At 40.4% G+C, this 72,089-nt stretch overlaps 3 protein-coding genes across 3 annotated transcripts; 1 reads left to right on the forward strand and 2 right to left on the reverse strand.

The window, feature by feature from the left end:
* Nucleotides 1–4,374: 4,374 nt before the first annotated feature.
* On the reverse strand, nucleotides 4,375–8,650 carry LOC147639142 (GRAS family protein RAM1-like). The gene is made up of 2 exons (XM_086782859.1): nucleotides 7,111–8,650; nucleotides 4,375–5,681 (listed from the first exon to the last, which is right to left on the reverse strand). The coding sequence occupies exons 1-2, from the start codon at nucleotides 8,269–8,271 to the stop codon at nucleotides 4,560–4,562; spliced, it is 2,283 nt and encodes a 760-aa protein (XP_086638985.1). The 5' UTR covers nucleotides 8,272–8,650; the 3' UTR covers nucleotides 4,375–4,559.
* A 25,251-nt stretch (nucleotides 8,651–33,901) lies between these two features.
* LOC147639143 (SEC1 family transport protein SLY1-like) lies at nucleotides 33,902–49,904 on the reverse strand. Its single transcript, XM_086787701.1, has 2 exons — nucleotides 49,636–49,904; nucleotides 33,902–35,959 (listed from the first exon to the last, which is right to left on the reverse strand). Exons 1-2 carry the CDS (start codon nucleotides 49,664–49,666, stop codon nucleotides 34,152–34,154), a joined length of 1,839 nt encoding a protein of 612 aa, XP_086643827.1. The 5' UTR covers nucleotides 49,667–49,904; the 3' UTR covers nucleotides 33,902–34,151.
* A 3,247-nt stretch (nucleotides 49,905–53,151) lies between these two features.
* Nucleotides 53,152–53,863, forward strand: LOC147639144 (uncharacterized). The gene is made up of 2 exons (XM_086793586.1): nucleotides 53,152–53,424; nucleotides 53,522–53,863. The coding sequence occupies exons 1-2, from the start codon at nucleotides 53,152–53,154 to the stop codon at nucleotides 53,861–53,863; spliced, it is 615 nt and encodes a 204-aa protein (XP_086649712.1).
* The last annotated feature ends 18,226 nt before the right edge of the window (nucleotides 53,864–72,089 follow it).

Consider the following 72,089-nt stretch of genomic DNA (forward strand, 5'->3'; position numbering starts at 1 on the left):
ATGGAGTAAGAGACATGGATTAAGAACAAGATAAAGACACAAGCAAAATATCGTAGTGTATTACCCCTTTTGGGATAGGCGGTGTTAGCGCATAGGCTTGCTAACATGGTGGAAAACACATGCTTCGAAAAATATAGCCATGGAGTGCACATGTACACATGAGCATAGAGTAAGAGACATGGATCAAGAACAAGAGAAAGACACAAGCAAAACATTATAGTGTATTCCCCCTTTTGGGATAGGTGATGTTAGCGCATAGGTTGCTAACATGGTGGAAAACACATGCTTCTACAAACATAGCCATGGAGTGCACATGTACACTATGAGTAAGAGACATGGATTAAGAACAAGATAAAGACACAAGAAAAACATCATAGTGTATTCCCCCTTTCCATTTGCATATAAGAGGGGCTTTATATAGCAATCCAACCATGTGACCCTTGGAATATCCATGTGTGACTATTGGGCTCCCATAACCTCCACAACATTCTAACTCCCCACTAGCCCTTTTGTAACCACTTCTTGTTGATATGACATCTTTTAATGACCAACTCATTAACCTAAGCTAGTACTAGTAATGCTAGGGGATCTTCAAACCCAAGCTAATGCCAAAATGCTAGGGGCTGTTCATACGTGTCAACACCTCTCTTCCCCTTTGTTTAATTTGGGATATACTATCTCCTATCAATGCCAAGCACATCATGAAAATGTGTGAATGTGGCTACTAGAAGGTATAATGCAAGCCATCTCAAGTCATACAATATAATCATGTAGAACCACATAAAACTAATGGTAGACCAAGGAGGTGGTGGAAAGATGATTTCCACCAATCTGATGAAGAATCCACAAGCATATGCCAATGAAGAATCTCATCCATGGGCACTCAAGTGTGCTAGCATCTATGTCGATAAAGCTTGCCAGCCTAGGCCACCAACTTCGGCCTCCTCTTCCTCTTTGTGGATGTGGATGTAGTCATCCACATCAACCAACTTCGTAGGTGATTCGATGTAGCCACCTGCTTCTACTCCATGTGTCCAGGAAGTTAGCTTCATCTTTGGAAGTCCGAGACGTTTTCTTCCGCTCCGGGTGTCCACAAAGTGAGTCCTCCCTTGGGTCCTGAAATTACAACACCCAATAAGTAATTGCGTTCTAGAAATCATTACATCATTTTTTTCTATAATTTTCTTATGACTTTAACATTTCATTTTGGTTTTCTTTTTGTTTTTCCTGGACATATAGTAGGAAACTTGGGACCTCTTGGGTCTCTCCTCCGGCCCTCATGCCATCCTGGACTTACACACACGACTCGGTAGGGATCTAATTGGGCCTTTCCTCTAGCCCTCATGCCTTATTCTTGGACTTACAGGTGACTCGATAGGGACCTCTCTGGGCCTCTCCTTCAGCCATCATGCCATATTCTGACGACTCAGGTAGAGACCTCTTTGGTCCTCTCCTCTGCCCTCATACCGCATTCTTGTTAACGCTTTAATTAATACAATTTTTGCTTTGTAAAAACAATCTTTCAAGGCAACATACAACAAATGATGTATTTGGAATTACCCGATTACTCACCGTCTATGTCCATTAGGTCATCCACCCTGAGTTTCCCACAAAGGTGAAGGATGCGTTCCATGTACTCCATGCAATAGGTATAGATGAGTTGGATCATCAAAGCCAACATCTCAAAGAAGATCCCTATCCACAGCATGTGGAACATGTACATGAAGAAGTGACCTCTCAAGAGAGAAGTCAGAGCCCAAAAGTCAAACTGGGGGGTGTCATCATGGAAAGACTATCTGCTTGTGGCATGACTTCAAACAAAGCATCATTATGAGCAACATCATTTAAGATATCATAACCTCATGGATATCATCATTACACGACCCATGGTCCTTATGATGAATCCTGGTATCATGAGTATTATCAACAAATCATATTACCATATATAATAACATAATCACAAATCATCTTTGGACCCATGTCAATGGGTCCTTAACTTTTTTAACACTTATCATGTGAGTCAACACCTCTTTGGGTTTTTATATTTTACCAGCAGGTAACTACTAGTAGCTCCATACCTTCTTGGATTTACAGGCAACTACTACTAGCTCCATACCTTCTTGGATTTACAGGTAGCTTAGCTCCAAACCTCACTTGATTTATAGGCAGCTCGGTAGGGACCTCTTTGGGCCTCTCCTTCGGCTCCAAACCTTACTAGATTTATAGGCACCTAGCTCCACACCTTCTTGGATTTACAGGCAACTTAGCTCCAAACCTCACTTTAACATTTAACTTTCATTTTAATGTTGTGAGCAAAGCAAAGCATGTGAACAACTTCGGAGCTTTTAGAAAGCACTATTTATATGTAATAAAGTTTGCGTTAGCCACATCATCTCTTTGTGGCATGACCTCAAGAAAACATGTGCATCAATGTCATTAAAGCATCATCATGTGCATTAACATGTGCATCATAAATCAACCATAAGAATATATCCTACATGATAGACTTTCTTGACATGCATCAGCCCTAATAAAAAACATGACATCACATACAAATCCATCACATGTAATCACTGTTAGACCCTTATCATTAGGATCCTTAACCTAGATGTAAGCAACCTCATCGTCCTCATCACATTGAGGAATGTCCTGCATAAGGTTAGATGCATCCAAGGATTGTCCTTGGTTTTCTTAGCCAAATTTGGTCCCTCTTCCTCTTTGTGGATGTGGATATAGTCATCCACATCAACCAACTCTGCATGGTCAATATTAGAATCAAACAAAACATACTTTTTCTCTAAAGTTCTAATAGTTTCTCCACAAAAATTACACGTCTTTCTCCTTTTTCCCATTTTGATTGGTGGTAATCCGAGTTGGATGTGTGTATGACTTCTTAATATGAAGAAATTAAAGAGAATGAATGAAAATATATCATACTTGAATCATCTTGACAGGTCAAGTGGAAGGGAAGCAAGTGCCCATCAAAAAGCATTAGAAAAATCCATAAATAAAAACATAATTGCATTGTATAATGACCTCTATTTCTTTACAGAGACCATAGCACACAAAATATGTAGAATTTGAACCTAATTTCTGAAAAGAAGTTGTAGATTAGGTTGAGAGCTATAACTTTGCTTTTTATAGCATAGCAATCCGATGTTTCTATGAAGAATTATAGTTATGACCTTGGGAGAATTGTACGCCTTTGACTGTACCTGCTTGCAGTAAACATAGCAAGAAATGGAGGCATAGTTTTCACCTAACATATGACCTTTGCAGAACTGTACGCCTTTGACTGTACCTGCTTGCAGTAAACATAGCAAGAAATGGAGGCATAGTTTTCACCTAACATATTAGGTTGAGATCTACAACTTTGCTTTTACAACATAGCAGTCCGATGCTTCTATGAAGAGTTATGTCTCTTGCAAGATTCAACAATTTTTTAAGGAATGGGTTTGGACTGCATCTTCTCTACTTCTTCTTTCTACATCTTCCTCCTTAGAATGAGAAGTTAGGGGAGTTAAATGGGAAAGCTCTACAAGCAAGATCAAGGTGTAGGCAAGAGAGCTCCGGGCATGCCAAAGTGTTAGCATAGGCTTGCTGACATGGTGGAAAACACATGCTTCTACACACATAGCCATGGAGTACACATGTACACATGAGCATGGAGTAAGAGAGAGTTAGAATTAATTTGTAAATTTAGAGTTGTTACCATGCCTAGAGAGAGCAAGTAGGACTAGGGTGTAGAGATAAAAATAGTCCTAAAAATGAGGAAAATATCCTACTTTAAAAACAGAAAATGAGGGTTTGTTAGGATTTATATGCATCTTTGTCCACACGAGTAATGCACAAGAATGTAGGTTTTAGTTCAAACTACCTACTTAATGGATTCAAGTTTAGAAGTAAGTTATGGATTAGAGGTTATGACCGAGAGGGGATGATCCGGCTTTGTCCTTTTGAAGGAAATCTCTAAAATTAGTAGGGTCCCTCAGCACGAGAGCTTCATGTGAAACAAGTGAAGGTAAGGTCTCTACTTTTTTTAGAAAGGTATAAAGTACTAAGCTTTGAACATGTGGGCAAACTAAAAGGTAGTTAGTCGAAGGAACAAATTGTGAAGACCTTGAGCATAGATTGCTCGAGCGCCCAAAAATTTGTTCATACGCTATCAATCCATGATTGTGGCAATGCATGTGAAACCCGGGTTTATAAGAATGGTTTGATATATAATAAATCTACCATTACGCATGGCCATATTTCATACGTGACCACTGACACTATGGTGTTGATATATAATAAATCTACCATTATGCATGGCCATAATTTATACGTGACCACTGACGCTATTGTTTTGAAAAGCATTAGGTCAAGCTGGTTTGCTAAATAAAAAATTTGGATTATGTATAAACCTTTGCAGAGATAATTTTGGTGCTTCGTTGTCTCTCGCAAGCCAGTATAATATCTGGTGATTTAGCTGCTGTAACCACACGATTAGCCTCCCAAGTGCATGTAGATCCAGTCCTTTGATGGAAGATTAAGTACTTTAATGAAGGTTAAGTGTTCTAACAACGCCATGCAGAGGCACCAATGATGGGTCTGTCTTGCCAACCCAGTAGCAAGCTTCCTCTATCTTCTACTAGGGTGTATCCATCACAGGGGTAAAGACCCAAAAGCAGTTTAGATTGGTTTACTGCATTTGCACTCAATGGAACATTCTGGAAACCAATGCCTTCCATCATCTTTCTCCACTTCTCAAGCTTCTCATGCCTCTCAACTCTTTCAGCCCCCTCACATGCCACAATGTTTGTTATCTCATCAGAGAAAACTAGCTGCTCCACCTTCGTCCTCTCCGGGCTCGTCTGCGGCAGTGTGGCATCCAATGAATCAAAGATTGCAGAGTAATAATGCAATGCCTCCAAGAACCTTCCAAGGAAAAATGGCCCATTATGGCTTGCCTCTTGCTCCACAAGAGTAAATATGTTTGGAGCTTGCTCCCTTATCATGTTTAGCACTCCAAACAGTGGGCTCATTGGCTCTGATAGCAGCCTATGTAGCCTGTTTACTGAATTAACTGCCAATGCTTCCCCTATTCTTCTTTTTAACATATATGCTTTCAGGTTTTCTAGCCTCTGCCCCACTGCATGGAACTCAAAGGGCACATGCAAAGACTCTGCCAGCTCTGCCAACCTCTTCCCTGTCTCCTGCACAGCCTCCAATGGCATCCCCACCCCAGTAATCCGAAGGTACGGTGCACCTCCTGGCCGCGCCGCCAATGCTTGTATAAATGCCGGCCACTGATACCCTTGTACGATATCCAAATCCACTATATGCACCCTATCCTCCCCTTCAAAGGCCTCAAAGATGGCTTGATTTGAAGTGAAATGGGCAAATTTCACATATGGGCATGCTTGATATAGGATTTGATATGCAGCTAGAACTTCATCAGCTGCTGCTGGGTCAAAAGATCTCAATGCCATGTATGAGCTGCTGCCTGTTCCTGTTAGTCTCGAGTGAAGAGCATTTGTGAAGTAGGCTGCCACCCTTTGCATTGAATCACCACTTGTGGAAACAATCTGCTGCAGCTGGAATAAGGTCTCCTTTGCACCAAAGTAGTTTTCTTTGGCTACTGCCTCAGCACAAGCTAAGAGAAGGTGAACCAGACGCAATCCGCTGTCTTGATGCTCCTGCACATCATGCAAGTTTATCTTCAATCTTGATGCCATTGCGAAACATTTTCTATTCAAATGAATGTATATGCTAACGTGTAGCTGACCATAAAATGAAGAGATTTTGGTTTAACATCCATAGCCAAATGTTGTGGAATTAACCCATTAAGGTGGCTTACAGTTAACCCATAGAATGAGGAGATTTTGGTTTAATTAATATCGATCGCCAATTTTTCGATTTGTTGTAGAATTAACCCAATAAGAAGGTGGCTGAGAAGCTACATCATCACTTCATGGAAAGATTGAATCTTGTGGTTTCGCCTCTTCTCACAGAACGTCCATAGCACATGAAAGAGTTGACTCCATTAAAATGACCCCTCTTCTCCATACCAACTTAAATTATATGGATCTCTCTCGTTTACACATTCCAATTCTGGTCCAATAAAAGTACCCTTCTTTCTTCCTCATACCATCATGGTCGGGGGTCGTGAGAGGAGAGACCTGAGCCGTCCATTCCGCAAGCATTTATTTTCAGAATCAACAAGATGCTGCCACGTCAACATCTAGAATAATCAATGCATTTAGATGCTGGAATGCAAGCAGATGCTTACAACTCAGCGGCTGGAATGCAAGTAGATGCTGACAACTCAGCGACTGGAATGCAAGCACTGTCATCAGCACTCCAAAGCACTGTTGGGGAGATACATTTTATTGAGCCGGATTGAAAACCTTCTTATTGGAATTTGAAGAGCAAATTGACCATTTTGAAAAGGCATTTCTCTATAAATTTTGTAAAATATAACTAAAACTTGAAAATTTCGAAGAAGATTTTTTTCCTTCTCCCACAAATTTGAGCAAGCTCTGCACAAATTTGAACGAGTACTAGGCTAAGTCGACGAACTTATCTTTTCCCGAACCCTGCTCCAAAGACCTCCCACTCCCCCTTGCCCATGATGGCCAGGAATGGCCATGGGTCGGCCATTCCCAAGCTAAAATGGGTTCCCAATTGGTGCTGGCTCCCTATTTTTCTCCTGGGAATGGCCTCCCCTACACCAACTTAGTACAATATTTCAGTTTCTGTGATTTTTTTAAAAACTTTAAAGATCCCTCTTTTTGAATGCAGTTGCATCCTTAGGTGCCTAAGCCGGCCAAACCAGCAACTACCTTGTCAAGGTAAATACTAACTGTAAATTATAAATATTTAATTACAATGAGCTTGATCATTCATTTATGCAATTTTTTCAAGTAAATTAGCGTGTTGATCTTAGTTGGGATTACTTGTTCAAAGGTGAACACCCCCAAAACAACCAACAAAAACACACCCCCCCTCCCCCCCGCCCACCGTGAAAGAAAAAAAAACCCACCACCACCACGCACAATTTGTGTGTGTTGTGTGTGTGTGTTAGACCAGAAACATTTTTTTGATGATGTGAACAAAGACCAATACCGTTTCAAGTAAGTGCACCATGGGCAGGTTGGGTGTTTGCTGCAGAGGGGCCATTGTTTCACGCGGACAATTGGCTTGGACAGCGGCAGCTGCTGCAGATGGCATTGAGATGTTTCTTTGCAAAGAGGGTCCAGCTTGCTGTTGCACTGGCTGCATGGGCATGACAGAGCTCCTGATCTGTTGATTCATTCTTTGGGACAAGTACCCCATGGAAGGCAGAGAACTGGGTAAACTAGGGGGAGAATTAGCATAGGAGTGAGGTGAACTGTTTCCAGAAACATCCATAGAGTTTCTTCTAGAGAACCTACCCAACTCTGATTGATTCATTGAAGGGTTGCTCCTATTATGAAGTATAGATTGTGGGCTACTGTATGAACTATTGATGATTGGTGGTAGAGAGAGTGGAGCAAGAGAGTTTCTTCTAGGAGACCTTGCAGGCTCTAGCCTGCTCAGCTGAGGTGCACTTAGCACTTTATGAAGGGCACTTGGAGGTTGAATGAAAGGTGATTTTGGGCTTGATGGGGCTCTCATATTTGTGCTCTGCTGCAATTGATGTGCTTGCTCTGAGAAGAATTGAGAGAATTGAGACCTTGTTTGTTGTTGCTGATGATGATAATGATGTTGATGGGGTGGGAGCCTGTAGTTTGAGTCTCTCTGAGAAAACAGGTGAGAAGAAGGATGATCTTTTTTTATGTGATGCTGATGATGATGATGATCGTCTGCCAATTCCGCGCTGTCATCAAAGGGATGCGATGTAGAAGGAAGATCTGATGTCATTTTCTGCCTTTCAGTAAAATTATCACTAAATGATGAGTAGGAAGGGGTTAAACTATGTGAAGTGGAGTCATCGGAGGGTGAGAAGAGCATGGGTGTGTCATTAAGGGTTGGTTCTATGAGCTCATCTATCATGTCAACCCAACAGGAGAGGTTCGAGCTTTCTGGAGACACTGCTACCATGGCATTTTTAGAGCTAGATGATGAGTAGTTTGTGAGATCAGCGTGATAATGGCCATGGTCACCTGTTATAGAAGAAGTTGCAGAAGATTGGTGCATGGGAGACCCTGGCTGGTTTGACATCATGTAATCTTTAGAACAAGAACTGTGGAAAGGCCTTGGTGCTTCTGGGATAGGGCCCATGCTCCCACACAGCGAGTCTTGCATCTTGAAGTTGAGATTACGGGTTTAGCAGCTGCTTCTCTGGAGGTGCCTGTCCAAATCTGAGATTTAAGAGCTGATTTATGCTAGAGTAGCATGGAAATCTCAGGTACAAAGACACATTATTAGAACATGATAGAGATTAGTATGCTAGCATGGAGCTTCACTGGCACGGCAACTGTAATTGCAACAGAGAACCAGAGAGAGCTGAATTCTATCCAGTTTTTAAAGTTAGGCAATTGATAATCATCACAGAGACTAACTATGCTGTAAGCATCTAATGGGAAATCGTTAACTTGCTAAAGAGCTTCTGGTTTGATACCAAATGATCAGAGGACTATGTTGATGAATGGGCGCTGCATGGTTTGGCAGTCATAGCTCACTACTCTCCATGATGGTAAGAAGAAAGCAGATGATAGGTGGTGGCTGGGTCGCAACAGACAGGTGTCTATTCAACAGTAGATCAGTTTTCTCATCTTGCAGTCTTTGCCAAAACAATACAGTATGGCCAACCTCCCGGGTGTCATTCACAAGGTGCAGCTCTTCACCGGAGTATATTGGGGCTGCATTTCAATTGTGGCGCTGGCTGTCTAGCTTTGTTGATGACGGGATTTTTAAAGCTCTTTGTGTGTTTGGTGGGGTGGGGTGGGGGGGTCTACTCTATCCATGGCTGTATTCGCTTTGTCCTCTTTGATCCTGCAACTCCAGCCCTACTTCCAATACGTGTTTACATACATACACCCTAATTCACAAAATACATGCATACCATATTAGAAGTCTACTACTTTTTTTTACTGTACCACCTTAAAGTTTTTGGTCCAAATTTGGGGGTCTTTTCTTCCTACCATCTCACCTCCAACATACAAATCCAACATACAAATCAGTATTAGGAATTAATTCTTGTATGTTTGAAGCTCACCAAACTCTGGCCAGGATTCAGATGATATTCCTTTGCAAATCTAGCTTAGTGCATTTTATCTTGTTCACATTGCACATAGAACAGCACATATACACGCACTTATGCATCAAGTCCGATTCTTGCAAGCCAGTACATACAGCCTTCATAAACAAATTGCAAGCTCTGATGATATTAAAAACCCTGTGGAAACTAGACCCCCTGTTAAGATTTGGTCTAAGAAAGGGGGAATGTGGGAAAAACAATCCCCTCGCGGATGCACGAAAAACAATCCCCTCGTGGATGCACTACAGAAGCTATGATGGAGGCTAGGATACTAGATATCTTGGGAGCAGTCCTGCTTTTTGATTGAGGAAGAGAGATGGGAATTTCTGTGTAAATTCTAAATGAAGTTAAGAAGGATCCGTAAATATGTAGTTCTGAATAGTTTCTCACTTAATATATATAATTATTATTGATCCCCCCCCCAAAAAAAGAAGTCTACTACTTTTCATCACCTACAAGGAGTACTCTCTTATGGTCTGCACATGAGACCTTTAAACGTCCGACCGGCCATGTTAAAAATAATAAAAATAGGTTCTTTATCATATTTTAATACTTGGACACTTGGCTGCCTACCTGATTCGCTTGGCCTATATATGTTGAGGCCAACGCTAAACGGACTCCAGCAGCCAATCATCGCACGAGAATTGCAGGCTGCATTTTTTCTCTTCCGGTGCTTCTTCGTTTGGGCTTCTGATGAAGGGTCGCGTTTTATGTTGTGTTTCCGAGCTCTCTATACGTTTCTTCATTTCCCAGCTGCGTGTCGAGGTTGCGTTTCAAGGCTATGGTTATTCTCCGTTTTAAAAGTACTTGTGGTATTTGTTTCCATTCCTTAGTTTGCATAGGTGAAAGATGGGGAAGCAATTAGATGGTCGGTTGGTGACATGTGTGAGATACTTCGAATGGCGCGATCTGATCGTGCCCTTTTTGGTTGGACAGAGGTCACCGATCGAAGACATGTGCGAGATACCTGTCCGTCTGGCTAATTACTTTTTGGCTGGACAGAGGCCACCGACCGTGACATGTGTGTATGCTATATTTGAGAGTTAGAAAACAAAATGAGTGCATGAGTTTTATAACAACCATGAGAGGACATATAGGAAATTAGCAATTTATTAGAGCGGCTACAAAAAGAAGATAAAGGAAGGCTACTTAGGTTGGACTATACTTTTGTTGGAATTGTGTGTAGTGCTCTCGCAAAAGAAAGGCGAAGGGTTTGACATTAAACCCCACATTGTGATATTGAGGGTAAAATATAGCCGTATAAAGACGGTCCTCTCATAATAATATCTTGAGGAGCTCTTTTGGGGCCTCTAGGCGGCTGTTTCTGTGATGGAAACCTATGCGGCCCTATATATGTGTGCCATGTGCTATGTTTTTGCATGGTATCAGAGCTCGGCACTCTTGTCTCAATCTTCTAAAGAAGGGGGAGTGTTAGAATTGCATGTAGTTCTCTCACAAAGAAAGACGAGGGTGTTGACATTAAATCACACATTGTGATATTGAGGGTAAAATATAGCCGTATAAATATTGAGGGTAAAATATAGCCGTATAAATGAAAGACGGTTTCCCCCATAATAATATCCCGAGGAGTTCTTTGGGGCGGCTACGCAGATGTTTCTGTGATGGAAACCTATGGGGCATTGTATATGTGCGTGATGTGCTATGTTTTCGCATGGTATTAGAGCTGGTCACTCCCGTCTCAACCTTGTAAAGAAGGCTTCTAAAGAAGGGGGAGTGTTAGAATTGCGTGTAGTGCACTCACAAGAAAGGCGGGGATCTTAACATTAAATCCCACATTACGGTATTGAGGGTAAAATATAGCCGTATAAATGAAAGGCGTTCCCCTCATAATAATATCTAGAGGAGCTCTTTAGGGCGGGAAGCGGGTGTTTATGTTACGGAAACCTACAGGGTACTGTGTATCTGCATGATGTGCTATGTTTTCACATGGTATCAGAGCTGGGCACTCTCGTCCCAATCTTCTAAAGAAGGGGGGGGTGTGGGAATCATGTGTAGTGCTCTCGCAAGAAAGGCTAGGGTCTTGACATTAAATCTCAGAGCTGGGCACTCCCATCCCAATATTCTAAAGAGGGGGGGGGGGTGTGGGAATTATGTGTAGTGCTTTCGCAAGAAAGGCTAGGGTCTTGACATTAAATCCCACATTGGAATATTGAGGGTAAAATATAGACGTATAAATGAAAGACAGTTCCTGGGCGGACACGCAGATGTTTCTGTGATAGAAACCTACGAGTACGCGGTGTGCTATTTTATCACAACTTTAACTAAGAAGGGTTGGAATGTAATGAGAAAACTATGCGTGAGGAGTGCTAGCCTAGACAGTTGAGCATAAATATGGCGTGCGGATCACTACTTCGATGACAAAGTAAATATATCATTATCAAAACGGTTGGGAGATATAAGATAATGAATAATATGTTAACCCATTATGTAATTTTATTTTTATTTATTTTTTCAATATCGAGTCAAGGAGAATGGTATATGCCAATATAAGATAACGGAATGATTAAAGTGCAAGGATGAAGGGGGAGATCAACAGATACTTCTAAAATGTGGAATATTTAGGAAGACTACAAGAATGTTGAGGGTATACATCCTGCAGCCTGCTTGATGACAGCAACTTCGATTCTTGTAAAATTGAAGCTTATATCAAATCCAGAACAAATTATGCGGGCTGTCAAGAGTAATTAAATTAAATAAGGCAAAACAAATTAGAAGATTAATGACCAAGAAATTATTAATCTTTCGAGTCAAGAGCACCAGGGGCACAAGGGCAACCAACCAAATTTTGAGGTTTAAAGAGTTTTAGAAGAGACAAAGGTCTTGACGGCTGGGTTAAGGCCGGCTGGCCCAAAAAAGAAAAGAAAAACGAGCCTGCAAGGGAAAATGGAGAGTAAAGATAATATTTTAAAATCTATCCCGAAAATTGGCTCCTTGGAGAGACCGTCTCCCGGGCGGCCAGAAGAGCCCAGAATCCAGCAAATCATTAGAGCCGCCGCCCGCGCGCGCTACAGTATAGACTGGTCACGGGCTTTACCGCGTTTTGCCGTGTCAACTGAGTATGCGCCAGATCTACGTCCACGTGTACGCTCTCCGTTAGCTCCACGTGGCTGCATGCATTCGATAGCAATAACTTCTAGCGGCTCATGCGCATGGCCGAGTTGCCGCCGTCACCTTTTTGAAATCTCCTAGACAGCCTCAAAATGTGAACAATCTCTCTCCTCTCAAAATCAAAGGAGTCATAACTCTATATGTCACTACACACACATAGTAATTAATTAATCACTACATTAGCTAAAGGCTAACCTTAACGTTCTCGCATTCTCGTCTCTGCTCACAATGTTTGTGAATTGTTTCTCTCCACTAGTGAGGCAAAAAGCCTCATCAAATTGAATGACATTATCCTTTTTATAGACCTCTGAGGCGACCAGATTGAGGCAGTGAGAACAATCTAGAACCCTCACCCTAAGGTTTGAAACCCTCACGTTAATGAACCTAAGCCTAATGTCCCTTTTACCTCAACTAAAATTAATTAATGTGATTTAAAATTTGGGACCCATATTTACTGAATTCTATTTTGCTCACAATGGGGGCCTTACAAAACCACCATTCCACTATATGGAAAGGGAATGCCTTTTAGGCTTCTAGTTTCTCTTATGGACACAAGAGTCAAAGACATGCAGAAGTCTATAATTGCTAATTGGGACACTCCCCTCTCTGAAGGACCCTCATTCTCTACAGTCTGTCCAGACTATTTTCTATCCCTCATAGATACCTACTATCTTAAAGCCCTTGCAACCATGGTGACCCTTGACACAGAAGACTTCATGAATTTCATAGAAATTGTGTCTGTGTAGTGGAGAATGTGTAACAGATATGTAAATACTGGAATGCCTCTGTTAAAGCATATAGCAGAGAAGGAGAAAAAGAAGATTGGATACATGAACACCCGTCAAGATGCAGATCAAAGCATGACAGTGTTCATGAAGCTAGACGAAAGATCTAGGAGTATTATGCCCGTGGTCACAAGGTGGTAAGATCTGAAGATTCCAAAGAAATGGACCTTCGACATAGAGCAGCTACCCAAAGAACTCCCTTATCCAATGAGGTTGCAGATCAGAGAAGAAGCCCCTGAAGCTTCAACTAGCAAGTTTCTTTGTGTATCTACAAATGTTAGACCAAGGTCAAAAGAAGAAAAGCTGAGGCAGCTTGAACATTTGTCCCAAAAACTAGGGACAATGAGGCTTGATCTTTGTGATCACTCCCAAACCATCACCAATAGAGATACAGAGCTTTGCAAATCTTGTGGATGCATCGTGGTTAGAGCAAAAGGCAGAGTATCTATGATGAGCACGCCTGCTCTGGTGGTCGACAACAAGGTGACACCGAAAATCTATTTCCCAGCCCAGATGTCACCATTATATGCACCATATGGAGACCAACTAGCTAATCAAGCAGTAAACACTGGTCTCTCTATTTTTGAAACTGGCACTCCAAGGCTCTTTCTGCAATAAATGAAAGGGCAATACATAACAGGTACGCTATCATGCAAGGAAATGAAAGACTCAGCCAAATCGATTCAAGGATTCTTTTCAACCACATCGAACTGAAGAATTCACTTGCAGAAAACTTGCCAATGTTAAACAGGATCCTTAAAGAAAATATCCTTAGCAAACATAGGAGCCATCTTCACAAACCCACAAATCTTCGCTCACTATAGAAATGGTGGCGTCAATACAGTCTTACAAGGAAGATGACATTCGACAACAAAAGGCCAGCATCAAAGCTGCAGAAGAAAAATGGGAGAATGTTATGGATATGTTCCAAAAGATGAAGCTTACCAGGAGGAGCAACGAATCCCAAAAGACCGATGAGGCCATAATATCAGGTTTGAATCCAAATCTTGACTTTGAAATAGTTGAAGAATTGTCTGCAGATTCGGATGATGAAGAAGCCCCAGAATGTGTGGAAGTAGGCACAAAACCCGCAACATTCATGTTGCAAGAAGCTCCTTCTACCATCAATTTCTTAGAAGCTGATATTGGATGGAGAGAATGCATCTCTCATGAAGGCACAAATGGTAGAAAGATCCCTGAAGAAGAAGACATAAATAATATCACAAGAAGATCTCCCTACGTCTGGAATGACCAACCTATTTTCCTAGTTGCATGGGTAATAGATGATGAAGACATGGGAGAAGGAAAATCCTTCACATTTAGTTGGGAAGAGAAAGTTGATGACTCTAAAAGAGTCTTTGACTACAACAAACGGCTTGCAAAACCCGAACTCATCAGAAGCAACAATGGAAAGGTCAATATGGAAGTACTCCCCTTTGAGAAAGGAGAGCCATCAACATCAAAGCCACTAAACCAAGGAGAACTGCAATCAATCAACCTAGATGGCCTTACAAAGCAACAAGCCAGAGCGATCCTTGATAGAATGACTACATACTTCTTCAGAAAAACCTCCATCAATAAAAAAGATCCAAATTAGGTGATGCTCACCCTACTTACCTTCTTTGAAGGAAATTTGAGAACATGGTGGTACACGCTTCCTATATAAACACAAACCATAGAGATGGGCAAAGGGACAGCCTCCCTTGAGAAGCTTCTACTCAGGTATTTTTTGGAGAAGCAGTTGATGAGAAGGAACATTATAAAAGACAGTTATGGAGAATAAATTGCTATGATCTAAGAAGAATCAACGAATATTGGGATAATATTCAACACTTTCAAGATCTACCAAGGGTAGCAATGGAATGATCCCTCGGCCAAACACTTTTACATAAACTCTTATCCAAAGGAGTTATTAGAAAATGCTATTAAAGATCTTCGAACCACAGAAGATGAAGCAGGTAACAGAGGTTTTGAGCAGCTTCAGAACATTACATTTAGAGAAGTGCATAGGCACATCCTTCTCTCACTCTCCAACAAATGTGTAGAGATAAAAGGGCATAAAAAATGATGAAGAGTTATAATGAAAGAGCAAACCTTCCAGTTAAGCTTTGTGATACCTGGAATAAATCTAGAAACTATGGATGCAAGTTTGGAATGGAAAGTTGCTCTTGTAAGAAGTCAGATAAGGCAAAACACAAAGCCTCCAAAGGACACAAAAGGTTTTTCAAAAGAAAACCATTCAGAGGAGCCTTCAGAAAGAAAGCAAAAAATATAGGGGATGCATGCTTTCTCTGTGGCAAGAAAGGCCACTATGCCAAAGATTACCCCAAGGCAAGTAAAAGGAAAGTAAAGGTTCAGCTCGCAGAAAATGCAAAGTATGAATTGATTCAAACAGATTCAGAACTTGCTGGAGATATCTCTGTGGACGTTCTCATGGATTTCTCAGGAAGAATCCTCCTCCCACTTCGGAGAAGAACTAGTGAAAACTGTCAAAATCAATGCTTTCAAAACTAAACCTCAGTTTCTTGGTTCTGAAAAGAAGAAATGGAAGCAAATCGAGCATCAATAGGGGACATTGGAACTACCACTGGGAACACCCAACTACAATGAAGAAGAAGAATTCCTCCACAACAACCGATCTTCAAAACAGCAGTACAAACAGCTTAAAGAACTATTGCGACAATCAGAGGACTCAAAGGAAGAGGAACATTCTAAAAAGAAGAAGAATCATCTCACCCTACAGTAGGTAGCATAAATAACAAAGGGATTTTCTTGGAGCAGAGATGAATCTCCACCCAAACTACTAGTCAAGGTGAAAGGAAAATTCCAAAGCAACACGGAAGAAGTGACAAAGCTTAAAGCAGAATTGGCTAAACAATCATAAAACTGAGACAGGTGAGCTACTACTACAACCAGGCCATAATGGATAATCAATCATCTGCCAAGGATAATATGTAGCTGAGGGAAGAACCTGAAAAGTACAAAAAGGCACTTGCTAGACAACAGGAAGATCTCGACTGTCTACTAGAAAAGAATGGTGAGCTCCTGGCCAAAATGGAGTTACTACAAATACAATGCATAGAAGCACTGGCCAATTCCTTGGAAACCAGTATCAAGATGGTCAGTAGCTCTCTCGATCAGATAATTCTAGGAACAAGGATCAGAATAGAGATTGCCAACAATCAATCTGCTTTCATCTCCCTCAACATGTTCATCGACACTGGTGCCACAATAAGCCTAATCAAGCCAGGGTTCATTCAACCCAAAAGGATGAACAAATGCAGAATAGATGTCACTGATGCAAATGGAACTTAAGGGCTAATCACAGAGACATTTGTCACGAATATCCTGATCAACAATCTAGTAGTTCTCCCATCAGATTGTATGTCCATGAGAAACATGACTGCGATATCCTAATCGGCACCAACTTTCTGCACACTTTTGAAATGTATGTAGTGTATCCCGAAAGGAACATCTTCAGAATCAAGATTAAAAAGTGACATTATGAAGATCTGAAGATAAAAGGAGCAGTCACCCTTACAAGCAGCCCTATAAAGAAGGTAGTCGAGCTACCGAACAAAGAGGATTCTATAGAGGCGTTCTTCAACACTGGAAAGGCAAAGGTATGCTGCAGAAATCGATGCTATGCATAAAAAGTATCTAACCCTTTGCTCCAAGGAGTCCCTTGCCAGATGGGAAAGATCAAAATTTGAAGTCGAGCTACCACTTAAAAGGAGCCACTTCAACTAAAGCGTCTCACCCCCTGGAATGAATCCTGATGATCTTGAGGAATGCAAGAGCCTTATCCAAAAAATGCTAGCCAAAGGATTGATCGAAGAAGTAGATTCATACTGGTCCTCTTCTGCTTTCTTCGTCAACAATCATAATGAAATCAAAAGAGGGAAAACGAGAATGGTGATAGACTACAGGAAGCTGAACCAGCATCTAACAGATAAAAGGTATCCTATCCCTAAAAAGGACGATTTGATTAGGTCAATCTCTGCTCCTAAATGGTTCTCTCAACTAGACATGAAGTCCGGTTTTCATCAAATCACGATTGTCAAGAAAGACAAACATAAAACGGCCTTTGTAGTCCCACATGGACAATTTCATGGAAAGTGATGCCGTTCGGATTAAAGAATGCACCATCGGAATTCCAAAGATGCATTGACTCGATCTTCAGGCAATTCAGGAAATTTGCAGCTCCTTACATTGACCAGATTTTAATTTTCTCAAAATGTCTCAAAGAGCACCTCGAGCACCTAGAACAAGTCTTCAATGAACTTCAAAAATATAGATTTGTGATTTCTGAAACAAAGCTTCATATGTTCCTTCAGAAGATAAAATTTTTAGGAGTAAAAATCTATTTGGGACAGATAATGCTCCAGGAAGATGTTATATAGAAGATTTGTAGTTTTCCCAAAAAGTTTTTGGATGTTAAGGTTGCACAAAGGTTCCTTGGATGTCTCAACTATATCTCTTGGATCTACCCTCTCAACCTTCAAGGAAAAATACCTCTCTCTTCCAAAGATGCGTCTCCCCCTAGATGGACATCTTACAATCTATTTAGATGCCTCTGACAAATATTGGGGTGGCATTCTCATGGAATCAAAGGATGGGAAGGAAGAAATTTGCAAATATGCTCGGGAAGATTTCATGACACAGAACTAAATTACCCTTCCATCCACAAGGAAATTCTATCCGCCAAAAATTGTTTTGAGAATTTTTGGCTATTTGTTCTTCCCATGGAGTTCACCCTAAAGAAATATCTCAATAATTTCATGCGCTTTCTCTCTTCAGAAAATGTGCGAAAAATCGACAACAGTCGACTTCTCCAGTGGGGGCGGGATGGTTTGCCTGCTGCTGCTGGAAGTTCAAATGTGAACACGTCAAGGGCACAAATAATTGTGTTATTGACATGCTAGCTCACGAAGGGTTAGTAGAATTATTATACGCGCATTGCACCAAAATTGATATAATGTAGCCCACGTGGCTTGGGTGAGTGGTTGCACCTTTTTGTCGACCACAAAATATAAAAATGCTATCTATTGGGCATGTTGGTAGCGTACACCTCACTCTGAAAGGTACACTTTTCAGACTACACCCATGTGCACATGAAGGTAGTGCACTTGTAAAGTTTATCTTTACAAGTAGTACCCGGCTTGACCCATAAGGCATCTGGCTTGGGCCTCAAGGCATCTAGCTTGAATGACAAGACATTCAGCTTGGGCTTTAAGGCATCAAGGCATGCTTGGGTTTAAATAAGCACCCTCACAAAGAGAGAGACATGCCTTAGTGTATGTATTCTCTAGTTTGTGAGCCTTCCTTAGCCATCATCTCCCTTCACTCTCTTGTACATTGAGTCACAGGTTTTTTCACTCTCAGTCCAGAGTTTTTCCTGCAATCATAATATATGATTATTAATATCATTGTGTTCATTTCTCTTGCTACTCTTGACAAATTTTTCTTTTATGGCCTGTGTTAATACAACTGTTAAGATTACCGCTTCATATAAGCCCAAGTTAACCTCTCTTATCCGCAAATAGCTATTACAAAATAGAGTAACGGTGCCCTCCCTCAACAAACATATAGAAGTACAAGGCTCAATGCTGAGCCATTATCAATGTTGCTCTAGCAGCTCCCTGCCACCCAAGAGCGTTGATGAACACCATATCAACACAATTGGGCAGTAGGCTATGTGCACCTACTCATACATGATGAGCTCACACACAAGGTGATACTAAATCTCAATGTGCTTGGTTCTAGCATGGAAAGCTCATTTTGTTGCAATGGCCATGCAACAATGCGAAACCATTGGTTGCTTTACTGCCACATCCTCTAAGATCCACCTGAACCACTACAATGACTCATAAGAAGCTACAAAGAGAAGGCAACATTAGCCTTGTCACACAGTAGGCTCGCTTCTTGATAATCCATGAAATACATCCTAAATGAAGCATGAAGCAATAACTTTTCACTAAGCATCTAGTGTCCAAATATCACCGGCCCAATCTAAGTCACAAATAAACAAAGAAATATTCCTATAGTATAGGTGATGCCATAAGCTAGTGTTCCATGGACATAGTACAACTGTCCTCATGCCTACTCATCCCTGCTATTTCCAATGGTTCCCTTTTGGTTAGATAAAGATCTTGCCTTTGATAGTGATAGCAAAGCTGATGTGTAACCTAGTATTACACAAGAAAATTTGCATAAGTCTCCTACACAAGGTCGCATCTACCCATGGTGAAGCATATAGAAATCTTTGAACCAACCTCCATAGGTGTCCCAAATATTTCGTTTGGAGTAGTGGTGAAGCATTCTCCATGGAAAGCTTTGAGCCAGCTTCCATAGGTGTCACAACTACTTGTACTCAGGGCCATGCTAAATGCCTTTAGTATCCCCTTTTAGCGAAAGATAAAGATCTTTCTCAATCCTTCCAAATTTCAATGCTTAAGAAATAATGCATGAGAGGTGTCATCTCAAACTGTCTATTAATTAGTGTGATTCCTTAGTGTGATTAACATTTTCCTCATTACTCCACATAGAAGACACAATGACCATGCAAAGAAAAACTTACAAGTTTGCATTTAAAAGACTTTAAATGAGACTTGAAAAAAGGAATCAATTCATTCATACCAAGCTTGGAGAGCCTTTTTTAGGCCATCCAAAGTCTTGTATAACATGCACTCATCCTTGGAGATGCTCTACATAGTCCTACTTCTTGAGGTCTCCATTGAGGAAGGGTAAGTTCACATCCATCAAGTTCTAGGAGTCCACCACCATAGGATAAAGTTTCACTTTATATGGATCCATATGGATGATATCTTTTGATCTTACACAAACTAAATAAAACATTTTATCTTTATTAAAGAGACACATACTCATTTTTGCATTCAAATTGTTGTCTCTAAGCTTCTCTAAAGCCATCCTAAGATGCATCTCATGATCTTGCTCATCTTTTGAGTAGACAAAGAAGGCATATAGAAAGACAAGAATGAAATTGTTAAGATATTCCTAATAAATGTTATTCATGAGACAAGAATTAAATTGTCAAGATATTCATAATAAATGTTATTTATGAGACATTTGGACATCACAGGAGCAAGCATTAAACCCAAAGATAAGATGGTAAACTTGTGGTGACTAAAAGTAGTCTTGAAGTATGAGATTCCTACTCCTCCATCTATGGTAGGGGAATTACAATAAGGGTAGAGTGACTCACTTCGGGTGACTAAAAGTAGTCTTGAAGTATGAGACTCCTACCCCTCCATCTATGGTAGGGGAATTACAATAAGGGCCTCATATCGTAATGTCCTAATGCTTGGCTATTCCATTAGCTTGTCTTAGTCTGCTGACTAGAAAAATGTAGGAAAGGTGAATGATTCATCTAGTTTTTTTCCCTTCATAATTTTCACAATTAGTTCACATCAAGCGTCTCCCCAAGGCTCAAAAAGATGTCCCGACTCCCGTAATTCTTTTATCCCTATTTAAGAGTACTAGACTAATTTAGTGTCCCAAATTTGTTTTTTTTGGGAAAGTACCTGTAACTTGGGTTTTCCTAATTTGCCCACTTTATAGTGTTTAAATCATCTAATCCCACAGGTTTAGCTTTCCTCCCACCATTGGACCTAAAGATGTCCTGACTCCCGTAATTCTTTTATCCCTATTTAAGAGTACTAGACTAATTTAGTCGTCCCAAATTTGTTTTTTTTGGGAAAGTACCTGTAACTTGGGTTTTCCTAATTTGCCCACTTTCTAGTGTTTAAATCATCTAATCCCACGGGTATAGCTTTCCTCCCACCATTGGACCTATAGATCCAATGTGAGATCATGCACCTATAGTTAAAATTTTCACCTTACTCACACATACCACTCAGGATAAGTTCACACACACACACACATACTAGCATGCATACTTATTAGCCACTAGGCACTACCCAGCCCATTTTACTCTGGAGCTGCTTCCAGTCCATCACACCAATCGTACCAAGAGTACAAACATATCCCTAGAAGGGTTAAGGTCTCGGATTTACTGCCTTAGTGTGATGCACCCCATGGACACCCACAAAGAAATCCATAAACTTGTGCAGTAGCTTCATAGGCTTCCATAATATATGTCACTATATTCACATTCAAAGTAGTTAGGCTTATTTAGGTTCTATTTGGTCATTCTTAAGGACTTTCCCTTCCATGAAAGTTCCTTAATATATCCCAACCTTGATTTCTTGAATTCATTTTCCTTGATCTCACTGGGATGTCAAATCCTTCATAACTTAAGAACTTGTTCTCTTAAGTGCACCTCAAAAATTTCCTTCTAAGAAGATATAACTTTAGACTAAGTTGATTAAAGTACACAATTTTCCTTATTTAAGGATTTTGTCTCTAACATATGTTTCTGGGGAGATATTGATCTAATTTATCCACATTTAATATAATTTTATTTTCTAAAGTCAATTCTAGGGTTTTGTTCTATTCTTGACCTAATAACCTTACCCATGCATATTGGTTAACTTCTCTCTCTCTCTCTCTCTCTCTCTCTCTCTCTCTCTCTCTCTCTCTCTCTCTCTCTCTCTCTCTCTCTCTCATTCTCTTTCTAGAAGTTCTCTCTCTAAAATCTTGGTTGTTCTTGCATCAAAACTAAAAAAGAATTCTAAATATGGATCCTAACAAAGCCTAGTTTCATGTTTTTAAACTAGGATATTTTCCTCATTTTTGTGCTATTTTTCTCTCTCTACACCCTTATCTTGCTTGCTCTCTCTAGGCATAAGAACAAATCTCAAATTATAAACTAATTATAACTCTCTTAATTAAATCCCATCATTCAATAATTTAACTTAAAGGCTATCTAGACTTAGGTTAACCCACAATTTCAAGCATCTAGACAAATCTTCTCTCTCTAAAATTTTGCTTTGTCCTAAGGCTTCTCCCATAATATAGTTACATGGTAAATTCTTCTAGGGTTAGAAACAAGTTTTCTAAACTTCTTAAGGTTCAAGGCAACAAAAGGTTCCTCAATTTACTAAGGTTCTACTAAGGTTTAGGCAAAGTAAGAGGATAGAGACTAGACCATACACGTCTTTGGTCTTGAAAAATGTGCAGAAATTAATAAATTACTTTCCTAATTTAATTTATATAAAAATGTCAATTTCATATGATAAGAATTCAATTTATGAGTAATAGATAGTTGTACTTGTAAAATAGGTTTGTAGGTGACCTGCTATATTCAGTGTGGATAAAGAATTGGACTTCGTTCTCCTTCTAAACTCCACAAAATTTTTGATAGATTGCTAGGCTTGTGTAGTCTCCAATAAATCACACTTATTATACCTCAAATGATTGGTTCGAACCTTGGTAAGCTATCCTAGTAGGATCAATTTAATCATGTCCTACTCTGAATCTAAGATTCCTCCCTCCGGCTTTTGAGGTGCAGGTGTAAGAACCTTCCCTTTTGATCTTATAATTATTTCCCTCTTTGAAATAAAAGAAAGATCCTATTTTACCCTGTTTTGGTCTAGAGAGAGAAAATATCTAGAGAGAGGTAATTCAAAATTAAGATATTTTTGGATATAAAAATCCTCCTAGTGTCTAAAATGGTTTTCCCTGAAGAAATAGAAATTCAAAAAGAACTTTCCGATGTGCAATTGGAATTAATGAAAAATAGGTATAAAGGACCTTAGCCTAAGGGTCCAGATTTTTAGAAATTTTTGAATTATGCTCCAATTAAGGGTCCTATGGACAAATAAGATTAATCCAAATGTAGGGAGGAGATAAATTGAAGAATAAAAGAAAATCTCCCAAAAATGAGTAAATGGTCACATAAGATGAAGAGTTAACTAAGGACAAGGTTTATTAGCTAAAAAAGAAGAGATATTTAGAGAAAATGATACATTTTTGACACCTCAGTGTGGGGATCTCCCCTCATGAAGGAGGTGCCTATTTCACATGTGTGGAGGAGTTTTAAACTCATAAATAATGAGATATTTTCATCTCTCCTCTCTCCCGTTTCAACTAGATCCAAAAAGTAAGCTAAACTGACCAAAAAATGGTCAAAAATTGACCAAACTGATCTCGAAAATTCTAGTATCAGTTTGCTTGGTTAGAGGCTCATTTTTTTCTATAAATAGAAGCCTCTCCAAATTGAGTAGATTAGAGTACTTTACTTCAAATTGGAGTTAATTTTAAATTGAAAATAGAATGTTAAAAATTGAGAAATGGTCAGCCATACAAAGGAGGTTATGGCAAAATTTTCTTAAATTTTGTGGAAAACAAGGTCTATTTTTATGTTATTATAAAAGAGTAATTCCCACCGTTTGTGCATTCTAAAAGAAATATTTTTATTTACTCCATATACATATTCATCTATGAATATGCATGGATATCATTGATATTAATTATTGAAATTAATTTCTATGCATAAAAAGATGCATATTGGAAATCTTTTTATTATAAAAGTGTTGTTTTCATTGAATTTAAATTCTATGCATAGAAAGATGCATATTAAAATTTTTTTAATTATAAAAGTGTTGTTTTCATTGGATTTAATTTATATGCATGGAAAGATGCATAATGGATTTTTTTTAATTATAAAAGTGTTATTTTCATTGAATTTAATTTCTATGCATAATGGAAATTTATTTTTTTATGCATAGAAAGATGCATAATGGAAATTTATTTTTCTTTCAAAAGTGTTATTCTCATTAAAATTGATTTTATGCATAAAAAGATGCACAAAGGATTTATTTTTCTTTCAAAAGTGTTATTCTGATTAAAATTGATTTTATGCATAGAAAGATGCATAAAGGATTTATTTTTCTTTCAAAAGTGTTATTCTCATTAAAATTTATTTTATGCATAGAAAGATGCATAAAGGATTTATTTTTATTTCAAAAGTGTTATTTTCCTTAAAATTGAATTTATGCATAAATAGATGCATAAAATGATTTTTATAAAAGTGTTATTCCCACTGAAGTTGAATTTTATGCATAAATAGATGCGTAAAGAATATTTATATAAAAAATTAGAATGTTCTTAAATTCTATGTTTAAATTCTATGAATAGATGTAATGGGATGTGATCGGAAGAGAGGTGATGAGATGTGAGGTGAATAGATGTGATGAGTTCATCTTATGTGATCATTTACTCATTTTTGGGGTATTTTCTTTTATTCTTTGTATTTCTGTCATCCCAACACTTGGATTAATCTTATTGGCCCTTTAGAACCATATTTGGACATTAATAAAAAAAATTTGAAAATGTGGACCCTTAGGCTAAGGTCTCTTATACACATAATTAGTTAATTTCTAATGCACATTGGAAAAAAAAATTTGAACTTGGTTTCAAGAGAATTCATCTTGAATAAAAGGGATAACTTTATATCCAAAAATATCTCAAAACTATATTACCTCTATCTACAATATTTTCTCTCTCTAGACCAAAACAAAGGAAAACAATGTTTTCTTGCATTCCAAAATAGGGAATGAATGGGGACTGAGGAGAGCTTATACATCCTTTAGGGCTGAGGAGGAACCTTACATCCTCTCCCACTTGAAAAACACGAGATGTCCTCATCTTGCAAAGTGGAGGTAATCCTTTACCAACTCTTCTTCTTTCTCCCAAGTAGCGTCCTCTAAAGGGTAGAACTTCCACTTGACCAAAAATTCTCTAAGAACTCTATTCCTGAGAACCTTCTCCCAAAATTCAAGGATTTCTTTAAGCTGGAGTTCCATCTGGCATTGAGTCTGAGAAGTCAACTATTCATCATCCAGCACACATGACTCGGGCTGGGTACATACTTTTTAAGTAAAATACATTACGTACTTTGAGATGGGGAGGCAGAAGAAGTTTATAAGCTAGATCTCCTACTTTCTTAGTAATGGCGTGTGGTCCACAATATCTGGAGATAGCTTTTTGTACTTCCCTAGAGATAAAGAATTTCTCTTGGGTCGTCGTACATGAATGAAGACCATATCTGCTTCTTCAAACACTCTCTGTTCTTTTCTTGTCAACATACTGCTTTTGTCTATCCTGGGCAGCCTTGAGAGTCTTTGCGGATTGCTTGCATTTGCTGCTCCATATCATCAAGCATCTGTCTAGACATCTCGACCCTGATCAATGGGTCGGACCAAGTTAATGGTGTGAGACAATCTTGTCTGTAGTACAGAGCTTTGAATGGGCTCATCCCGATACTTCGATGATAAGAGGCATTGTAAGCAAACTCCACTAGATGTAAGTAGCTTAACCACTTCTTGGGATCTCTGCCACAACATGACCGAAGAATATCTTCAATTACTTGGTTTACTCTTTTAGTCTGACCATCTGTCTCTAGATGATAAGATGTACTGAGATCTAAGGAAGTTCTTACTGCTTCGAAGAATGCAGTCCAGAACCTTGATGTGAACTTAGAATCTCTATCGCTCACTATTCTTCTGGGTAAGAGCCATGTAGCCTGAAAATCTCCTTGAGGAAGACTCTGGCAACATCCACTGTGCAGAGTAGGTTTCTTTTACTGGAATCAAATGGGAAACCTTGGTTAATCTGTCAACTACCATAAAAGTGAAGTTGTCACCTGATTGCAGTGACAGTAATCTAGTAACAAAATCCATACTAATACATTCCCACTTCATTTGTGGAATGTCTAAGGGATGCATCTTTCCTCGCATCTTAACCCTTTGTTCCTTGACTCTTTGACATGTTAAGCACTGACGTACATGACTGAGTACATCCCTTTTGAGTCCTGGCTAGAAGAAGTTTTTCTTTATAAGTATGTAGGTCTTTATGAACCCTGAATGTTCAGTTGTGTCGGGTTATCATGGGCTTCCCTTAGAATTTTTCCCTTTGTTTCCTCATCATTAGGAATGCATAGCCGATTATTGTAACACATGCATCCTTCGTCCAATTTGTACCCAATAACTAGACTCATTTCCTGAGGAGTCTTGCTTTTCTACATCAGTAGGGTAGCAATAGGGACAAAGAATCTGTCTCCTGCATAATTTTCTCTCTTGCTTCACTAATCAATGGATTTGACACCAATGTTATTGCAAAGCAAGGAGGCTTTCCTACTGAGCACATCAGCTACCACATTTTCTTTCCCTGGCTAGTACTTTATCTCAAAGTTAAATTCCTACAGGGTCTGCATCCATCTTCTTTGACGCATGTTAAGATCCCTTTGGGTGAAAAACCACTTTAGACTTTGATGATCTGTCATCAAGGTGAATCTATATCTCAAGAGATAATGTCTCCACAACTTCAGAGCATAAACTACTGAGAGTAACTCCAAGTCATGGACAGCATAATTTCTCTCATGTGTTCTGAGCTTTATGAATTCATAGGCTATTGCATGACCTTCCTGCATAAGAGTTCCTCCTAGTGCAAAACCACTGGCATCTGTAACTACCTGAAAGGGTTTAGAAAATTCTGGCAATTTACAGACAAGGTTGGTTACTAAAGTTGTCTTTAGCTTATCAAAAGCACTCTTTCACATAGCAGTCCAATGAAATAGGGTGCTCTTCTTGAGAAGGTTAGTCAAAGGGAATGCTATTTGAGCATACTTGGGTATAAAGATTCTAAAGGATATACCATCTGGTTAATCCTAGGAATCTTCTGACTTCTTTCACTATTTTTTGCTTTGACCAATCCACGACTGCTTGGATTTTAGTGGGGTTAGGAGAAATCCCATCTTTAGATACTATGAATCCCAAGTATTTGACGACATGGTCAGCATAGAAAGTGCACTCGCTCTTTTTTGCAAAGAGTTGGTGCTTCCTTAGCATCTCCAAGACTTTGCGCACATGATCTTCATGATCTGCTGCATTCTTGGAGAATACCAGGAGCAACACACATGAAGAAACTTTGTAACACCCTAAATCTATACACATGTAGTGGTTACACAAGACATAATTTACATACACAATGAAAACAAAAAATTAAAAGTATGAAATGGGTTGAAGTATACATTAGAATCGGGTGTGATAGTGAGAAGAATCCAGATAAAAGACTAAATACATGATGAAAACAAACACCCATTGCATAAATGGTGGGACATAGATAACATCATCATATACCAATAAACCCTCCAAAATAGAGTCCGCCTCCCCTATTAGCTCTTCCCAATACAACTCTTTCTTCATATGCAGCAACGTTTTTTTGTTATCCCCAAACATCTCTGAAATTACCTTGTCCTTTGCCCTCCCGGTCATAAGCATTTGAAGCAATTCCGTCTTCCTACTTCATACGCATTTCCCAGTGTAAGGTTTGTCAAGGTAGATACGAGACACATGCTGCTAGCTAGCTAAACACTAAGCCACCAGTGTGTATGATGCCTCTAGGTGGGGCTCTCTACTTGATACGCGTGCATACCATTACCATGCCTTCAGGAGATGTATTATATAGTATATAAGGGGTAGGGGTCGTCACATTTGTAAAAACTATTTCCTTGGTTGAAAGATGTATTATATAGTATGTAGGGGGTAGGGGTCCTCAGATTTGTAAAAACATTTCTTCCAACCGATGTATTATATAGTATATAAGGGGTAGGGGTCGTCACATTTGTAAAAACTATTTCCTTGGTTGAAAGATGTATTATATAGTATGTAGGGGGTATGGGTCCTCAGATTTGTAAAAACATTTCTTTTGTTGGAAGATCAATTGGCATTGCAAGGTTTTATTGCTATTGTTAAAGGTGATGACTTGAAGGTTTATCTCCTACTTTGTATTTAGGTTCTTTTCTATTAATTATTTTAGTAAGTTAGAGTAACATATACACCATTATAAACTAAGAATTGATCATTAGTAATTGTTAGTCTAATGGTTGGTCAGTGATAATCTTAGGCATAAGATGTTCTTCTACTATAATGTTGAAAGATGCATAAAATCTAGGAACTAATTTTACTATAGGTTTCTTCCTTGTCCTTAAATTTTTCTTTCATTATTATTATTTATTATTTTAACTAATTAATTAATTAATATTTGTTAGAAGCATATGAGGTGGAAGCATATTTTCAAGAATTTTAGGCATACCTGGATCATCAAAAATACTTTCATGTGTAGAATTACCCTCTTGCTCAAGAGAGAAGTCGTCATTATCATGGTTGACTCGTGAAATATAATAACCCTTAATGAAATCTACAAAAAGATGCATGAAATCTAGGAACTGATTTTATTATAGGTTATACTTGGATCATAAAAAGTACTTTCATGTGTAGAATCACCCTCTTGCTCAAGAGAGAAGTTGTCATTATCATGGTTGACTCGTGAAATATAATAACCCTTAATAAAATATGCAAAAAGAAAATGTTGACAAAACCTTTGAAATTCTCCTCTTAGTTGATGCTCAATTTGCTTAAGGCCATGCTCTTTGTTTGCATCCCTTTGAAAGTTTTTGAGAAAGAAGTGTCAAAGAAGCCCAAAATAAGAAATTCTTAATGCCTAAAGTGTCCTTGAACCCTTGATTTAATCTTATTCTTGCCACTCTGAGTTCCCTTCAGGATTCTCACAAGTAAGAGACAACTAATGGCTTTGTACAATATGTGTACAACACTCTTTCTAACGTCTACTCCTTAATCATGAGATTCAGCAAACAATGAAGCAAATAGGCGCTCACCTTTGGACTAACTCCATCATCTCCTAGAGTTTAATTGCTCGATACTAAAATAGAATTTGGTTTCGTTTGGAAAGTATTTGGGTCCACCTTGCCTCCTACTTTTTAGTGGTGTGTCCAATTTCTAGTTCCACTAGATCTATAGGCACAGCCTAGACTCCATCCAATCCCTTATGCCTAGCTTGCCATCCTACCACTGAGCCGATGAAGCCGGTGCAACTCACACAACCATAATTGATATTCTTGATTCACTACTCGGCACACTCAACCGAAGCACTGAAAAACAGTTCACCCACACACTTCATGGTATACAGCTCCTTTGACATTAAACTTAAAGCTTTTATACATCAAAAGTACCAAAAAACATACATACTGAAGATCATATTGAAACTTTATAATATCATACAACTAGCAATTAAAATAATATCTCATGTATAAAAAATATCTCCTTGTACCAAACCTCTACTCCTTGAAACAGGAAGATATGAACCACTTGGCCCGAGCACTCCAACTTGTGCTACCGTCCACCGATGAGGAGCCCACATGTCTCGCATCCCACATTGGATCAACAAGATCCACTTCTGCTAGTTCATACCCTTCCCAAGGCATGAACACTCTAGGTTATGTTCGCACCAAAGTCTCGTGACTAACACATAGCCCAGACTTACGTGGCTTAGTACACTCCATATGGCCTCTATCCTCACACCAGGCATGTCAAGAGCACATCCACATCCATCGAGATGGGTCAAGATCTCGAACGACCCTCTTTATGATAGGACTCACCACTCATATGACATCCACTCAACAACACATTAGCTTGTGTGGTATCTTCACAAGCTCCTCACATTAACACTGTTTTAACAAACGATACTCAAATAAGTATCAATCTTGATGATCAGGAAACCATGCATCACTCAAATAAGTATTTTAACAACAGTATATACTCAAATAAATATCAAACATGATCAAGCAACCATGCATCATACATGCATCGTGAAATGGGGTAAAGCATCGTAAAAGCGCGATTGAGATAATCGCCGTCGTCCACATTGAATCTTTGAATGTGTTTCTTGATCCAATATCCTTGGTCCAAACCTTCACAATCCTTGAGAAATAGTTGAACCCATCCTTCCCTTAAGCCACAAGATCCCCAAGATCTTCTCCTTTATTATTTTCTATGAGCCATCTCTAAGCATATTCTCAAGTGTTACTAATCCTTTATTGTTGAGGTTATAATTGAGTCCTTTGTTTTAATAGAGGGGCCAAAATTCTCACCTTTGATCCTAGGGTCTTTATTCAAGGTCTTGATCTATACTAAGGACGATGAATTTAGGGAAAAAATCAAGTATGTTTACTATTTACTTGGGGTATTTCAACTACTTGTTTCCTTTTGTATTTCACTTCAAAAGTGTATTTTTAAGTGCTCTATCTTTATCTTTTCCTAGCTTAAAGAGATGATTCCAATTGATGAACTCTTTGCTTTTTCCTAAAGGGGGAATTTTCTCTCTGTAAAGATCTTTCCTATATCAAAAGATAACCTTTATCTTTATCTATACTCATTAATTTCATCTTCCCTACATCAAAAGATAATCTTTATCGCTCATTATCTTTATCTATGCTCAATGATTCATCTATCACAATGATAAAATTTCTCTATCATCCTGACTCATATGAAGTCAATTTGCTTTGAGGAGACTTGACCAATTATTTCATATCATACTTCTACCTATTCCTATGTAGAGACTAAAAAAGGGTAGCACTCTATCTCTAAAAAAAGAGAAGTCTATGGTCATAATATTGCTCTTCATAATACTGCTCTTCTATCATCGGGGTTATTAGTTCATGTCTAAAACAAAACATTATAAAATTCTAAGATTTGATTGTCACTTTCTCTCAAACTTTAAGGGTTCCCTATGGGTGTAAAATGTTTAGGTTCATATGCACACAAGGGTCCATAAGGGTTTCTGTAATTTAGGCACACTTGAATCCACTTCAAAGCTTGGCTTATCCTCCTTTTTTTTTCTCACCAACTCTTGCTAGAATTTTTAGGATAATTTTAAAACTCTTTTATCCTAAAATTTACTCTTGCCAATCTAAGAAAAGGCCAAAGTTCTATATATGAAAAGAAAAAAATAGAGACTACATTTATGTGCACAATTCGAGTACACAATTAATTTAACAAGGTAACCTCCACATAGCCCACTAAACTTTAATTCTTCTAATTTATTCCAATTATGATCTAGGACAAGAATGGTTTATGGTAAGTTACAAGGCTTCCCCGAAGGTTTCCAAAACCACTTTAAAAGTTTTCTTATGATTCTACCGGAATAATTTTGTTGGTAGTGTAGAACACTATTTTCTAAGGTCTTCTCCCCCAAGATTAAATTTAAACCCCTACCCCAACGTTGATCGTGCATACCTTACATAGGGTTTATTTTACTAAATTTAATAGACTCTACACATAAGATTCACCTCTAATGGATCTTTATGCACATCTATTTTCGATTTCATTTAATAGAGAATTGAAAAATATAAAAGCAAAGACTTTAAGCTTAAAAAGACTATTTACCTTCACAAATTCAGAAATTTGAACAATGGACTTGATAACCTTCTTGAGATATTCCCAAGGCATGATGTGAGTGTGCTATAGAATGAAGAAAATCACCTCCAAGCTCTCAAAAACCCACGCTTCCTTCTATCTTAGATTTCAGTGCCCTTAGACTACTAAGGGTGGCTTATATGACCTAGTTGACTAGCATGGGTGGTACTACAAGGTGTAAGAGTGTCATACAAGTACTGCAAGATAAAAAGGGAAAGAAAATGATGAGCATTTACTAGGTTTAAAAGATAACCTTTATCTTTATCTATACTCATTGATTCATCTATCAATGATAAACTATCTTTCTCCTTACTCATATAAAGTCAATTTGCTTCCAGGACTTTACCAATTATTTTATATCATACTTCTACCTACTCCTATTATGTAGAGACTTAAAAAAAGATAGCACTCTCTCTCTAGAAAAAAGAGAACTCTAGGGTGTACCATTAGGGATATTAGTGCATATCCAGGGCAAAACATCATAAAATTCTAAGATTTAATCATCACTTTATCTCAAACTTTAAGGGTTCCCTAAGGGTGTAAAATATGCAAGTTCATACACATAAGGGTGCACAAGGGTTTATATAATTTAGGCACATTTGAACCTGCTTCAAAGTTTGGCTTATCCTCCTTTTTATTCTCACCAACTCTTGCTAGAATTTTGAGGCTAATTTTAAAACTCTTTTATCCTAAAATTTACTCTTGCTAATCCAAGAAAATGCCAAAGTTCTATATATGAAAAGAAAGAAATAGAAACTACGTTTGTGTGCACAATTAGAGTACATAGTTAATTTAATAAGGTAACCTCCACATAGCCCATTAAACCTTAATTCTTCTAATTTTATTCCAATTGTGATCTAGGACTAAAATGGTTTATGGTAAGTTACAGGGGTTCCCCTAAGGCCAATCAAGAAAACACTTCGGAAGCTTTTACCCTATGGTTCTACCATAATAATTTTGTTTATACAGTAGAACACTATTTTCTAACTTTCTTTAAAGCTCCTCAATTTTTAATTTAAACTCCTACCCTAAAGTTCATTGTGCATACTTGACTAAATTTAATAGAGTCTACACATACACACCTCTAATGGATTTTTATGAGCCTCTTTTCTATTTAATTTAACAGATAATTGAAATTTGAAAAAGCAAAAACTATAAGCTTAAAAAGGACTATGTACCTTTACAAATTCAAACTTTTGAATAAAGGACTTGATAACCTACTTGAGATATGCCCAAGGCTTGATGTGAGTGTGTTGCAGAATGAAGAAAATCACCTCCAAGCTCTTCACTCGTTCTAGCCTAGATTTAAGTGCCCTTAACACTTCCAAGGTTGGCTTAAATGACCTAGTTGACTAGCTTGGGTGGTACTACAAGCTGTAAGAGCGTCATACAGTACTGCATGATGAAAAGGGAATATTTTCAAAGCAAATGATGAGCATTTACTAGGCATGGAGGAAAAATGAGGATGGGGTCCCTTTATGTAGAAGTTGGCTCCTTCATATGCATGAGATTCACCTAATTTGGTATGTATGAGTTCCAACAACCATGCACTTCACATCAACTTAGTTAACTCCAAAAGAAATGGACTAGACAGTTTTATTAAAGCAAGAGCCCACCATGTACCAAAACTACTTGAGTTAGTTAACTCCAAAAGAAAAGGACTAGATAGGTTTATTATAGCAAGAGCCTACCATGTACCAAAACAACTTGAGTTGAGGAAGCTCAACACCACTCATGCACTAAGCCAACCCATGGTTTACCAAAAAACCATGTGTGGTCCAAACCAATTCCAATTCCACTTATTTAATAAGACGATTGTTTTTTTCAAAACCTTAGAACCTTGGACTCTTTAATTAATTTTTTCCTAAGGATACACACACTTAGGCTAAACCCATTTATTTTATTTTCTTCAATGTGCTAATAATGTTTCTAGGCAAAAATTCTTTTATTTAATAATTTCTTTTTGCACGGGTAGGAGAGATCTTACAACAAACATGTACGTTTGCACAAGTTTCAAGTTTGTGCTTAGCTTTTGAAGATAAAGCAATTGCAAACCGATGTACCCATCACAAAGTAGGACATAGAAGCTTTTTACTACCATGCTATGTTTTTGGTGCTAAGCTTTTTGCAATCATGCGACATTTTTGGTGCAAAAACATGTAATAGCTATCAATTTAATAAGTGGCTGCACTTACATCCATTTCATTGGTTGAGCTGCTTTCTTAAAACCTTCAATCCATTCACCTTCATTGTTTGCTACTAATGAGGGGACTTTTCCATGTAATCATAATTGAGAACTAAAAAGCATGATCATTTATCATGCTATCAATTCTTGGATAGCAAGGCCACAGAGCACACATCTACGTACTCAGTATCATCATGCTAGCAACTCTTTGAATGATGAAGTTGTTGAAAACACATGGATATAGACATGGCTAAGGTGGATCATAGCAAGTGACACTCGAACATGATCAAACCCGCTCCTATTGGAACTTATTTTCCAACAGAGATGCACACACCTTGTCCATATTCGTGAGAGAAAACAAGGATACATTCCACACACATTTCAGAGCAAACAGCCATTAGAAATTCCTCCCAAACCCAAAGTTAAGACAACGCTTGTCCCAGAAATGTTCTCTGCAAGCATTACCTTTAAATGCTTGAAAAGACTATAGGACCATGCTAAGCACAATTTCTTATTTTAAAAATCAAAACCATGCCATCAATTTGATACAAAGACACTGTGATAACCACTCTCAATTCCTCTTCCATAAGTAAGATGCAGCAATCTTAAGAACTGTCCCATTCTATATTTCACGAGGTTAAGGGTTTTCCACCCACACCCATTTTTTTCCCCAAAGCCCCCAGCTGGTCTACAAACTCTTTGCCTGTGAGAATCTCCGTTGATCCGTACATGATATTCTTGACAGGAGGTTGCCGGTGGGCAAGCTCTTGTAAGCTCAAATATTCATTATAATTTCCTCCACCAATCATGAAGACAATGGCCTCTTTAAAGGGCCCCTGTACCTGACCTCTGGAAAGAGAGCTTGTCTTAGGAGAGCGGGGGTCAAAAAGAAGATACGCTTCAGTATCAGGCCCCACCCTAGCTTCCATTAGTGCCTCCACTGCTCTTGTGACAGCCAACTGCCTTCCTCCTGATAGCAAATTCTTCACACCTGCTGTCACAGCACTAATTGACTGCCCATATAGCTTCTCGGCCCAATCAACTAAGTTGCTCTTACTTCCAGCAGTTGCAGTTGCCAGGGTCATGTTAAGAGACTTGATCTTCTTGACATAAAGAAAAGACGAAATGTCTACATCTGCCTCTCTAAGAGCCGCCTCAACGGCTTCAACTTCAGCCGATCCCGCCTCCACCGACAGCAAATACACAATTGCAGTTCTTAGCTTGTCCTCCTTGGTCCCCTTCCCTTTCAAAACACTCAACAGCACATTTCTATCAACAGTCCCGCGTGTGAGCATGTCGTCCTCTAGATTGTAATACCCATCAAGAGATCGAGCCTTGATGTCCCCTAGAAGAGCAGTGGCGAGGTTTGTATGCTTGTCTATCATCCTCTTCCTTTCGGTCAGCTCCGGAAGAGAATTGACGGCACTCATTAAATGCTTTGTATTCCCCAGTATCTCTTGCTCATCAAAATCAGTCTCGCCCCCTTTGCTTCCAGTCCTCCTGTTAACAGCATCCACATCTTGCTTGTACTTGTTCAACTGCACCTCCACCTCTTCTGCCACTTTTGGAAATGGTGCACTGCCATTTGCCACCCAAAATGAGTCGGAATCATCCAATTCATATGGCTTGCCACCCTGCACCACCCTATTCAATTTCATCCCCAAAACATCATGCACCATTGATCTGTAGCTCCACACATGTTGTACGGCAGCAGTGAGCTCAAAATTCCGATCGAAGATGCACAAAAGCGGGCGCTGGAAAGAGCTACCAAGATGTCCAGCCTCCATAAACAAGTTGTTACGAGAAGCCAGGTGATCTCGTAGACGAGAATCTAGCTGTGATGCAACCATTTCTGCAGGTCCACCTTTTGGACACCGGATTAAAGGGACTACCCCAAGGGTCACAAGCACACAGAAAAGCCCATTCACAATGCTGTCCACAGCCGCTTCCACATCCTTGTCCTGAGCTTGGGGATCATTAAGCTGCACATAGGTTAGTGGTTGGGCAAGAGAGAACATGCCATGTTCCAGTGTCACGAACTCCAAGTACTGATCATACACCTTCGAGATGCGCTGGATGCAATCCCCCTTGAGCATTCCTGTCGCCAAATCTTCCAAGTAAGGACGGGGGATCGATGAAGAGAAATTTAAGTGGAAGCTTTCATAGATACCCTTTGATGCATCTTTAATTATCCGATCCACATTAGAGGAAGTGGGCTGGACAAAATATATAGCTGGCACATCCGGTATGGTCTGCCGCTCTTTGTCAATGGTGAAGTACAGAGTTATCCCATGTTTTCGAAGATCGTTGACACGAATCAGAGGAGAGAGAACATCCCGACAAAATCGGTCTAAGATTAGAACTTTGTAAACTTCCTCATCAGCAGTACCACCACTTGCAACAGATTGATTCAGATTCAGCATCTTCACCACAGCATCTGCAAACAGAGAAGCGGTGTATGCCAAATTTTGATTGACCTTTCGAGAAGACCAAAACAGACATGATAGCAGTGCAGACCAAATGTACTCGTAATTCAGCAAAAACAAACTTTGTACGAGAAGCTCTCTCTCTCTCTCTCCAGCAGCACAAACACTTTGGAGACCTTGTCAGTTTGCTGATCAGAGACACTTGTGCGTTAAGATGCAAGAGAGAAGGGAGAGTGAGAAAAAGGGAGAGAATTGCATAGTACACAGTATTGGGTCCCAATACCCACGAAGGGCCCCCACCATAGATGGTGTATTCAATTTATTGCTGCAATCTGCAATGAGTACATCCATTCAGGACTCAATCATCCCAATGACAAAAGACTGACATGATTTGTGTTTTCGAGAGATGCAGCACACTGACTATACATGCACGGGCTCCTGGGAAGAAGGCTGAATGGTTGCTTCCCGGTCTTGTACCACTGGGAGTGCTTGCATTTTGCTTCAACAGGCTGCAATCGGCTGCCTGATGGTGACGCATGGATGAATGTGAGATTGCAGAGCCATGGGCACAATTGCCCTTTATAAAGGCCCCTGCAGGTCGGCCTGCCCAACCTGGCTTGGGGCTGCTCGTCCATGGGTGTCCTGTCCTTTCCCATCTGGCCAACCACACTGGGTGCCTGCATGGCTATCCACAGCCCCTACACACTTCCCTTTATGAATGGTTGCTCCTAGTACCTTGGACACACGGGTCACACGCAACCGGACACTGTCCTAGACACTAGACACTGATCGGGGTTGTCCAGACTCCAGACATCCAACAGGGCCTCAGGAAGGCAGGCTTTAAGAAAAATTACTCTATACTAGATCACATTCACACTCAAGGCCATCATCAAGGAGGTAAGGACACAGGCAGCAAGTGTGTTGTTGCGTTGTGTTGCCTTTGATTCAGTCCCCACATCCCGACTTCTAGCCCGTCTACAGAAGCTCCATTTTCCATCTGAGATAACGTGGATGGTGATGACCCTATATGAGTGCGTGACTGGTCAGGTGCAAGCACCAGGAAGCTTCTTAGACGAGATTCACAACACTAATTGGTGTCAAACAGGGCTGCTCACTCTCTCCCACACTGTTTGGGCTACACATTGATGAGATTTCAAATTTGTTAACAAATTGGAAGGCTCCAGATTGTAATGAGCCCATGCAATTGTGCCGCTCCTATATGCACATGACATAAATTCTTACTTCAAATTTGCTCTAGGGTGTTGGAGAGAGACTTGGATGATGAACCCAATATGAAGTGTTGGCTCTTCGACACTTTGGTGTGGGCCGCTATGATCTATGGCGCTCCTTTTTGAGGGCGAAACTTAGGAGCAAAGTACTGGAGGAGGATCAACAGATTGAAGGTCATGATTGTCGCAAGCACCCCTTCCAACAGTGTGATGTGGACATGCCTCTACCATTCAGCCAATTTAGAGATCGTATTCATGGCCCATTTAGAGAGGTTGTTCGGCTGAGTCTTGGTCAAATTTGGGGCTTTTCATTCATTTCATTGTATTTGGTCCAAGCACCCAATGAGCAGCCAGTGTGGACACTTTTATTATTTTTGGACACTTTTATATATATTTAGGGTGGCAGCCAAACAACCCTAAAAGCTAGCCAACTAGCCCATATGACACTATAAATAGAGGGCAAATAGAGGGCAATGGCTGAGAGTCATTCATGTAGTGTTTAGGCATGTACTCGAAGATAATAATGGACAACCAGCAGACTTAAGGGCTCCCTAACATATCGTGAGTACAAGCATCATCCACATCATCACCAGGAAAGTGCCTCATTCTAGGGTTTTCTTTTCCATTCATTGTAATTTACATTCATATCAATGCATATATTAAATTAGGTCAAATCTCTGTCTTGTCTACTGTGTCTGCTATCAAGCGCATCTTTGCATTAATCTCATAATTAAGTCTTCCGCTGTTGTTGCATGTTACACCAGCATCAGAGCATCAGGTCTTGCATAGTTAGGGTTTGCATTTTTCTGTTACATCTAGTTTTTTCAGGTCATATAAGAGTTTCTAGGTCATTCCTAGGGTTTCCAAGTTCAAGCAAATTCAAGGCTCATGTCAAGCCATCATTTGAAGCAAATTGCCCGTCATTGGGCAGCCACCAAGAGCTCAAAATACAGGTCTTCTTCAGGCTGAAGTAAAACACAAGAAGGGCAGCCATCTCTCCATCAAACACATCAGATTTGGCGCCTATTTGGGGTGCATCAAGGCAGCCAGGTCTGAGGTCAATTCAGCCCAATACAGGGTTTTCAAGGCAGCAGAATGGAAGTTAATGCATTTCCCAAGAGTGGCCAGAGATCAAGACAGTAAAGGTTTTAGAAGGAGAGAGCAATGGAAAGCTTGAACAGCACGTTAGAGCCACACACAGGTTGGCAGTGGAAGAGCTCTCACATAAGGAGGTGAGGAATAATACTCACCAAAAGTAAAAAGGCCCTTAATACAAAGGACTAAAGGGGTCCTACCAACATGTTGTCAGAATATGCAGCGGAGATGATGACAAAATCTGAGAACACGAGCAAGTGCAGTGCAGAAAAATACAGCAATGGAGAAGGAGAGAGAGAGGCATGTAACTCTGATCTATATACACAAGAAAATCCCGAATACCTAATACAACAAGTGGGGGGCCATGGGGCCATTTTATATGGCCCCACATGTGCGCAGTAGGACAGCCGACAGCGAGGCAAGGCAATAGTTGGCTGCCTCTTGCTGCTCATGAAATAGCTCCTGAGCCAAGGGTAAATCCGTAGCCTGATGTAGGTCTCCTCGTGTCTGGATCTCCTCCCCAATTTGAGTCACTCCAACCTTGGAGTCGGACTCCATCCGTCATTCCCCCTCTAGTGTCATAGAAGAGTCCAAGATCCTTCGTACCCTACAGATACCGCAAGATCCACAACCCTGCATTCCAATGATTCTTTAAAGGCGTCTGCATGAATGAGCTCAACAGCCCCACTCAAAAGCTCAAGTCCTGCTGTTCAGCAACCAAATCAATGAACCAGCAAGCTTCTGAAACAAGGAGGCATCAACCTGCTCACAAGGATCATCAACTAAAACTTTGGTATGCCAAGTCCTGGAACCTGCTGAAGACCATACAAGGCCTTCCATAACCTGGAAACCACTCCCTTTGATCCCGGACCCTTCAAGCCTAGAGACTTCTCACAATACACCTCCTCCTGCATGCAAGTCACCATTTGCCACTTGCATGGATTTCCTGCAAGTCCCCTAGGAAAGACCTTCCTCAACCACAATAGGCTTTGTCCCAAATGATATGAGACATCAAAGCATAGTTCACCTATAAAGGCTCCTCTGACTCCTCTGACTGACGAACACAAGAACTGGAATGTCCCTACCTGTTGCCAACATCTGGCAAACCATCCACTATCTCGTCCTGCAAGCTTGCCGCCGCAGCATATCCACATTCAAGTGGTCATGACGAAACTGCCACAAATCACCTAACTGAGAACCTGTAAGAGAGAGTGCTGAGAGTTTGTAAATCCAATTCTCCACTCCGCCTTCCATACAACCTGGCCTGTTGCTTTGTCCCAAAGAGCAATAAAATGCTCATCAAACTCCACCCGTACACCAGTCTTGCAAACCTCATGCACTGACAATAGATGAAACCAAGGGATGGGACATAAAGAACCTAGGAGGAATGCTTCCCCCCTTTGCCATCGGGAATGATCTCTAACCTGCCCTCACTGTGAATAGGGAGTGAACTTGTCACCAATCAAGATGTGACCTCTCTCAGGAAGGAGTCGTGCCTGGAAGCACCACTGTCTAGAATCCAGTCCTAAGTATCCCTAGCAGTGAGTCCAACGACCTCCCTGCTCGAAGAAGATGAAATGCCGGTGTCCATAATCTCGAAGTGCACAAAAGCTGGAGTCTTCACAGTTACTGCTGAGGAATCAGCACCTCTCTCGGTGCTCTGCTGAGAACATTTCCTCCAATAGTGGCCTTTCTCGCCACAATGGTTACAGGTCCACCCTGCCTTCAAGGCATCAAAACTTGGGCTCCTGCTCAGAAGACTTCGCCTGTGAAGACCTTCCTTTGCCCTTACTACGGCCTTTCGACCACTGGCCAGTCAAGGCCTCATAACCTCCGCCCTGTGGAAGGTTCATATAACGCTCTTCCTGGTCCAAGACCATAGGCACAAGCTCCTCCTATGTGATGGTGCTAAGCCTCCCTCTGGTGATCAAAGAGGAATAGAAAGCTGAGTACTGAGAGGTCAGATGAAACAGCAAAGTGATGGCCATGTCCTCTAAAGATATCTCCTTCCAAGCCTGAAGAACCTCCTGCTGAAAAGCCTGGAGCTTGTTGAACTTTGTAGGATCCATCACTCGCATCTGCACTTCCAAGGAAATCCGCTTCATGGGTGATACCTTGTTAAACAGAGAAGCCAAGTGCTGCCAAAAGCGTCATGTGTTTGATATGATTAATCACCTAGGGTGTGCAATTAAGGAAGATGAAAGAACGCACACGGGCATTGACACAATCCCATAACTGTGCCTGAGCCTCTTGTTCTTTCCTAGTAGAGGGTAAAAGCTCTCCGTCCTCCAACTCTAGCCCTAGAACACCAACCACAATAAAATCAACCAAGTCATAAGACTCCAATACAAACTCCATCATTACCTTCCAGATGCCATAGTTGGTCCCCGTCCAATTGTCGATCCACCGGGAATGTTGGGAGAGTGGGGATCTTCACGTGCTTCTCAACCATCTAAAGCAAATCTACCATCTCAAGGGTTCACAAGGTCTTGTGAAGCGAGGGTGGGTGGGGAAAAAAATGAAGAAGAGGCTACAAACACTATGCAAGGTGGCTATCCAACGATAATGGCCGCCTTCTACCCGATCTCCAAGTCCCGAACAGCCCAAGAAATCTCCAATCAGCACCAAAAAACAACAAACCCTCAAGCTCCCGCTGTCTCCAATCTTCAAGCCACCTGAGGCTCTGATACCATGTCGGAATGCACAACGGAAGATGTGACAAGTGCTGTGAGAAACAAAACGCAAAAGTGTAGAGAGAGAGAAGTTGTATAAACTCTACTATATACACAAAGATCCGGTACAAAACAGGTGTGGGGACAAGGGTGGTATTTATACCACCCTCCAGTGCTGGTCGGCTAGGTCAAAACAACCGACAGCCTGCCTGAGTGTCCACGACTGGAAAAAAGCACTCGGCTAGCACATCATCAATCGGCCAAGACAAAACAGCAGTCAGCCAGAACCCAAAGCAGTCAGCCAGCAGAAGAGTGAGTCGGCCAACAACAGACAATCCCTACGACTCAAAAACATGGAAAAATGGGGAAAAATGAGAAAACTCCTGGGCGGGCACACCCACAATAAAGGCCCTCACTGAGTAATATGTACAGACAAGAGATGTTTGCTAACAACCTCTTCCAAAAGATCCCCATAAAATGCCGTCTTTATGTCCACTTGATGCATACTCCAACTATGGTGAGCTGCCAATGCAATGACTGTGTGAATGGTTGTCATTTTTCAAGTTGGGGCAAAGGTTTCATCAGTCCATCCCCTTCTCTTGGGAATAACCTTTAGCAACCAGCCTTGTTTTGTACCTGTCAATAGATCCAGCTGCTTGCATTTGATCTTATACACCCACTTCGTACCAATCACATTCTTGCCTAGAGGCAAGTCAACTAGTTCCCATGTATTGTTTTTCTGTATGGAACTACTCAAAGTCACCTCACATCAAAGGGCCTCTTGTACTGGATTTCATTCACCATTATACATACACTCATTCGTCCATTTCGTGCCGTGTTGATTTGCTCTGATCTCTCGCATATCTGATCCTTTCGTCCTTTTTCCCTCACACACCTTTGGCAACAATATGCAAGGTGCTAGTGTCAATGATCTCAAGAACAGAAATGTCAAAGTAGACATCATAGCCTTTCTTTGCAATCCGAAGCAGATTGCTAGAGAGCTTGAGAACATAAAGCACATCCCAAATAGTAGAAGGCTGGCCAGGAGAAGCATTAAGTCGCACATTATCCACACAAGAAGCCTCAAGGTTGGAAGCATAGCCAATGGACACCTTCGAAGAGCTAGGCCGAATATCTTGCAGAATGGGCCTATCATGAGTCATGTGAGTAGTGCACCCACTATCAATCACCCAATCCGTAAGACGTGAGGTGGCAAGAACAGGTGAGTCCACGGGAAGCTCCTAAATATGCCGATGAAGACAGTCTCCTTGGTGCAAGAGGAACTATGGGATTGGTTGGTAGATAGAGATGTTTGATTGGTGGGCTTCTTTGCAGAACCACCTTCTCTCTTCTTCTTGCGACAGACGGGTTGAATGTGACCTTTGTGACCACAATAATGGCAAGTAAGATCCCTATGAGCACGATTGTTAGCAAGTTTAGAGTCACCTTTGTTGCTGGTGGAACCCTTAGACTCCCATTTGCCTTGTCCTTGACCTAAAGAAGGGTCTTAGAAGCACCGTGGCTTGTTTTCTTCCTCGAAGCTCTATCCTGAAGCATGCCAACAACAAAATGCAAATCAGGAGTAGAGGAAAAAAGTGAAATAGTATCACAGAAAGATGAGAAAGTTTCGGGCACTTTAGCGAGGAGCCAATGAACAAAGTCTTCATCAGTAGCCTTGTTCCCCAAAGAGACCAACTTCTTCTGGATGGTAACATACTCCGTGATGGAATCCACGATGTTGGCAATATCAGAGATCTTTAGGTTGGCAAGTTGATTCTCCAAGGCACTCTTCTGAGTAGAATTCTCTCTACGATACCTCCTCTGAATGGAATCCCACAATTCCAGGCATGAATCTCAACCCAAGGTGAAGTTACAATTGGCTGAGTGTCGGCCCCAGTAACAATACCCCATAGCCGATGATACCGAAGTAAAGTCTTCATCTACAAAGACCAATCAAAGTAGTTGGTCCCGTCAAGGATGGATTCGTTGGGAAGTTGGGAAATAGATGAAGAGATGACAGTTGGTATAGAAGCCATGGAATCCTCCTCTTGAGTTTACAGCAAGACACTAGGTGAGGTCAAAGAAAGATGTAGAACTGTACTCCTTCCGGAGATCAAGGCACACAAGTGAAGACATGAGCCCACCCGATGTGAGCCACAGTTTGAGTCCCCCTTGATGCTGCTAAGGAGGTTGGTGTTGCAGGACGAGGCCCTTGCCCCATGACAATCTCCCATAGCCCCTTGGCAATCAGCATACTCTTCACCATGAAGCTCCATAATGAGTAGTTGGGACCATCAAGCCGATCTTCAGTTGTCATGAATGCACCAAACCTGGAAAGTTTAGTGGAAGTAGCTCTTTGCGACATCCTCACAGTAGTACGGAATTTCCCAAAGCTCGAGAGAGAACTTAGTAACATGAAAGTCTCCCGTTGATGTGAGCTCTTGGGAAAATAAGAGAAAAAGAGAGTTACGGTTGTGTGCACACAAGGCACCAGGATGTGACAAGATTGAAGGTGCGATCGCCCAAGTATACCAAAAAAAAGGTGTATACTAACATGCATCATCATGCGGTTGAATGTAGCTGGGACGTTCGTCAAGCCAAACGGCATGACCACAAATTCAAAGTGGGCCCGTTCCATTCGGAAGGCTGTCTTGGGGATGTCCCCCTCCACAATCCTCACCTGGTGGTACCCACTCTTTAAATCGAGTTTCGAGAACACCTTAGCCCCATTCAGCCTCTCGAGAATATAATCTATTCGAGGCATCAGGAATCTACTCTTGATAGTCACCTTATTGAGTGCACGATAATCGATACACAAACGAGAAGACCCATCTTTTTTCTTGACAAACAAGATCGGTGCTGCAAATGGCGACAAGCTGGGGCGGATGAAGCCAAATTGCAACAATTCTTGGAGTTGGCGGTCCAACTCTGATTCCATTGCCTTGGAAAGGCGATATGGAAACTTGCTCGGGGGTTCCGAGCCTGGGAGGAGGTCAATCTTGTGGTCCTCCAGTCTGGACGAGGGGAGCTGGGGAGGGAGATTATCCCGAAGAAAAATCTTCTGGAACTTTTCATGGAGAGCCAAATACTTCTCGGAAGCGCTGGCCACTGTCTGGGCAATCTGGATGTATATCATCGCACAATGTGCGCCTTTCCTTATTGCTCGCTTAGCCTGCAAGTGGCTTATGAGCAGAAAGTTCGGAATTCCTAGCTCACACTTAATGGTCACTGGGGCATTTGATCTGAAAAGTGTGCTTGTCCAACTTGACATCAAGAAGAAACTTGTGAAACCATTGAATGCCCAATATTATGTCTGCTCCTACAAGAGGGGCAACCATAAAATCACGCACAAACTCTATGCCCTGAATAACCAATTTAGCACCTAGAGCTTCATACTTGACGCTCGTTGTCATGCTTGTGCTAAAACCCTCAACTTGTTTGACCACCGAAGTCAGGACGAAACAGGCATGCCAAGCCGCTTGTTACGTGACCACGTCCTCCGTGCTGCCGCTGTCAAACAAGACGACGACTCTCTGGCCACCTATGTAACCAAAGGTCTTGAGCAATTCGTTGTGCTCATACTCCTGGTCATGGACGCCATTCTGCTTATCTTCGAGCTCCCAGCTAATAATTGCTCCAACTGAAGCATTGGGATTTGAAGAACTAGGGGCAGCCACTAGGGTCTGTGTGGGAGCTCAGCTCACCACAGAAACTGTGGAGGCTAAGGCGGCAGTCTTCTTAGGACATTCCCGAGAAGTGTGTCCTTTTGTATGACAAAAGAAACACCTACCCTCCTTGTACTGAGAAATCTCCTCAGCACTCAACTTGCCACCCGTCTTGCCAGCCTCCGCTTTCTGGTCTGGAGTAAGCTTGGACGCATTGTTCGAGTTCTTGGAGCCAGAGACTCCCGTGCTCTATCCTGAGGAAGACCCTGTCTGGTTCTGGCCTTTCCCCCCCAAGGCGGTAGCCTTGGGAGTAGCCGGCTGGGAAGTCTTGGGCTTGCCACCATTATGCGTCATTTCAGCACTCTGCGCAAGCGAGAGTGCGTCTTCGAAGGTGGCTGGCCTAAACATTGATTTGTAGGTCAAGGCCATACAAAAATTGCCCTTTCTTGTCTAAATCAAATTAGCCTAATTGCAAACATAAAGTCGAAATTCTATTGGCAAACTGAAGGACTAGTTGCGCGTTCTGACGCGCTCCCCTGAACTCGTCTTCGAGTCGCTCAAGGTAATGGGATGGTAGAAACCGCTGCTTAAGGTCGCGAACAAATTCGTCCCCCACATAAGATGCCATACCTAATCTGGTGTGGGCATGAGCCCACTGGGTCCACCAAGGAATGGCCTCACCTTCCAAGTACCAACCAGCCAAGATCACTCTGTCAGTATCGTTCTTTCTAACTGCAGCAAAGTAAGCTTCAAACTGATGCAACCACGAATAAAGAGTTGTGGGGTCGAGTTTACCATTATACTTATTGAAGTTCATTTTCTCGAAAAAATGATTCGAGGGCGCCGTAGGTGTCAATCGTGCGTCCAAAGCTGCAAGGTAACGCTCATGTTCCACGCGTCGCATGGCTTTGTCTTCACGTTGTCGGATCTCCAATGCACACATCTGCAACTCAAGCAAAGAACTCGGCTACGGTCGTGACCCTACGAGAGGGTCCCTGTGTAGAGGATCTGGAATCTGGGATACAGAAGGAGAGGGAGGAGGAGATGGAAAACGCGGCGCTGGAGAACGGGTACGCTCTTCCAGAGCCAGGATCTGCGCCTTCTGCTCTTCCAACTTGGTTGTCTAGTCTGCGATTGCTCGCATCATCTATTGAAACATCTCTGTAACACTCAAGCTTGATGCCCTGGCTGGGCTGCCTCGTGCACTCTAGTCCCAAGGTTCTTGGTCTCTCTCGTCGTCGAAGCTCGCCATAGCAGGAAAACGCACTTCCTTTCTGGAGCGCAATCTGACCATCCACCATGTGTGTGGGAGGCTTTCGGAGGCTGAAAACCAACCGTCCTTCAAGGTATTAGACATCATCTCCTTGTTGCTGGCTTCTTGTTTGGCGTCCTATTTCAGCCTCTAGGGCTGACCATGTTAGCTATAGGGGCTGGTCACCCCTCCCATATGTTTTCCCATATTATTCCCCATTTTATGGTGCCTTGGATATTTATCCTAGTCGTGGACATTTACCCAGTCGTGTGGATGCTAGTCGGCTGCCTACTTTTTCTTGGCTGAGATGGATCTCTGCCCTTGACCTTCAATCCTTCACCCCCTCTGCGTTAGCTTGTTCTTGGCTGTCCTAGCCCTTGGTTCAGCTTCAGCACTTGGTGATTGATGAGATAAATGAACTGAATTGAAGCATGGGTATTTATACCCTCCAAGACAACCAGTCGACTGGTTTACAGCAGTCAGCTGTCCCAAAAATGCTTCACGACTGAAAAATACAGCATAAAATGCTAGAAAATGTTACGCATGCTTACAATAAATGCTGGCCACAAGATGTCTCAAGCCTGGCTGCTGGGCAGCCTGTGTGGGCCGCCCCACATCTGGATTATAGACCCTTGGGGGCTATGTGACCAGTCGGCCACCTGTTCAAGAGCCCCAGGGCTGTCTATAGCCCTCCTATGGCCATCCCATGGCTGGTGGGTACAGCCAAGGCCTTCCTGGCCCTTATGGGGGTGGTCTTACACTTTCCCCATGCCCACATGTGTCCTTGGGGTAGCCCCTTTCCTATATGCAAACCCTAACTGTCTACACAGTGATCTGGCATCCAGTACCATACCAGATACACAAAACCACTAACATCATTCCAGAGGGAGACTCACATCGCGTACAATGCACACCTGACCTTGGACTCAAGTGCAGGACAATGCACACCTGACCTCGGACGACTAGAATGGAACCCTGGCTGACTCGTCCCAGACTGGGCTCACATGGGACCAGTTTTCCATCCCAGGTCCTACACCTTCTGTACAGATATGTCTACGTGGCATCGAAGTGCGGGATGCACGTGACAAACTGGAGCAGTAATATTATACATCATTAATACCCTTTTTAAGAATGTTTGTCGTATACCGTGGCCCCATTGTGAGCCCTGGTCCGAGACATGTCAGGCATGAGCTATGTAGGTTAGTCTCCGAGCCTTAGGTGTCAGGGTCAGTCCCTTAACCCACTTGGAGAACAAGCATGTAGAGTCATCTGAGGTTTAGGGCATGCATAAGTCAGTCCTATAGTTGCATATACAAAGCATGTAAAAGCATATATAAGCATTGATGCATGGGCCAGCCCATGAGGCTATTCTAGGCATAGTGTTCTTGATTCTTGCATCATGAACACCCCATGCATCACAATGGCCAGCTTTTCGGGCTGATAACAGTCATTTTCCAGCATATATAACAGTCGGCCAGCATCTAATGTTGGGTCGGCAATGAATGCCAACATTTATTGCTAGGTGCTAGCATTTAATGCTTGCTCGTCACAGGTCATGGGCTGTAAAACAGGCCGACAGCAGCATATTAGAACCAACCAGCCAGCACCCGATAGATCATTGCATAAATCATCTCATTCCACAAGTATTTGTTTGAATGATCATCTCTAGCCCCGTTTAATCCTCTTTATGCCCCCTTTTATTTAGCATATTTATATGATATTTTGGGTATTTTTTTCCACCTTTTATCAGGTGTTTTTCCTAGTCATGGACTTTGTCCTCAATCGTGTGTTTTTATGCTGGGCAACCAGACCCTTCAAGATGGATATAAGAACAGGCCTTTTGCCATTTAATTCATTCATCATTTTTGCTCAAGTGTTGGATCATTGCTGGCTGCTCCAAGTCTCTCCTCTCCATCCGCTTGATGCCTTCAACTATTCTCTCATGGTATCAGAGCGCTAAGGTTATCAAGCTCTTGCTTCTACACTCTACAAAAAGACTATCAGCCCGCGTTTTTTTTTTTCCAGCCCTCCTTCCCTCTGTGCAATTTAACACAATTATTTTTTGCAGCATCCCATTTTTTTTCATTCTGTCCCTACCATGGACTAGTGGTAGCACCGTGCACTTGCTCCATTAGCCTCTCCCTCCCTTACTTCATCACAAGTTGTGTCAGGCATTGCAGCACCGCCTCCTAGACCCACTGCAGATCAAAGATGGTGGGGTGCCCATGATACTCAAGCAATGGCCATGATTGCTCTTTCAGTCAAGTGATCAATCTCCCTCCCTTACTTCATCACAAGTTGTGTCAGGCATTGCAGCACCGCCTCCTGGACCCACTGCAGATCAAAGATGGCGGGGTGCCCATGATACTCAAGCAATGGCCATGATTGCTCTTTCAGTCAAGTGATCAATTGTAACTCACATCCGATCCGGCAGTTCTACAAGGACTGCCTAGGTGGTGCTCAAGACCATGTTCCAATCCCGTAATGAAGCACGAGGCATGTATGTGATGCGAGAGCTAGACAACTTGACCATGAACGAAGGTGATTCCATTGCAAATCATCTTACCAAGGTAAGAGACCTAAAAGAACAGTAGCTGAATATAGATGAGGTGGTTGATAACAGAAAATTGATCACCGCCATTCTTAGCTCCTTACCTAAGTCCTATCAGAGTTTCCATACTTCTCTCAATCTCTCTAAGAGGAGAAGGCAATACTATATGCTTTGAGGAGTTGGTTGGATTACTTCTCCATGAGGAGCAGACTAGGAAGAACAAATCCAGGGGTGATGCAAGCAGAGGAGACCAAGCCTACTTCTCCAAGGACAAAAGCAAAGTGGACTCGTCATAGGGTCGCGGGTGACACCAAGAAGAAGAAAGGAAAGTGTCATTACTTCCAAAAGCCAAGGCACTACATCGAAGAGTGCCGAAAGAGGCTTGCAAATCTGAAAGCTGATGAAGACTCTGCAAAGTCCGCTTCTTCTACCTCCAACAATAAGAAGCAGCAGCCAGAAGATAAAGCAAACCTGTCCAAGATGACTGGGCACAATCCGTGAGCACTTCTGTTATAAGACATCAGAACTTTGGTCTAGCCTAGTGCTAGGAGGGCTCCTCTTGGGCTATGGCTAGGAGTAGACCTTGCCAACTCACCCCTACCATGTACCTGCAGGTTAGAAGTTTCTTCATCAACTAGCAATTTGCTGTGGAATTGATCAAAGCTTAAGGCCAGTTTCACAACATTCAAAACATCGCCATAAGAAGGTCACAGGTGTGTAGCCAGCAGGGCAGTGGCAGCTACATGGGCAGTAAAAGAGCCAAAACCTTGACAGAGGAGGTAGCCCAGTTTGGCCAGAAGACTTCTCCCTCTTCTACTCCTTTCTCCCTTCACTGGTGTAAAAGTTTAAATTTAGCCCAGTGTAAAAGGATCATACGGTCCCATGTGACTATGCCAAGCCCACTGTTTTGGTGATGATTGTAGAGATGTGCAAGTCAATTTTCCAATCTGAGATGTACTACATTTATCTGTTTGTGCGGTCAGAAACACACCCATGAAGGATTCAACCCTAGTATTGCAGCGGGTCTTGACAAAGCCTAATGATGGATTGATCTTTTACACTGATCATTCAACAGATCCATTTTTCTTCTTCTGGTGTGACTACTAAGCAACTTTGTTCTTAACAATAGTGTCAGATCTGGGATCTAAAGCTAGCTTAATTAGCTCAGTTATGGCCCAGAAAGGAAGAGTAACTAAGCCTACGATTAAAGTAAAGAAGCAAACCTGTTTGCTTCTGGCGGAGGGAGAGAGCCATGCTGGTTTACACAGAGCATAGATCCAGTAATAACTTGCTGTTAGTAGGATTTTCGATCTCTACAGCTGCATTTCGCAATCCATGAGAAGAACCAGGACAAATGTTGTGCGTTATTTGATCTTGTCCCGTGAAGAAGGCTCTTTACACACCACCACCTATAGTATGGGCATGTGTCTTAATTCTCCTGGACCACACACGTCAAAATGGCCTCATAAAAAAGTGGCCCTCTTCTCACAAATGTTGATTGGTTCTCTCGATTGTACATGTGCTTGAGGTTTTTTTTTTCTTTGTTAAGGAAAAGAGGAGGGGGGGGGAGAGGGGGGGGACCGCCTGTGTCCAGGACCCCTTGGGGTTCTGTTTTTCCTCTTAATTTTAAAGCCTTGCAGCACAAGATGGATGATTTATATCCTTGAAGATATACATAGGCATAAAAATAGATGTGCTTGAAAGCTAGTGGCATTATCTAGTTTCACTAGCAATGGCGTTACGAACTATGGCTAATAGCATTACCCACTTTCACTAACTTTGTATCCATTTTTGTTGATGGCATTATCCACTTTCGCTAATGGCGTTATCCACTTTTTTTACGATGTTAGTGGGAAATTGAGTAATGACATAAGTATAAAAGTGAGTAATGACATAAGTCCAAAAGTGAGTAATGACGTAAGTGCAAAAGTGAGCAACGACGCTAGTGGAAATGTGAGTAACGACATTAGTGAAAATATTGGGAAAGTGAGTAATAGCATAAATGAGATATTGAGTAATGGCATTAGTGGAGAACATTCGTGGAGATGTCAGTAAAATGACATTAGTGGTCAATAACTTAGATTCACTAACATTAGTGAGTTTTAACGTTAGTGAATCTACTTATTGATCAACTTTAGTGAGCTCGATGTTCGTGAATCTACATTATTGAAACTGGATTAGTGAGCTCACATTAGTATAGTCAATGTTGGTGGGCTCAATGTTAGTGGTCTATTCATATGCAACAAAAGGGATTAGCCATTGGCACCTATTGATGTAGGCATGGATGAGGTACATGATGATATGGAATGTGAGGACGATTGTCTATATACTCGTGTGATTTATGGCTTTACGTAGGTTTATTATTGGTTTTTTCCACAACGGTAAACTAAAATTCAAAATGCATATGCAAATAAGGGGATGCCAAAAAAAAGATTTATGAGAGAATGTATAAATATGTTAACTAGTGATTTGTTGATGATGGAAAAGAGTATGTATGGATATTGGTGATTACGTACGTGGCTATGGACCTTGATGTCACAAGTGGAAGGAAAAATGAGTTCACTACACAATGATTCATGAGTTCTTCTTTAAGACAAACTTGTTGACCAAGGAGTTTATCCATAAGGGTGCCATTGTGCAATGGGCATCAAATTTTATAGTTTTACCTACCTACTCAAGAGATGCTCCATGGTCAAGAGGATCATGTTAAGTACAATGTGGCAATTGCTATCACATCTCTGGGTGGTTTCCTATCATGTGTTCTATTACAGGTGATGCAAGGTTTTTGAGTCAAAATAATGGTTTTTGCAGGTGATGCAAGGTTTTTGAGTCAAAATAATGGTTTTTTGTCTTTCAGGTCTTTGAGTCAATGTAATAATTTATTTTGGTTGTCTTTCAAGTCTTGGAGTTAATGTAATAATATATTTTGGTTGTCTTTCAAGTCTTGGAGTTAATGTAATAATATATTTTGGGGTGGATTGAGTGTTATGCTCAAGTCTAGGACTTGGAGATCTTTTATCACTATTCTTATACACCATCTGACTTTTGGGATAACACTCACATCATTATATGAGGTGAGATTAATCATTTTTAATTTCTTCACTTTCATACAATGTCATAATATATTATGGCAATTCATGGTTGTTGTGTTGGTTGTGGTGTTGCACATATGCTGAAATTTGCCATCTTCTTTATGAAGAGGAGGAAGGCAACAACCCTTCCTATGTTTATGGTAGAGAGTAGGCCTCAATTTTACCAGTTGCGTAGCAACTAGACTTATTCATTAGTCTCACACTACTTGCCCTTGGACTTACTATTATGCACATGCTTACTCTAGCACAAGTCGTGTTTTGGAACTTCTCGTATGCCTTTTTGGTATGGTTGATAGAGCATGAATACAGTACTTGGATTTTTGTGTTGGTTATGCATTGGATCATTTTTTTCCCTTTTATGATTTTTTGTTATGGTTAATAGTGTTAGTATATGTTCAATGCCCACCTCTCAGCATATATCTCACATTGATGTGTGGTGCACATTTGTACGGCCCCCATTATGAGGAGAAGCCATTGGTGCACATATCTTTAGTGGGAACCCTAGCTTAAATGCTAGAAGGGGTCATAGTTGTAACCGTTGATGGTTAGGAGATGACGAGGGGTACAAGCATAGCCCCGGCCCGAAATGGTATAAGGAATATTCCCTCGGGTACTAAGTTCATCATTAGTGGGCGGTGGTTGGTGGGGACGCGTTATGAATATGCAGGCGGTGAGCCGCATCAATGCAGCATAGCCGCCCATGTCTTGGACGTGTCCATCGCACTACCTATAGCACTATAAATGGACATAGTTGGCACAAGCAAAGGCATCCAATGCTTGTGAGCATATATTCCCTATACTCTCAGTATGCCCTCTATCCAGAGTCTGTCTAGATTCCCATCTAAGCTCTACACTAGAGCACATGGGTGGACAGCACCATCATATTGCACCTATCTCTTGTTTGGTATAATTAGAATTTTAAAATTCTCTCCATTCTCTCTACTGCATTGTCTAGTGTACTTTCTCTTGTTGTATCTGTTTTCGCTGTGCCATTTCTTACATGGTATCAAAGCACTAGGTGCTCTTAGCAACAATAGGACACAAAATCTAGTCTTTCTTTGCATAGAAGTAGCTTGGAGTGATGTTTGCTTCAAGGTCCGGTGTGCTGCTGCTGCTATTCCAGTGCTGCGCATTCGTCCACCTGCCTTCACTGAAGGAAAATTAGATGGGACAAATTACACTCTTTGGAAGTTCAAAATTAATGCCATCCTTGACTCCTATAAGCTGCTAGAGACTGTTTTGGGAACGGACCAAGAACCGGTGGAAACCATTGATCCCAGCGATAACACAAGAATGATTCCACCACATGTTGCTCTTCTTCAGGCATGGAAGTGGCGTAATGCAGAAGCACTTTGCACCATTGTTACCAGTGTAAGTGATTCTATTCTTACTCTGATTCAACACACAACCAAGGCATCCATGGCTTGGACCACCATACTGAGAAATCAGTATGAGACCCGAAATCAAACTAGGATTCAAAACCTAGAGAATTAGCTTGCTGCTAAAAAGTTTGCTAAAGGAGAGGCTGCAGAAGTGTTTATCTCTCGGATCAAAAATCTGCGAGACCAAATGGCTGCTATTATGGGAATCATAAAGACCAGCGAAGAGTTGGCTTAGACATGCATCCGAATTCTACCGCTGGAAGAGATGCGGTTCAAGAACCGTGATGGTGGTGACATCGCATTTACAGCCACTGCAAAAGGCAAAGGTGGGGCAACTTTTGAAGACATGAAGAAAAAGCCCAAGAAGAAGAAGTTTTCTGGTATGTACTATTACTGTGACAAGAAGGGTCACGTAATCAAAGACCGCAAAAAGAAGCAGGCTGATGAGAAGAACAACACCATGAAGACTTCGTGGAAGGGAAAGGAGTTAGCCAACAACACCCAAGTTGAGTTGGAACTCTGGGTCACCATAGAAGAGGTATGCTCATTTGCTCAGGCTCCAATTGTTAACTGTTCTGGATAGTGGGGCATCCTGACATATAACCAGTAAAAAGGACTGGTATAGTTCCTGGCAGCCTTTACAAGAATCCATCAATGTTATTGTCGGTAATAATGCTAAATGTCCAACCAAAGGTTCTAGAACCATCTCATTTGTGGCAGCTATAGGTGAAGAAAAGAAGCTGTCTGATGTGCTTTATGTGTTTCAACTAAAGAGAAACCTGCTCTCAGTTGCTGCAATAATAGATCGTGGCCTTGAAGTACACTTCAAGAAAACAAGATTAAAGATTCTAGATGCTAAGGGGAAGACAGTTGGCAAAGCTTTGAGGAATAACAGTTTATATGAGTTGAGTGCTCTTACAGTTATTGCAGACAAGGGCACAAGCAAACTTTGGCATGAGCGATTTGGTCACATCTGATTTACTGTGCTAAGGAGATGTAGAAAATGGGGATGTAGAAAATGGGGATGGTGGAAAATTTACCTGCATTTGCAGAATTGCATGAACCATGTGAGGCTTGTATGATGGGCAAGCAACAACAAAAGGCATTTCCACAAAACAGCAACAATCGGGCAAAGTCTCATGCTGATCTTTGTGGTAAGATGTCTACTATTGCATTGGGGGGATCTTCTTACTTCATGTTGTTAGTCGACAATTATAGTAGGAAGATGTGGGTTTATTTCCTCCGTGATAAGGCTGAAGCTTTTGGTAAGTTTAAATAGTGGCATAAATTTGTGGAGAATGAGACAGGACATAAGGTGAAGAAGTTTCGGACGGATTGAGGAGGAGAATTCACTTCAGGCAAATTCAATGAATACTGCAAGGAGCATGGCATCAAGTGCCAGCTCACTGCTACACATACGCCTCAACAAAATGGAGTTGTGGAACGCCGCAACCGCACAGTCGTGGAAATGGCAAGGTGCATGATGAAAGGGAAAGGGTTACCAGACTCTTTCTGGGCTGAAGCAGTCAACACTGCAGTTTACATTCTCAACAGATCCTACACAAAGGCACTCAAAGGAATCACACCATATGAGGCCTATTCGGGTAAAAAGCCTTCATATTCTCATTTTTGAACATTAGGTTGTGAATGTTACATGCATATACCAAATGCAAATAGAACTAAGCTTGCTACCACCAAAAGCAAGAAATGTATCTTCCTTGGATACAGTACTATAGAGTCGAAGGCTTATCGACTATTTGATCCAGATGCTAAGAAGATAATGGTCAACCGAGATGTAGTGTTTGTGGAGCATCCACATTCAATGGAAGACAAGGATCCATCCACTTTATCATCAAATGGAGAAATAATCCACCATGTGCCCAACCCAAGCATCGAAAAATTGAAGGAGGAGGAGTTTTCAGATGATGAACTCTCAGAAATCACACTAGCCTACCCCTGCACCTAAAGGATAGCCACTTCCTACTTGGGTAACGCAGCTCTTTGATGATCTCAACCCCCAACTTGATGTTACAGAAACTTCAGTAGATGGCTTACGTAGATCAAAGAGAATAGAGGAGCAGAGAAGGTTTTGAACACATTGTCAATATGGCCTTGATGGCCTAAGATAATGGATTTGGTGAAGGAGCCCACAAATGTAGAAGAAGTTTTGGCAGATCCAAAGTGGAAGGCAGCAATGCAGTTAGAGTATGACAGCATCATCAAAAACAACACTTAGGAGTTGGTAGATCGGCCACCAAAATGAAACGTAATTGGCACCAAGTGGGTGTGGAAAGCTAAGTATAAATCTGATGTCATTAGAGACAAAGCTAGGCTGGTTGCACAAGGTTTTTCACACATTGAAGGTTTTGATGTTAGTGAAACCTTTGCCCCTAACAGCTCGAATGACCACTATTCGCATAGTACTTGCCTTGGATGCTAATAAGAAGTGGCCAGTTTTTCAAATGGATGTAGAATGGACATCTCAAGGAGGAGGTGTATGTTTCTCTAGCAACCAGGGTTTGAGATGCCCAAATCAAAAAATAAGGTTTGTAGGTTGAATAAGGCTTTATACAAGCTGAAACAAGCCCCAAGGGCATGGTACCAACAACGAATATATATTTTTTTCCAAAAATATTAGTTTCTCTAGAAGTGCATCTGATGATGCTAACTTGTATGTACTCAGAGAGGATGGCAAATATGTGATAGTTGTCCTCTATGTGGATGACCTGATTATCACTAGCAACCATGAAGACTTGATTCAGCAAACACGAGAGAGGCTTGGCTTTAAGTTTGAGATGACAGACTTGGGGCTCTTGCATTATTGTTTGGGGATTGAGGTTTGGTAGGAGTCTGACAAGATCTTCATTTCTCAACAGAAGTATTCAACAGAGATCTTGAAGGCATTTGGTATGATAGACTGCAAGCCAATAAGTACACCAATGGAGGCAAAGTTTAGGCTTTCTTTTGAGGACACTTCACCTTTGGTTGAGATCAAGATGTACAAGAAGCTTGTTTGGGAGTTTGATTTTCTTGTGCAATACTAGACCAGACATTTGCTATGCAGTTGGTGTGTTGAGCAGGTTCTCCAACAAACCAAGGGAAAGTCATTGGAATGCAGCAATGCATGTGCTCAAGTACATCAAAGGTACTCTTAAGTATGGAATTACATACATTACTTGAGCACATGCAGCAATGCATGTGCTCAAGTACATCAAAGGTACTCTTAAGTATGGAATTACATACATATCTGGTGACTCCTTAGTGGGATATTATGACTCTGATTGGGTTGGAGATTGTGACACCAAAAAGTCAGTTTCTGGATATTGCTTCTCACTTGGATCCGGTGTGTTCTCTTGGATTAGTAAGAAGCAACCCATAGTGGCACTTTCTTCAACTGAAGCAGAGTGTACAAGGCCGCTTGTTTTGTTGCCTGTGAATCTTGCAGATATGGGAGTTCTAGTGAGGTCAGCCCCATGACCTTATGATGCGACAATCAGAGTTGCATGGCCATTGCAAAGAACCATGTGTTTCATGCTCGCACAAAGCACATTGAGATTCAGTATCATTATGTGTGGGAGTTGATCGAGGATGAGATTGTGGAGCTGGAGTACTTTTCTACGGAGAAGAACTGCGTCGACATCTTCACCAAAGCTCTTGGGAAGGACCAGCTCACTCGACATCTTCATGGACTTGGCATTGGGCCAAGAAACTCTTAGTTCATCTTCGGGTGAGGGGGGGTGTTAGTATATGTTCAATGCCCTCCTCTAGCATGTATCTCACATTGATGTGTGGTGCATATTTCTACAGCCCCCATTATGAGGAGAAGCCATTGGTGCACATATCTTTAGTGGGAACCCTAGCTTAGATGCTGGAAGGGGTCGTAGTTGTGACCGTTTGATGGTCAGGAGATGATGAGGGGTACAAACGTTAGATGGGGTCCACCGGCATAGCCCCGACCCGAAATGGTATAGGAAATATTTCTTGCAATATTCCCTCAAGTACTAAGTTAATTAGTGGGCGTGAATACGCGGGCGGTAAGCCATGTCAATGTAGCGTAGCCACCCACGTCTTGGACACGTCCAAGACGTGTCAATGTAGCGTAGCCACCCACGTCTTGGACACGTCCACCGCACTACCTGTAGCACTATAAATGGACATAGTTGGCACAAGCAAAGGCATCCAATGCTTGTGAGCATATATTCCCTATACTCTCAGTACGCTCTCCATCCAGAGTCTATCTAGATCGCCATCTAAGCTCTACACTAGAGCACACTGGTGGACAATACTATCATATTGTACCTATCTCTTGTTTGGTATAATCAGAATTTTAAAATTATCTCCATTCTCTATATTGCATTGTCTAGTGTACTTTCTCTTGTTGTATCTGTTTCCACTGTGTCATATTCTTATAGATAGATCATTGATATAGTGCTTGGATTTGTTGCCTTGATGATGCATTTAATCGTTTTGGTTGATAGAGCATTTGGATTTTTTGTCTTGATGATGCATTTAGTCGTTTTGGTTTTTTTCGATTACTATGTGTAATAATACATGTGATTGTTTATTTGTGGTGTGCTTTTTAAAGTAATGGTCATATCCATGTCAAGGGACCGATGGTGATATGACAGCTATCATTGATCAAATTTGTGGAAAAAATGTATTTTTTTAATGATGAGTGTAGTGAATATCCGTAAAAGAGATAAAGCCTCTTGTTGTGCATTTTGACATTGTATCGAAGAGATAGAAATAAGTGCTTTTGATGAATATTTTGATTATATCAATGTCTTAATGTGCAAGTTCCGTGCTCTGTCTATAATGGAAGTGAAGTCTCATGCAATCTCTAATATAATATTTTAATTCTATATATGTCTTTTTGCATTTGAGTAAAGTCTCATAATAATTCAAGTGAAGGTAATCAAGTACTTCTCTTTCGTGAAGTCTCATAATAGTTCTCATATGGGTAATATTGAAAAAATTAATTTTGTTTAGTGATGAGAAGAACCCCTCAAGTATGTACATTTAGATTCACCCTTGAGACAAGGCCTTTACATATTGTATTTCTATTCACTTTGGAACCTAATTTGTAAGCCACACATAAAGGTTTTATATGGTTGACTGGGATATCAGAAGTGTCTTAATAAACTTGAGTTTACAATTGTTTGGTCTTTGATATCACTTGGTTTCATTCACTAGGTATTCTGATTACCTATGTTTGATTCTACATTCTTACACTTGGTAACTCCATTTTGGTGTGAAGTACGAGCAATGGTAAGTTATTGTTGCTAGATCCCATGCTTCTTGCAAAAAGTATCAAATGCCTTTAATATGTTAGGACCTTTATGACACTTCGAGAATAATTCTTTTTCTCAAACACAAACATTGAGCAAACCATAGACTTGAAACAAATTAGAAGCATGGACCGTACGTAAACAAATTTTTACCAAAATAAGTAAACATGAAAGCTTGAAAATAAGATAGAGATCATTGTCGACACAAGATTGGGTTCAATCTCCCTAGATGAGTGTGGCCCATCGTACCACCCATCCATATTTAAATATATTAAAGATTTCATTTCAAAAAGACAACTCCAAAAATAATGCTTAAGAGCTTTTTGAGTTCTTGAGAGTACAAGCTCTTCCAAAAATATAGCAAGCTAAAAATATCAAGTTTTGGGCCTACCAAAAGCCTATATGTACAAAGGTTTAAGGCCTTAGCCTTCCAAAAATATAAATGCCAAAATATGTAACCATAATAGGTGTTCACACATCTTCTGAGATATCTCATTTGTGGTCGAACACATGTTCCACCCGTGACTAACAAATAGTATGCCACTCAATCATTGCCTTATCAAAATAATATTAGTCATTGCATAAAGCCAACTAACCACATTAAACATGACTATATCATACCAATGCACACAGTTAATTAAACACATTAACCCTAACTATATAATACATGTGCACACAAGCTAATTAAATACATTAATCTTGGAAAATGATATAAATAAAAGGTGCATCCCACACATAAAAATATCTGCAATAAACATACGTCACCACACATATGGAATTAAATAATGGTATCACCCACATTCTAATGTGTAAGTAATAATCACATAGGCATCCCCACTTGACCATAGAGGTTATGACTAACATTCTCTCTTGCTCGGGTTGTAATTAACCATAGAGGCTATGACTAGAATTCCCTCTTTCTTGGGTTGTTAATTGACCTCAATTATGTGGGTGGTATGTGTGGATGAAATTTTGGTAAGAACGAAAAAACCTTTCTAGTATCCATTTAGCATCTTCATTTAGATGATTCTTGAAAGTCACAAGATACTTAACATAAGTGTTGCATGTGCATGTAGTGGTGGTCTCATGGTCAATGATAGACTTAGACACAAGATATTCTTCTTCCTCTACTAACTCAAGAGGTTCTTCTACTATAGGATAAGAAGGTAGAAGCCTAACGTGAAAAGAATTATGGATAGGCCAATTGGAGGGTGGCTTCAACTTAAATGCATTATCATTTATCTTTGCAATAATCTTGAAAGGTTCATGAAATCCAGGAGCTAACTTTACACAGGGTTGGTCTCTATGGATTTAAGTCTCCTGTCTCAATGCAAAGAAGTACACAGTCTCCTTCCTTGAAGATGACATGGTTATGTTTATGATTTGCATACTTCACGTACTTTTCTTGAGCTTTTTGAATGCTCAATTTTAATAACTCATGAATTTAGTCAAATTCTGTAGCAAAAGAATCTGCAGCCTCAATAGAACGTGAAAGACGAGTTGGAGGAGTTAGCAAAGCCTTACTATAGACTATCTCAAATGGTGCTTTCTTAGTAGCAGTGTGAGGACAATTATTATAAGCAATTTACAAAATGTGTAAATACTTATCCCATTGCTTAGGTTGAGATAAAACATAAGATCTAAGTAAATCAAGAATTGTACTATTTGGGTTATTGCAAGATCAGGGTGTCCAATTTTGTCCAGTTTATGCTGAACTAGGACAATACTCGGCGAGAAAATTTGGGTTATTGTGCAAGATCAGGGTGTCCAGTTTTGTCCAGTTTATGCTGAACTGGGACAATACTTGACGAGAAAATTTGGGAAGGCAAGGTACTTCAAATGAGATCAAGCAACTAATAGAAAATACACATGTACTCAAGTTAACCCAATATAACTTAAATTAATAGAAATTAGTCTAATTAATTAATAAAGTTAACCCAATATAACTTAAATTAATACACATGCACTCAAGTTAACCCAATATAACTTAAATTAATAGAAATTAGTCTAATTAATTAAAATTAATAAAAAAAATATGATGAAATGATTAAAACATAATCTTTCCATACTTAGAGTGATCCAATTTTTTTCCCATAGATGCACCATTTTACAAGTACACTAGTCCCTATAGGTTTTAGATGATTTACATCAAAAATATAAATTTACTAATTATATTATTAATATTTACAAGCCTTCTCATAGCATGGAAGAATTTTGGAAAAGAAGTCATTAAAAATACAACCATTGGATCTACAATTTTGACTAACCACCACATTCTACTAATGTCTCACTATATATCACTCTTTCGATCTACAAGATTGAGCATTTTAAGTGGTAGTTATTGTGGGTACAAAAAGTTGTATATATTATAACACTTTAAAGACCTTGAAATATTTAAAGAAAATAGATAAATAGCTTAAAATTTTCTCAAAAAATCAAGTTAAGCTCTATATTATGTGAAGATCTAAGATCCAAAGTGGGAATCTCATATGAGTTTATATGTAAAAGATATTAGCATCTTATGGAATCATTTCAAATTTGGGACAGGGTGTATACATTGACATTGTACCTAAGGAAATGAGGACTTTTGACTATCTAATGCTTAATCAGATTATGCATATATATTCCCAACTTTGCATGTGATGTTCCAAAAATAGAAGTTGAAAGGAAAATCCTTCGTTAGCTAGGAGAGATTAGCCCACTAAAGGTAAACAAATGTCTATTTTTTTCCTATTTATAGGGTGCCCGAGTGGACAAAAACTGGGCAACCTGATCTTCAATTTACCCATTTGATTCAAGATGAAAAGCAATAGAAAATTCAAGTTTTGTTCCAAGTTTATCAAACAAACTAGTCCAAAAATCACTACAAAACTTTCTATCTCTATAAAAAACAATTATCTTTGGTAATCCATGATGCACAAACACTTGTTTGATGAAAGCATTTGCAACTTCATAAGCAGTCGATGTCTTTTTACAAGCAATGAAATAAGCATGTTTGCTAAATCTATCTACAATAGTCTGAATCATATCATTCTTGCTTGCAATCAAAGGAAAACCAATAATGAAATCCATAATTTGTTATTCCCATGGTTCATTAGGAATAGGAATAAGTAATGGCATAAGCAAATCATATTTTTTTCCTTTATGACTCTTAATCTTTTGATAAGTAACACATTCAGACACAAACTTTGTAACATCTTGCCACATATTAGGCCAAAATAAATCTTTGGCAACAATTTACAAAGTAGATGAAACTTCTCTATGACCAACAAAAGGCAATTAATGAGATTTTTCATCAATAATAGCTCACCTAAATGGTTTAGTAATGCACAACTTCTTTTGAAAGAAAAGAAAATCATCATTATAAGAACCATCCCTTGAACAATAGATGGGTCATTCCTTATTGTGCATCTGTATGGTGGCTTTACCTCAATGTCAACCATTTAATCCACACAATATAAGTAGATTTATATATATTAATTCAATATTACCGACAAAGGTACCACCATTGTGAGTAAATTTAAGAAAATTTGCCATCCAACTCCTATTAAACTTCAGGTCTTCACATCACAATAAAATAGTTATCATTCGAAAAGAAACATCAATCAACTTAAAAGCATGCAGACTTACGGAAAGATAACATAAGGTGCACATGCCACATCTCTACTACAAGCTTTCTCCTTTCAAATGCTTACTTGATTAATAAAGAGATATCTAGGAATGATGTCTCTGCCATTTGTAGGCTGTAATATCAATAGCTTAGTCTCAACCTTTTGGCCACAGATTACATTTACATTCTTCTACATGCCATTTGCAATACCTCTTTGTAGATAAGATTGGCTGTGTAGACTTCGTTTGAACCTTCTATGCAGCTTTCATGTTCCACAGTATCCTTCTACATGCCATTTGCAATACCTCTTTGTAGATAAGATTGGCTGTGTAGACTTCATTTGAACCTTCTATGCTGCTTTCATGTTCCACAGTATCCTTTACACACACTTTCATTGCATCAGATTATTTAATATGTGACATAGTAACATACAAATCTCCATGTGTGAATACTTGTGTGGCCAAATAAAGTCCCAACACACTCAATGTTTGTCCTTGGGACTTATTTATTAACATACCAAAAACTAGCCTCATAGGAAATTGTCTCCTTCTCATGTCAAAAAGCAATTCAAGCATAGTTGGTATGAATGTTATCCTGGGAATAAAGACCTTGTCTCCAATATTTGTACCTGAAATGATTTCTGCTTCTATCACCTTTTAGTGAAATTGCTTACATATCAGTCTGGTACCACCGAGGGTCCAAATTGCGGAGAAGCATGAGAGGAGAATTTATCTTTAGAAGCAAGCGGTGAGGTGGATACCCACCACCTAAATTCAAACTATTAAAGTACTCAATTGGATACATTATTCTGTCATTCTTAGATGAAACAATCGTGTCTGCACTGAGGTGTTCTCTTTTGAGAACGGGTTATGCACTCAAGGCTAGTTTATTGATCTTATCAACCTCTAGATTTCGTGGTGCAAGAATAGTACGATCTTTGAAAAAGAAGCATGCATAGTCCTCCACTATATGAACATCTTTATACACCCATTCAACCAAACTCAAAAGGGAGTTTCCACGAATCAATATTCATGGTGGTAATATTACCACTCTACCTTGATTGTTTGGATGGTCTAAAGAGCCATATGACATTGAATTGTATCTTCAGGTACTTCTTCAAGCATATCGAGTTGAAGGAGGGTTTGCTAAAATTTCTTTGTGTATTGTGGTGTTGTCTCGCGATTGGACATGGCCAAAGTATCCTATGCATGACGCACGTTGAGAGTAAATTGGGGTGGAAAAAAGCTTGACTTTACTTTCCATTGAAATTCCACCCAATTAGTTGGTTTGTCTCGTGACTTTTACGAAGAACATTCAAGAGAACATTCAACCACGGTCAAACATATTATTGGAAGTACATTTGATCTTATCCCTTTCTAAAAAGGTCTCCTTAGAAAAATAATTATCCAATTGACTTAACCATGAAAGCACAAGATGAGCATCCTTTTTGCCCATCAAATTTAATAAAAAAGAAAGTACAATGGCTAATCTTATTGTAATTTTTTGTTTGTTGAGCATCGAAAGTAGCCTTGATGATTTTGGCAATACATGCGCCTTTAGAAGGTGGAATAGAGACTTCATTACTATCAAGTTGTTGCTCAAGGGGGGATGAGGCCCTTTTGTTGTTCATCTTGAAGTAGTTTCTTGAGAAGTTGAATATGATCTTTAAAAGTTGGTGGGAGAAAAGTGGAGAATTTGTAAATCCACCATCTCGGGGTGTTGGTTGAAGGCTTTCAGCTATTAGGGTTAGGGTTTGGAGGTACTGCAAACACAAGCGTGGGAAGCAGAGAGAGAACACGACTCTTGTTGTGTATTCAGTTGATAATGTGAAGTACAATAGCCACATAATAAAGTGACCTAAAAGATGTGTTCACATGTCCGGCCATAAAATGTGCCGGGTGGACCAAAACACTTATAAACTGTTTATAAGTGAAACTAAGCTAAACTGGGGGAAAAAACCTCCACTAACTGAAGTAAAAAGTGCCCCAGTAATCTACTGATGATCACTAGCACTCCTCTGGGTGCATACACAGCATAAAACCCAACAAACCCCCCTGGAGTGATATGTGATCACTGTACATCATCCACCAAAAGGAAACAAATTCAAAGCAGTGCGGAATGCTTCGAATTTCGGACGTGGTAATGCCTTGGTGAAGATGTCTGCCACATTTTGATCTATAGGACAGTAGATCAGACTGATATCACCTGCCTGGAGTCTCTCCCGAACAAAATGATAGTGAATCTCAATGTGTTTCGTGCGAGCATGAAACACAGGATTCCTGGCCACAGCAATGGCACTCTGACTATCTCAGTATAGATAGGTGTAGGCTCCTCCATTGAAATATCCATATCAGTCTCATGAGACGATGCAGCCAAACACACTCAACAGTAGTAGTGTAGGCTGCTCTGTACTCTGCCTCCCTCACAAGACGAAGTGGCCACTGTGGTCTGTTTCTTGCTTAGCCAAGAAATGCATGAAGAGCCAAGAAAGAAACAATTTCCACTAGTGGAATGTCTGGTATCAAAATCACCAGCCCAATCTGAATCACTGTAAGCGTATAACTGCATGTCACCCCCCTCAGGATAAAGTAATCCAAGAGACAAGGTACCCTGCAAATATCGGAATACACGCTTCACAGCTTGCCAATGTGACAGTCGTCGCGGGCTGTGCATGAATCTGCTCAACTGAGATACGGCATACTGAATATCTGGCCGTGTAGTACACAAATAAATAAGGCACCCAACAGCCTGAGCATATGTAGTGGCATCAAAGGAAATACTGTCATGTTGTAGTGACAGTTTCATCCCAGGCTCCATAGGAGTGCTAATAGGCTTGCAATCCTGAAATTTAAACTTCTCCAGAAGTTTAGCAACATACCGTGATTGCAACAACCCAATGCCTCTGTTATCCTGTACAAACTGTATGCCCAAATAGTAGTGTACAAGCCCCAAATCAGACATGTCAAATGTCTGTGTTGCAGTATCTCTTTAAAAGCTGCAATTTTGTCATCATTTGATCCCATGAGCAAGAGATCATCTACATAAAGACTGATGATGACCAGCAGATCTTTCTCTTCTTTCTTTACATACAAGGTGGCTTCTGATGGACTGTTCACAAATCCTTGAGTGAGTAGGAAAGCATCTATCTTTGCATACCAAGCTTGTGGAGCTTGTTTCAAACCATACAAGGCCTTTTTCAGCCTGCATACTTTCCCTTCATGACCATGTTCTGCAAAGCGGCTGATATACATAAACTTCCTCCTCGAGGTCCCCATGTAGGAAAGCAGTCTTTATGTCCAACTGGTGAACAACCCAACCACGATGTGCAGCCAATGCAATGACACACCTAAGTGTCGACATACGGGATGTAGGAGCAAATGTCTCCTCATAATCAATGCCCTTCTTCTGTGCATAGCCCTTTGCAACTAGACGGGCTTTGTACCTGTCAATGGATCCATCTGCATGTCTTTTCAACTTATAGACCCACTTAGTACCAATGGCTTTCTTGCCTTTGGGCAGATCAACCAAATCCCATGTTTGATTCCTTTTAATAGAATCAAGCTCATCTTGCATGGCTTTGTTCCAATGCACATTGTCTCGTGCATCCACAAATGAATCAGGCTCATCATCATCCTGTAAACTGGCTGCCATAACCATATTCAAATCCATGATGTGTGCATGCTCATTGGTGCGTGTACGAGTACGGCCAGCAAGAGGACCCTCTAGATGGCTGTCCTGTAATGTCCTCAAATACCATCTAGGTATATGTCTGACCTTTGGTGCCTGCTGCCCCATATTTGGTTCAGCTTCTGGCTCAATTTGCTGCTGAATTTTTGCACCACCTTCATGATTTGCTGGCTGTCCTGTACCCTCATGAGTTGGATCACCAACTGTGGAATGAAACTCCATAGGTAGTAGACCTTCAAACACATCATTTTCAGCCTGATTTGCATCATAACCAGCCATGGATATTTCTGATTTTTCATCAAAAATCACATCCCGACTAGTGAATATCTTCCTGGATAGTGGGTCATATAACCGGTAGCCCTTGCTCTCACGGCTATACCCAACAAAAATGCATTTTGTGGTTTTATCATCCAACTTCCTCCTCAACTCTTTGGGTATGTGTGCATATGCAAGACACCCAAAAATACGAAAATGTGATACCGAAGGCTTGCGGCCATGCCAAGCCTCAAAAGGAGTAATGGAAACCAATGCCTTTGTGGGACATCGATTCAAAATATGACAAGCACACATGGTAGCTTCCACCCAAAAGATATGTGGTAGCTTCTTTGCCTTTAGCATACATCTGGCCATCTCCATGAGTGACCGATTCTTCCTTTCTGCAACCCCATTCTGTTGTGGAGTATAAGGAGTAGTATACTGATGTTTTATACCTCTACTCTCAAGAAAGGAATTCAACATGTGTGACATATATTCCCCCCCTCGGTCAGAACGGAGAGTCTTAACCTTGCATCCTGACTCTGTTTCAGCAAGTGCTACAAAGGCCAAAAATGCATCATATACCTGTGATTTCTGTGTCAAAGGATAGACCCAGCATATACAAGAGGTCATCAATAAATGTAGCAAAATAGAAGCAACCTCCTAATGACTTCGTCTGCATGGGACCACAAAGATCACTGTGTATAAGCTGCAACTTTGCAGTTGCTCGTAGAGCCTGATCACGTGGGAAGGAAAACCTATGTATTTTTCCCAAAATACATCCTTCACAAATGTGATCTGGAGGCCTCTCCATGAGAGGTAGGTCTGTAAACATGTTATGTCGCTGCATAAGCATAAGACTACCAAAGTTTACATGCCCCATGCGAGCATGCCATAACTCCGCATCAACCATAGCTGGAGTAAGAGTGAATGCATTATAAGCAGATTGATCCACTGGCTGAAATGCATTTAACTGCTGATAAAGTCCATGACATAATGTACTAGTAAGCATCAAGGTCAAAGCATTAGCTTTGTCTCTGACCATGCATTTGTCATCATCAAAGTGGACTTGCATACCACAATGTGCTAAAGAAAAAATGGACAACAAATTCTTCTTTATCCTTGGTACATATAAGGCATCTGTAAGGCAAAGAATAGAGCCATCAATGGCTGTGAGCTGAATCTCCCCAATGCCACGAACTGGATATGAAGCATTGTTGGCACACTGAACAGTTTTGCCAATAGGGGCAAGGCCTACATGACAACAAATCCCTATGAGATGTGATATGCTTTAAAGCACCACTATCAAAATACCAAGTACATGCATGCTCTATCATACTGAGTGCCTGTGAAGACCAAGAGGCATCATAGCTGCATGTATAGAAATAGTAATCCCTGTCCTCAACAAAAGAAGCAGTCTCTGGGGGAGCTCTAGAGGCATCATTTACAGACATCCCAGATTCTTTTGCCTTCTCTTTGGCAATCCTCTTTCTACACTCTGTGATGTAGTGACCTGGCTTCTTATGGTAATGACATTTGCCCTTCTTCTTGGGCTGTCCATCACTTTTCTTGGTATCCTGAGATGAACCACCATCACCTGAATTCTAATTTGAACTCTTTGGCTGAGATTTGCCTTTCCCCTTTTGACCTGTAGTAAATGCTTGTTCAGTACTTGTGTTCATATTCATATTCCTCCTCATTTGCTCTTCTTGTAGCAAGAGAGCAACAAGTTCCTGATACTTAAGGGGTTCAATAGCATTCCTCATACTGAGGTTCAAAGAGGTATGAAAAGCCAAGTAAGATCTTGGCAAAGAGTGCAAGATGGTGGACACAAGTTGTGTCTCAAGAATAATCTCATCCACATTGATGAGTTGCTCTCTCAAATCATGCAGCTTGTTTAAGTGGCTAGACATATCATCTCCTTCATGCATTTTCTGATTTTCCAGCTCTCTTTTCAAAAACGAGATCCGAGCCTCATTATGAGCAGCATACATCTGCTCCAAAGTCACCCATGCATTCTGGGAAGAGCCAGCTGAACGAATATGAGGTATAATGGACCTCTGTACTGACAATGCAATGAGTGACAAGGCTTGTGCATCTCTGGCATCCCATGTCTTCTGAGCATTTGTTCTTTGAACAGGCAATGGCTGACCTAGAGCCTGTACCTGTTGTCCTCGTCCACGAGCACCCCCTTGTGGGGAGGAGTCTCTGGAGCCAATGGACCTGGACGTGGTTCATCACCACTAACAAAATCCCAAAGACCTTTTGCCACGAGCACATTTTTCAGCATAAAACTCCACAAGGAGTAGTTCGTGCCGTCCAATTTGTCTTCCTTAGACAAATACGTGAATACATCACTCTGTTGTTGATTTTCCATTATGCCAATGCACAATGTTGTACCTGTGTATCAAAAAACCCAATAGCAAGAACCCTGAAAGCAATTGTACTCCACTGAATACAGTTAACCCAAATATGCCTGCACTCTCAATCCTCTGAATGTGCAAGACAATGCACCACTGACTGAGTAGAGCAGCAAAAATGGCTTACACAGTGCCAAAATGCCCAAAAATTGCCCAAAGTTACTGCATCCAAAACCTTGCAAGAAACCTGTAGAGTTTTCTTTGCAAGAAAGTCTTCCTGTATTTGCCTAAAGATTTTCACAGAGAAAATAAAAATGCCCAAAATTTAAAATATGTAATGCTTACCACTATTGTGCTGAGCAGTAGTACAGTCGACTGTACTGTGCAGGTACACAGCAGCTACAGTCGAGGTACTGTACGAAAGCAGGTACACAGCAGCTACAGTCGAGGTACTGTACGAAAGCAGGTATGGAAGCAGTACGGAAGCAGGGCGAGCAGGCACAGTACGAAAGCAGAAGGTGAAACTGCAGTCGACTGTTGACTTCAGCTGTGCGTAGCAGATTTTGGTCAGCTGTACTGTGCAAGTACGTTGACTGTACCACTGCAGTCGTGGTCTGTACGGTGCAGGGCGACCAGGTACACAGCAGGTCGCCTGTACGGAGCAGGGCGACCAGGTACACAACAGGTCGCTTGTATGGTTGTTTGCGCAGGACAGTACTGCTGTCTGCGTAGGTGTGTACACGCAGGTGTGTACAGAGGCGCTGTCTGCATAGGTGTGGAACTGTATGGGCAGGCACAGGTGTACGGAGCAGAACAGAAGCTGTCGGCAAACTCGTACGGACAGCTGCAATGTACGGACTGTTGCAGGCAAAGCTGTACCTGTACGGTCAGTTGCACGCAGTACGAATGGTGGTGAGGAACAGTACGGGCAGGGCAAAAGCAGGCCAACCTAGAAGCTCTGATACCAAATGAAGGCTTTTCAGCTGTGTTAGGGTTAGGGTTTGGAGGTACTGCAAACACAAGCGTGGGAAGCAGAGAGAGAACACGACTCTTGTTGTGTATTCAGTTGATAGATGTGTTCACATGTCCGGCCATAAAATGTGCCAGGTGGACCAAAACACTTATAAACTGTTTATAAGTGGAACTAAGCTAAACTGGGGGGAAAAACCTCCACTAACTGAAGTAAAAAGTGCCCCAGTAATCTACTTGATGAATCACTATACACAGCATAAAACCCAACATTGGTATCTTCATTGTTGGTAGTGTTGTTGTCGATGGGTTGGTTGAAATCGACAAAATGGGATCCATGGGTTTGAGATCAAGAGGCTTGAATTGGTTGGGTTAGGGGGCTAGATTTCTATTTAGTTTCTTGAAAAAACTATTGAAAAATTTTAAAATTTTCAAAGATATTTCTATATATTTTTGGGGAAAATTTTCGAGCTCAAAAGGGTATTTTTCCGTAAAAGAATGAGCGATGGAAGGATAAAAATAAATTTGGAATTCTAGAAATTTTGAGAATTGAAAAAACAATCTGCAGGGTTTTGTCTAAAGGGTTGAGAGAAAATATTTTAAAAAAAATAAGAATTTTGGAGAGGCGTAAAAAGTTTTAAGGAAAGCTTTAATAAGCTTTTAATTATAACATTAAAGCTTTATTTAGTAAATCTTTTACCTAAAACCATTAGGTGGCTAATTGTGCAACATGCAGATGAGAGAAAATAAGTAATCGAGGAAGAATAATTTCACTGTGCAGTGTTGGTTGAGAAAAGAAGATGAAGTGAAACCAAAGATCAAAGTGAGAGTGGATTTAGGGAGAAATTCATCTGTCTTGGCCAATCGGGAAGAGGGTTTGAAATTAGGAAAACCACTTTAAGCTTTTGGGTGGTTTTTACAGGTGGCTGTAAAAATGGACAAGAGGTTTTCCACTTGAAAGAACTCTTGGGTAAAAGATTTATGGGTTTTTGTTAACCAATGGACAAAAGAGAATGCCTTTCTTTAAAACCATAGTCTCTCTATGCTTTGCAATTAAAAATTTACCTTTGGCCAAGCTCCTCCACCTCTTTGTCAACTAGCTCTTTATGACTGCTTTCAATTAGTTGCAATCACTCTTGGCTCTTATACCACTATTGTGGGAGGTTGACATGTACCCAAATCAATGAATTCAACAATATAAAACATCAAGCACAAATAGAATAAAGAATTACTGAAGACACAAGATTGGGTCCAATTTGCCCATACACAAGATTGAGCCCACGCTTCCTCTTGGTGTACTTAAATATATTTCTTGAGAGATAGCTTTTGGGGCTCAAAAATATTATGCTTTATAAATATGTCGACTTCTTTAAGAATAGATTTGCTTCATAAGTAGCTTGCTTTAAAAATAGCTTTCTAGAGTGTACAAGCTAAACTACTACAAAAATAGATATGAGTCTAAAACCATATCAAATATGCACAAGGGATCTTTCCCATGTCTCAAATAATATATACACTACTAATAAATATGAATAGCACCCAAAATGAATTAGTGGCACTTGTTGTCACAGTCAAATATTATTTGTCGACATTCAAAATTAGGTCATCTTAAAATATTCTTGACCATTACCAGCTCGCCTCCATTATCTAGTCTAATGATCTACACTTACATCAACTAAGGCAATCAATTATTAAATAAATAAATTAAAAATATAAATAACCGTGTAAAACTTCATATCATCAATATGATGCAACCAATACTCCCACGTATGTACGGATTCACCTGTGTACACGCAATGTAAGCTATCTACGATCGCTTGGATTTAGAAAGGTGTCCCAATATAAACTCATTTAAGAGAATTCATAAAAGTGAAATGGGAATAAATATTTCATAGATTAACTCTAATCCATAAATAATAGAAAACATGGGAATATATATTCCATAAATCAACTCCTTATAAAATGGACCCACCTTTGGTGGGTTTTAGCCTACTAGACACCACACATGGAGAATAGAAACTTATCATGGTAGGATGGAGATGCATCTCCACTACATTGAGCATGCAAAGTGGATGTCTTTTTCTTTCATGGATCTACACACAAAAGAGAGGATTATTAAAAATCCATTATAGTTAATCTTACTAAACACAAATGAAGACCTAGATAAAGCTATGCCAGCATGTGCTACAAAGAACTCGTATTGAAATGAGTAGATCCTATATGCACTAAATAGTATCCATCCCCCTGGTATATTGTAACCCTTAAAAATAGGCAACACATGTTTTTACATTATGGTCAGTGTAAAAAATGCACTCTTTCTTATATAAATATACCCCCATACTAATTCCATATCTCTTGAAACCCTCAGCACAATAATTGTGACCATAGAATCCGAAAACAAAGTATGAGGTGGATGCATGGTAAGGGTTCGCATATTTGTTCACTTGGGAACCCTAAAATTAGGCTAAAAACATGCCTTTCTTTACCTTTAATGTCCCATCACAATACTAGATCTTCCAATCAAATAACACAAATGAAGTCGATAACTTAATAATGTAAAGTGTTAAGAATTGGATATCTAAAAGTATGCATTTCCTTGTACACAATCTTAGCATGTATCTCATGTCACCACAGATCTGTAGGATAGTATGTATCTCATGTCACCACAGATCTGTAGGGTAGTATGTCCTTAAAATGCTTATAGCTTTTGTATCTTAGCTCTGATCACAAGCTACTTTGAACATAATAAACCCACATAACATAGAGCTTAACATAATTTATTGGGTTTTTTTAAGTTTTGTTTAAAAAAAATATTTTTTAAGAACTTACAAGTGCTAAAAAATACAGTTACTTTTTATGCACATAAGATCGATAACATATAATGCTCACTTTTAGAGATCCAACGTTTAGAAATTAGATGAATTTTGATAGAATGTGAGGTTCAGGTGAAATTCTAAATTTAACTATTAGAATTTAAATTATGGAATCTGTCACACAAGGCCTATGAAAGTTTTATAATTTAATAATAAAAAAC

Source organism: Cibotium barometz, chromosome 4, assembly GCF_041138505.1.
Source record: "Cibotium barometz isolate CiBa-2024 chromosome 4, ASM4113850v1, whole genome shotgun sequence".
NCBI classification, from domain to species: Eukaryota; Viridiplantae; Streptophyta; class Polypodiopsida; order Cyatheales; family Cibotiaceae; genus Cibotium; species Cibotium barometz.

Bases quoted from the DNA above. Each gene is read 5' to 3' on its own strand.
- LOC147639143 (XM_086787701.1), bottom strand. From the start codon at position 49,666: ATGGCTCTCTCCCTCCGCCAGAAGCAAACAG. The intron at 35,960-49,635 runs GTTTGCTTCTTT...CTCTGTTTGCAG, and splicing joins CCTCCGCCAGAAGCAAACAG to ATGCTGTGGTGAAGATGCTG.
- LOC147639144 (XM_086793586.1), top strand. From the start codon at position 53,152: ATGCGGTTCAAGAACCGTGATGGTGGTGACATCGCATTTACAGCCACT. The intron at 53,425-53,521 runs GTATGCTCATTT...AGTTCCTGGCAG, and splicing joins TCTGGGTCACCATAGAAGAG to CCTTTACAAGAATCCATCAA.
- LOC147639142 (XM_086782859.1), bottom strand. From the start codon at position 8,271: ATGCAAGACTCGCTGTGTGGGAGCATGGGCCCTATCCCAGAAGCACCA. The intron at 5,682-7,110 runs GTATTGGTCTTT...CATGATGTGCAG, and splicing joins TGGTGCACTTACTTGAAACG to GAGCATCAAGACAGCGGATT.